Below are 72,089 nucleotides of genomic sequence, written 5' to 3'. Positions count from 1 at the left end.
CAATATCAAAGATTGTGGCAAAGCCCATGAGTTCAAGTTGACGAAAGGAAAGTAAATTGTATGCAAGGGACTCAACAAACATGACTTTCTCGATCGTGAGATCATGAGAAATCACAACCTTGCCAAGACCCAATACCTTGGAAGATGAGGCATCACCCCACTCGGCATTGGTGGGCATAGATGGGATCGTGTGCACATCCACCACCAAGTCCTTGCTTCCGGTCATATGATTTGTGGATCCACTATCGAGCAACCATGATCCCCCACCAGAAGCCAACACCTACAAGAGATCAATGCTTGGTTTTAGGTACCCATTGTAATGGGTCCTTTGATGTTAGTAACAAGGGTCTTAGGAACCCAAATAGACCATTCAATGTACTCATAAGAAGAACCAACGAATTTAGCATAAACATGCCCATCACTAGCACGACACAACACATAAGAGGGGTTAAAGTCGCCGGCTTTGTTGGAAGGGGTGGCATTGCCCTTTTTGACATCACCACCCTTCACATTGTTCTTCTTCTCCTTAGAAGTGCTACCTCTTGAGCATGCGTTGGTTTTTCCCTTGAAGAGGAAAGGATGATGCAGCAAAGTAGCGTAAGTATTTCCCTCAGTTTTTGAGAACCAAGGTATCAATCCAGTAGGAGGCTCGTCAAAAGTCCCACGCACCTACACAAACAAACAAGAACCTCGCAACCAACGTGATAAATGGGTTTTCAATCCCTTCACGGTAACTTGCGTAAGTGAGATCTGATAGAGATAATAAGATATGATAAATATTTTTGGTATTTTTATGATATAGATTGGGAAAAAAAGATTGCAAATAAAAGTAGATGGAAAACTTATATGATAAAAGATAGACCCGGGGGCCATAGGTTTCACTAGTGGCTTCTCTCAAGATAGCATAAGTATTACGATGGGTGAACAAATTACTGTCGAGCAATTGATAGAAAAGTGCATAGTTATGAGAATATCTAGGCATGATCATGTATATAGGCATCACATCCGTGACAAATAGATCGAAACGATTATGCATCTACTACTATTACTCCACACATCGACTGACCCCTGCCTGCATCTAGAGTATTAAGTTCATGAAGAACAGAGTAACGCATTAAGAAAGATGACATGATGTAGAGGGATAAACTCATGCAATATGATATAAACCCCATCTTTTTATCCTTGATGGCAACAATACAATACCTGCCTTGTTGCCCCTGCTGTCACTGGGAAAGGACACCGCAAGATTGAACCCAAAGCTAAGCACTTCTCCCATTGCAAGAAAGATCAATCTAGTAGGCCAAACCAAACTGATAATTCAAAGAGACTTGCAAAGATAACCAATCATACATAAAAGAATTCAGAGGAGATTCAAATACTTCTCATAGATAAACTTGATCATAAACCCACAATTCATCGGATCTCGACAAACACATCGCAAAAAGAGTTAAATCGAATAGATCTCCAAGAAGATCGAGGAGAACTTTGTATTGAGATTCAAAGAGAGAGAAGAAGCCATCTAGCTAATAACTATGGACCCAAAGGTCTGTGGTAAACTACTCACAACTTATAGGCCTTGGAGATGATGTAGAGGCCCTCCATGGTTGATTCCCCCTCCGGTGGAGCGCCGGCGAAGGCTTCAAGATGGGATCTCGCGGATACAGAAGGTTGCGGCGGTGGAATTAGGTTTTCGTGGTGCTCCTGGATGTTTTCTGGGTACGGGACTATATATAGGCGAAGGAAGTACGTCGGTGGAGCAATGAGGGGCTCACAAGGGTGGGGGCGCGCCGGGCACCCTCGTGGTCGCCTCGTCTACAGCTTGACGTCCAGTCCAAGTCTCCTGGATTGCGTTTGTTCTGAAAAGATCACTCCCGAAGGTTTCATTCCGTTTGGACTCCCTTTGATATTCCTTTTCTTCGAAACACTGAAATAGGCAAAAAATCAGCAATTCGGGTTGGGCCTCCGGTTAGTAGGTTAGTCCCAAAAATGATATAAAAGTGTAAAGTAAAGCCCATAAACATCCAAAACGGGTAATATAATAGCATGGAACAATCAAAAATTATAGATACGTTGGAGACGTATCAAGCATCCCCAAGGTTAATTCCTGCTCGTCCTCGAGTAGGTAAATGATAAAAACAGAATTTTTAATGTGGAATGCTACCTAGCATAATCCTTAATGTAATTTTCTTTATTGCGGCATGAATGTTCAGATCCAAATGATTCAAAATAAAAGTTCATATTGACATAAGAAATAGTATTACTTCAAGCATACTAACAAAGCAATCATGTCTTCTCAAAATAACATGGCATTAGAAGGTTCATCCCTACAAAATCATATAGTTTGGTCATGTTCCATTTTTGTCACACAAGAATGCTCTCATCTTGCACACCCCCGATGACAAGCCAAGCAATTGCTTCATACTTAAGTAATCTCAAACTTTTTTCAACTTTCACGCAATACATGAGCGTGAGCCATGGATATAGCACTATGGGTGGAATAGAATATGATGATGGAGGTTTTTTTGACCTGATGATGGAGGTTGTGTGGAGAAGACAAAAAAAGAAGAAAGTCTCATGTTAACGAGGCTAATCAACGGGCTATGGAGATGCCCATCAATTGATGTCAACATGAGGAGTAGGGATTGCCATGCAACAGATGCACTAGAGCTATAAATGTATGAAAGCTCAACAAAAGAAACTAAGTGGGTGTGCATCCAACTTGCTTGCTCATGAAGACCTAGGGCATTTTGAGGAAGCCCATCGTTGGAATATACAAGCCAAGTTCGATAATGAAAAATTCCCACTAGTATATGAAAGTGACAACAAATGAGACTCTCTATATGAAGAACATGGTGCTACTTTGAACCGCAAGTGTGGAAAAAGATAGTAACATTGTCCCCCTTTTTATTTTTTTTATTTTTTTATTTTGTTTGGCCTTTCTTTTTTTTGGCCTTTCGTTTTGTTATAAGGGACAATGCTCTAATAATGATGATCATCACACTTCTATTTATTTACAACTCATGAATTATAACTCAAAACTAGAACAAGATATGACTCTATATGAATGCCTTCGGCGGTGTACCGGGATGGGCAATGAATCAAGAGTGACATGTATGAAAAATTATAAAGGTGGATTTGCCACAAATACGATGTCAACTATATGATCATGCAAGGCAATATGACAATGATGATGCGTGTCATGATAAACGGAACAGTGGAAAGTTGCATGGCAATATATCTCGGAATGGCTATGGAAATGCCATAATAGGTAGGTATGGTGGCTGTTTTGAGGAAGATATATATATAAGGAGGTTTATGTGTGATAGAGCATATCGTATCACGGGGTTTGGATGCACCAGCAAAGTTTGCACCAACTCTCAAGGTGAGAAAGAGCAATGCACGGTACCAAAGAGGCTAGCAATGATGGAAAGGTAAAAGTACGTATAATCCTTGGACTCGCATTAGTCATAAAGAACTCATATACTTATTGAAAAAATCTACAAGTCATCAAAAACCAAGCACTACGCGCATGCTCCTAGGGGGATAGATTTGTAGGAAAAGACCATCGCTCGTCCCGAACCTCCACTCATAAGGATGACAATCTAAGAACACCCCATGTTTCAAATTTGTTACACAAGGTTACCATATGTGCATGCTACGGGACTTGCCAACTTCAACACAAGTATTATTCAAATTCACAATTACCCAACTAGCATGACTCTAATATCACCACCTCCATATCTCAAAACAATTATCAAGTATCAAATTGATCATAGCATCCAATTCACTTCCTATGATAGTTTTTATTATACCCAGCTTGGGTGCCCATCATTCTAGGACCAATTTTATAACCAAAGCAAATACCATGCTTTTCTAAAAGAATCTCAATAATATAAGTGAAGCATGAGAGATCAAAAATTTCTACAAAATTAAACCACCGTCGTGCTCTAAAAGATATAAGTGAAGTACTAGAGCAAAACTATCTAGCTCAAAAGATATAAGTGAAGCACATAGAGTATTGTAATAAATTCCAAATCATGTGGGTTTCTCCCAAAAGGTGTGTACAGCAAGGATGATTGTGGTATACTAAAAGGCAAATACTAATACCATACAAGACGCTCCAAGCAAAACACATATCATGTGGCGAATAAAAATATAGCTCCAAGTAAAGTTACCGATAGACGAAGACAAAAGAGGGGATGCCTTCCGGGGCATCCCCAAGCTTAGGATTTTGGTTATCCTTGAATATCTTGGGGTGCCATGGGCATCCCCAAGCTTAGGCTCTTGCCACTCCTTATTCCATAGTCCATAAAATCTTTACCCAAAACTTGAAAACTTCACAACACAAAACTCAACAGGAAATCTCATAAACTCCGTTAGTGCAAGAAAGAAAAACCACCACATAAGGTACTGTAATGAACTCATTCTTTATTTATATTGGTATTAAACCTACTGTATTCCAACTTCTCTATGGTTCATACCCCCCGATACTAGTCATAGATGCATCAAAATAAGCAAACAACACACGAAAAACAGAATCTATCAAAAACAGAACAGTCTGAAGCAATTTGTAACCTTCGAATACTTATGGAACTCTAAAAATCCTACCAAAATAGGAAGTCCTGGGAAATTTTTCTATTGATCTACATAAAAAATAATCAACACAAAAGCATGTTTCCGTGATTTACTAAACTTATTTTCGTGCGCGCAAAAGTTTCTGTATTTCAGCAGAATCAAATTAACTATCACCGTAGGTTATCCTATAGGTTCTACTTGGCACAAACACTAATTAAAACATTAAAACACATCTAAACAGAAGCTATATGAAATATTTATTATTAAACATAAGCAAAAAGCATGGAACAAAAATAAAATTGGGTTGCCTCCCAACAAGCGCTTTTCTTTAAAGCCTTTTTAGCTAGGCATTGAGATTTCGATGATGCTCACATGAAAGGCAAGAATTGAAGCACAAAGAGAGAATCATAAAACATGTGAAAAAAACACTTAAGTCTAACATACATCCTATGCATAGGCATTTTATAAGCAAATAAATTATCAAGACAAGCAAAAACTAGCATATGCAAGGAAGAAGAAAGAGACGATAGCGATCTCAACATGAAAAGAGGTGATTTAGTAACATGAAAATTTCTACGACCATATTTTCCTATCTCATAATAATTACATGTAGGATCATAAGAAAATTCAACAATATAGCTATCACATAACATATTCTCAACACGATCCACATGCATGCGAAGTTGACACTCTTCCAAAATAGTGGGATTATCATTAACTAAAGTCATGACCTCTCCAAACCCACTTTTACCAAAAATACCATAAGATTGAACATTTTCCAAATATGTGGGATCTAAAGTTGACACTCTTCCGAACCCACTTTCGATAGTATTTCAAACACTATTATCAGTTTCATATTCATCATGGGGCTTAAATAAATTTTCAAGATCATAAGAAGAATCACCCCAATCATGATCATTGCAACAAGTAGTAGACATCGCAAAACTAGCATCCCCAAGCTTAGGGTTTTGCATATTATTAGCACAGTTGTCATTAAGAGAATTTATAATAACATCATTGCAATCATGCTTTTCATCTAAGTAACTATCAAGTATGGGTGCAATAGCGATGATCTCATGTTTAACATAAGGAACTATAGCAAATTCATCTTCATAAATATTGGCATCATGGCCAAAAGAATAGCAAGCATCATGTTCATCAAGGGATATTTCAATCAAATCATCAGAATCATCATTATCTATAGATTCATGCATATCATTATTTTCTCCCAAAGCAACGGCCATTCTCTCAATAAATTCTTTGACATAGACATCATGAGCATAGTTTTCATAGCAATATTCAAGTATGTCAAAATTTTCAGATTCGTAGAGAGTAATATCATACTTTTCAATCAAGAAGCAACTTCATAAGCACCCTTAAAAGCAACAAATTCTTCAATTTGTTCAATATCATAGTAACTATAAACACCTTAGCATAAGAAGATAAGATTTCATTTTCATTAAACTCACATAGGTAGGGAAGGTGTTTTTTAGGGTTCTTAGAGCAACAAGTAAAATCATAAATTTCACAAAGATTCCAAGTGTAACACATCAACCTGTTTATTTGATCCCATAAGAGTCTCCCCTTTTCAGACAAACGATGACGCACAAAATGAGCATGCTCATCTAAAGATTTCCCATCAACTAGGCTAGTTGGGGTTTCAGCAAGAGCGCATAAGGATCGAAGATGATCCAAGTAGAACACTTTAAGTTGATCCATTACAATATATTTTTAGCAAGCAAAGATGCAAGCACATGGAAGGCACATGGAGACACAACCAAACATAATGTCGAGCAAAAGAAGGGTGAATAAAATGGCAAGGGTGAAGTGGGGTGTAGGATCGAAAGTATGTCTAGAGGGGAGGTGATTAGACAACTTGACCAAATAAAAGCTTATCATTTTCCAAATTTTAGTCTTTGGCAGATTTTAGCTAACTTAGCACAAGTCAAGTAATCTTAACATAATTCAAGCAAGCATGCAAAGAGTATATGAGGAGCGGAAAGTAAAGCATGCAACTTGCAAGAATGTAAAGGGTAGGGGTTTGGAGAATTCAAACGCAATTGGAGACACGGATGTTTTTGTCGTGGTTCCGATAGGTGGTGCTATCGTACATCCATGTTGATGGAGACTTCAACCCACGAAGGGTAACGGTTGCGCGAGTCCACGGAGGGCTCCACCCACGAAGGGTCCACGAAGAAGCAACCTTGTCTATCCCACCATGGCCGTCGCCCACGAAGGACTTGCCTCACTAGCGGTAGATCTTCACGAAGTAGGCGATCTCCTTGCCCTTACAAACTCCTTGGTTCAACTCCACAATCTTGTCGGAGGCTCCCAAGTGACACCTAGCCAATCTAGGAGACACCACTCTCCAAGAAGTAACAAATGGTGTGTTGATGATGAACTCCTTGCTCTTGTGCTTCAAATGATAGTCTCCCCAACACTCAACTCTCTCTCACAGGATTTGGATTTGGTGGAAAGAAGATTTGAGTGGAAAGCAACTTGGGGAAGGCTAGAGATCAAGATTCATATGGTAGGAATGGAATATCTTGGCCTCAACACATGAGTAGGTGGTTCTCTCTCAGAAAATGCAAGTTGGAAGTGTAGGTTCGTTCTGATGGCTCTCTCCACGAATGAAGAGGAGGTGGAGGGGTATATATAGCCTCCACACAAAATCTAACCGTTACACACAACTTGCCAAACTCGGTGGGACCGAATTGAGAAACTCGGTCGGACCGATTCAGCAAATCTAGTGACCGTTAGGATTTTCGATGGGACCGACATGCAACTCGGTAGGACCGATATGGTTAGGGTTAGGGCATAACATAATCTCGGTGAGACCGATTACACAAACTCGGTGGGACCGATTTTGGTAATAAGCTAACCAGAGAGTTGGTCAGGTAAACTCGGTGGGACCGGTTCGCTCATTTCGGTGGGACCGAAATGTTACGAAAAGGAAACAGGGAGTTTACATTGCAATCTCGGTGGGACCGATCGCTCATCTCGGTGGTACCGAAACATTACGAAGGGAAACAGAGAGATTACAATCCCATCTCGGTGAGACCGAGATCCCTATCGGTGAGACCGATTTGCCTAGGGTTTGTGGCAGTGGCTATGACATCTGAACTCGGTGGCGCCGGATAGAAAGAATCGGTGGGGCCGAGTTTGACTTTTGGTTTAGGTCATATGTGGATGTGGGAAAGTAGTTGAGGGTTTTGGAGCATATCACTAAGCACTATGAAGCAAGAACCTCATTAAGCAACACCTCATCCCTCCTTGATAGTATTGGCTTTTCCTATAGACTCAATGTGATCTTGGATCACTAAAATATAAAATGTAGAGTCTTGAGCTTTGAGCTTGAGCCAATCCTTTTATCCTTAGTATTTTGAGGGGTCCACTTTTCTCATCCATGCCATGCCATTCATTGAGCTTTTCCTGAGATATTTATCTTGGAATAATGTTAGCTCAATGAGCTATATGTTGTTAGGAATTACCAAAACCACCTAGGGATAGTTGCACTTTCAATCTCCCCCTTTTTGGTAATTGATGACAACATATAGATCAAAGCTTCGACAAATGATAATAAGAGTGAAAAACATTGTCGCTTTGAGAAGTATGTGATAAGCAAGAGCTCCCCCTAAATTTGTGCATAGTTTAAGATTTGCTTTGGACTGCAAATGCACAAAGAGTTAGGCTCATGGGTTACTCTTCCATGTCACATACATCTTGGTGGAGCGCTCAAAATGATAATAATTGAATACATGCACTCATCACCAAGCAAAGTGAATGATCATATAGAGATAAAAGGATAATGTCATCCAACAAGCATTAATGTAGCATATGATCAAACACATGATCATCCAAGTATCACACAGACATAAGTATCTCAAACAAGCAAATAAAGTTCAACCACCAAAGCAAGAGAGAATAAAAAGCAACGCTCTCTCTCGAAGCCTATGATCTATACATTTTTCTCCCCCTTTGGCAACAAGTTACCAAAAAGTTCATAGAAAATGCATAGCACTAAATCGTCTCTCAGGCTTGATCTTCAGGTGGTGGTGTAGAGATGGCTCCTTGGACGAAGACTTCAGTAGATGTGGATGGAGCTGGTGGAGTAGGTGCTGGAGCTGGTTGCACTGGGGCTGTAGCTGGTGCAGATGAAGTGGCTCTGGTGTCTGTCACTGGCACTGCAGCTGACTTCTGAGCTCTAGGCACTTTGGAAAATGCCTCAGTGGTTGTCTTGCCCTTCCTCTCCTGCATATCATCCTGGAGTTGCTCAACAACAGACTGGATCTCAGTTACCTTCACATCCAAGTCATAGAACTTCTGCTCCATGATCCTCTCCAGGCTCTCCTGGTTTTGAGTCAAGGTGGCCAGCCCCTTCTCAATCCTCAGAGTGGATGCAATCAAGTAGCCAAGCTGATCCTGTTTGCTCTTCAAAAAGTACTGAGATGCCTCTTCCATTGTTGGCATCTTGGTAGCCTTCTCAGTCCTTGCCTTCTCCTTCTTTGCTTATGCTTGCACAGAAGATGGTTCATCTTCATCCATAACCACTTGGTTGTCCTCAAAGTATGGATAGATAGGCATGTGATCCTTGTCCAACAAGTATGTGCCAGTGCCCATCTTGGAGTTAATCAGCTCCTGGATCTGTGGGGCATACCCACAACTTCTCTTTTGGTCAGCAGCTGTCTTCTTGATAGTTTCAACTATAAGGCTCATGACCTTGAACTTTTGTGGCACATCAAATAAGTGTAGCAGATTTATTGCATGGCCTCTGATCATGTTGTGATCACCTGACTTGGGCAAGAGAGTGTGCCTGAGGATCCAGTTGATGGTTGGCAGTCCTGACAGAAGGTAATGTACTGATCCAAACTTGTGTGTTTCAACAGCAGCATCTGGGATCTCCCTGTACATATGTGCCATAGTGTTGTGATCCATCTTCTTCTTGGCATAGACATCCAAGTCATTCTCTTTCTCCTTAGGTGCATTGATCAGATTTGCCCATTCTTCAATTGATGATTGGTACCTAGTACCTTCAGACATCCATACTATCCTGACATCTGGATAGAAGTGTGCTGTGGAGTAGAATTGCATTATTAGCTCATCATTCCACTTTGTGAGCTTCTGCCCAACAAAGTCTGCCACTCCACAAGCACTGAAACTGTCATACACACCAGGATAGTGTTCTTCATTTGCCTTCATGTACTTCCAGTCGACCCATCTCATGTCACACACTATTGGCTTCTTGTCCAGCAGCACTGTCTCATAGAAATCATGTTGTTCCTTTGTATGGAACCTGTAGTCTACAGCAGTTCTCCTCCTGACTGCATAAGGATCAGTCAACCTCCACTATCTGAGTCCTGCATCCTTTCTCAGCTTCATGTTCTCAGCTACAGGATGAGCATCATTATGATCTGGAATTTTTGGCTTCAATTTTCTCAAGACATGCTCTTCATCATCTTCCTCTTCAGCAACAGTTTCAGGCACTGGGGCCTTGTTCTTCTCGGCAACTGATATGTTCCTGGTATTCCTCTTAGGTTCAGTCTTGGGCTTGGAGGCAGCCTCGAGTGCTTCTTTGGGCTTTGATGAAGCAGCCCCTGACCTGATGGCATCACCCATAAGCTTCTGAGCTTTGGGTGCTGGTGCAGCAACCTCTTCTTCTTCTTCCTCTTCAGAATCTCTCCTCATAGAGGGATTGCCAAGAACCTTGGCAATAGTGGTTCTGACTCTCTTTTTCTTCTTGTCTTGGCCAACAGCTTCATCTTCTGACTCAATGGTAAACTTCATGGTTTCCCCAGTGGCAACCTTCCTAGGTTTGGAAGTGGGAATCCTTCTTGCAGGTGCCTTCTTCTGCATTCCTGGCTTAGTAGCTGCAGCTGAGCCATATTCTTTCTTGAGCACCTTCTTCTTGGAGGTGGCCTCATCCTCAATAGCCACATAGTCTTCATCCTCAGAGTCTGAGGTTTTCTTCTTTCTGGCCCTGGTGGCAGCTTTGGGTAAGTTGCTTGGGGTGCTCCTGCTGCCATCATCATAGCTGCTAGAGGGACTAGTGCCCTCACTCACTTGAACCTGCTCCTCTGACTTGTTCTGACTGTCACTCTGATCAGACATATTGCAAACACTGACAGCAGACCCTGTGAATAGATATAGATGAGATAGAGTGGATGAGCATCACAAAATACAGAGGTTTTTGCAAAAGAATGAGTCAAAAACTTAGTTTTAGTTTTCCACAGAAAGAATTTCGGATCTACCGATTTGGAAACTCGGTGATACCGAAGCAGCTTTTGGAACCTAAACTAGTGAACTCGGTCAGACCGAGTCACAGTTCGGTGGCACCGAGACTGCTAGGGTTTCACAAAGTCCTGAACTCGGTCACACCGATTTGCAATTCTCGGTCAGACCGAGAATCACATGTGCAATGGCCTTAGCCGACTCGGTGGAACCGAGCTATACAACTCGGTGGGTCCGAGATGGTTTCGGTGGAAACCTAACCCTAAATTTTCAATTCATCTCTAATCTACGGAGTTTTTTGACTAGATAAGATAGTTTCAATCGTGGCAAGATTCATGGCGAACACAATGTGCTAGGAATCAGATAGGCATAGCACAGTGATAGAGTCCATACCCTAGTTCAGCGATGAACTCGCTACGGCGGCAACAACGGGGATGATTCCCATTGACGGCGGCGGAGACCAGCGGCAGGAGGCAGCTGGCGACGAGGAGGACGATCCGGAGACCCTGGAGGTAGAGCGGGCTGAGCACGGGCGAAAGAGTTTGGAGAAAATTTCCAAAGTTTTACCCGTGGGTATATATAGCCCGACCCTATTGGTGTAACCGAGTGGAACAACTCGATGGCACCGAGATGCATAACTACTAGCAGTTACAGCAACTCGGTGTGACCAAAAAGTTCAAATCGGTTGCACCAAGATTGAAAACCTAGATCGACTTAGTGATCTCGGTATGACCAAAATGGAAGAATCGGTCAGACCGAAACGCACAAAGAAGTTTTGGAAGTTTAAGTCTATGAGGAATCGGGGACTCCGAGTGCTCCTCACACAGAGTGGTTCGAATCTGACTTGATCAAATTTTGTGATGTAGCATGAATAGAGTTTGAGACAAGAAAAGCATAGATAGCTAGAGAAGGTTCTTAGGCATTCTTGTCCATCCACTTGGCAAAAGAAAAAGAAACCAATCAACCAAAACAACAAGTGGATGTCCTCGAATGAGTAAAATATGCAACCAACATGCTCACACAATAAAATGGCAAATGAAATATGTGGCAAAGCATGCACAACCAATTCTAGCATCTATCAAGCAATTGGCGATGACTAGGTCATCTATATATGAGTATATTGACTTAGGAGTCAAATGAGAACATTTGATCATAGGTCATACTCATCGTTTAAGCTCAAGTGGGGTTACCACTTTTACATAATGCATTGATGTGTTCACACCATTAGAGTTGCTTTGACTCAATTCTTAGAGTAAAGCTCCCCCTAGATGTGAGATCCCCCCTTAGAGGGATGAACTAACCTTGGGTTTTGTCGATGATGACTTCATGTAGGTGTTGAAGATGTGGATGCTCAATGTTGATGTAGATCATTTGGAGCAATCCTTTGGAGTGAGTTGCACTTTCAATACCTACACGGGTTAGTCCCACAAGGAACAAACAAGGATATCCATAGACATAGAGTGATGCACACACAAGATGATGTCTATGAAAGCATTAGGTTACCTTGTCCCTTGTCTTACCAACAAGAGGGTTTGCGACTCCTTGAACTAGTGCAAGATGTGCAAGTTGATTGCACTTGTGGTTGCCAAAATGATATGAGTGAAATATGTTGGCGGAGTCACCCTCAAGAACTCTCTAGTTCTTCTTCTTCGGGATCCACATCATCTTGATGGGAATCCTTGGAGTTGTAGTCGTACTTGATGAAGTAGAGCTTGATGTAGTCTTGGGAACCCACTTGACCAAGGCCTTAGGAGCTTCTTCAAATGCATCAATCTCCTCTTGAAGCTTGTCCTTGCCTTTTTGCTTGTGGTCTTGTGGTGGAAGATCATCTTGAGCTTGTGTCCCTTTGAAGGAAGTAGGATCATACTTATCTTGTTGAGGAACAAACTTCGTCTTGGGGTATTGATCTTCTTCCCACTCAACTCCATTGGCATTGAACTTTCGTTCAAAACCAACACCTTGGTTCTTCCGGTGCCTTCCTTGCTTGCGTACAATTTCCTCAAATTGCTTACTCCCGGCAAGGCTCTTGTAAACACCTTTCTCTATAATTCCCTTCAATAAGCTATTTTCTTGCTCAAGTGTAACTTGGCTAAGAGAATCATTAGTGGAATCAAGAGAACTACTAGAAGCAACAACATTGGATTTAGCATGATTATTGTTACTACTAGAGGAAGAATCCTTCTTGTTCTTGTTACTAGACTTGACTTGAGGCATGTAAGTAGATAAGAGTAAACGCTTGGCAATGTAAGAAGAACTTTTCTTACGAAGATCATCATTGATTGCCTTTAAGAACTCATGCTCTTGCTCAAGGTTGAGCTTTTCAAAGCGTAACTTCTCATGAGTCCTTAAAAGTTCTCGATGATCTTCTAAGATAGTTTCATGAGCTAACTTAAGAGTGTTTAGTTCTTTAGTTAGAAGCTCAATCTTCTCCTTATCATTGTCATTCGTTTTATCTTGATTAGCATGATTAATTGACGTTTCATCATAGTATTCATCACTAGAGTTGTCAACAAGTAAATCATCATCACCTAACAAGTCATCTTCATCACTATTGAAATCAACATACTCGGGGTGTGTTACCTTTGGGCCTTTAGCCATGAAGCATCTTCCAAGTCCTTCATTTGGTGAATCAAATATGTCGTAGGAGTTGGTTGACACAAGTGCTAGACCGGCAACACCTTCATCTTGAGTATATTCGGAGTCGGAGTGATAGCTTCTCTCGGAGTGATTGTCGGAGTCGGAGCCGGATACCCATTCACCAACATGAGCTTGATGTCTTCGTTTTGTGTAGCTCCTTGATGACTTGTCCTTCCTTTCCGAATCCTTGCTTCTCCGGGATGTTCTTCGTTCATAACGATCATCTCTACTCCTCCTCTCTCTTGGTGGTGATTCTTCTCTTCTACTTCTCCTCTTAGGTGATTCTTCTCTTCTTTTGTAGGGTGTCGTACACTCATTGGAATAGTGTCCGGGTCTTCCACAATTGTAGCAATTACGCTCTCGACTAGAAGATCTTTTGTCATTGTAGGACCTTGACTTGGAGCTTTCTCTTTGCTTCTACTCTTGTAGAACTTGTTGAAGTTCTTCACCATTAAGCTCAATTCTTCATTGAAGGTTTGTTTCTCACTTGATGATGTGGGGGCTTCACATGAGGCTTTGTAAGCACCACTTGACTTGTTGTGAAGTTCCTCCTTATCCTTGAGTGACATCTCATGAGCAACAATTCTTCCAATGACTTCCGTTGGCTTGAGATCTTTGTAATTGGGCATCATTTGGATCAATGTGCACACGGTATCATATTTTCCGTCCAAAGCTCTTAGGATCTTCTTGATGATGAATTTGTCGGTCATCTCTTCACTTCCTAAGCCGGCAATCTCATTTGTGATAAGAGCAATCCTAGAGTACATTTCAGCGACACCTTCACCATCCTTCATTTTGAACTTGTCAAGTTGACTTTGAAGCACATCCAACTTGGATTCCTTGACGGAGTCGGTACCTTCATGCATATCAATCAAAGTATCCCAAATTTCCTTTGCATTCTCAAGACGGCTGATTTTGTTGAATTCTTCGGGGCACAATTCGTTGAAGAGGATATCACAAGCTTGAGTGTTGTATTGCAGCATATTCAACTCTTCCGTTCTAGCTTCACGGTTCGGTTCTCTCCCATCAAATAATTCACCTCGCAAGCCAAGACACACAATAGCCCAAACGGCGGGGTTATGTCCAAGAATATGCATTATCATCTTATGCTTCCAACTAGCAAAATTAGTACCATCAAAGTAAGGACCTCTACGGTGATAATTTCCCTCGCTAGACGCCATACTCTCCTAGGTTGTGAAACCAAGGCTATGACCACCAAAAGGTATGGAAATCAAAGCAAATGGAGACCAAAGCTCTGATACCACTTGTAGGATCGAAAGTATGTCTAGAGGGGGGTGATTAGACTACTTGACCAAATAAAAACTTATCCTTTTCCCAATTTTAGTCTTTGGCAGATTTTAGCTATCTTAGCACAAGTCAAGCAATCTTAACACAATTCAAGCAAGCATGCAAAGAGTATATGAGCAGCGGAAAGTAAAGCATGCAACTTGCAAGAATGTAAAGGGAAGGGTTTGGAGAATTCAAACGCAATTGGAGACACGGATGTTTTTGTCGTGGTTCCGATAGGTGGTGCTATCGTACATCCACGTTGATGGAGACTTCAACCCACGAAGGGTAACGGTTGCGCGAGTCCACGGAGGGCTCCACCCACGAAGGGTCCACGAAGAAGCAACCTTGTCTATCCCACCATGGCCGTCGCCCACGAAGGACTTGCCTCACTAGCGGTAGATCTTCACGAAGTAGGCGATCTCCTTGCCCTTACAAACTCCTTGGTTCAACTCCACAATCTTGTCGGAGGCTCCCAAGTGACACCTAGCCAATCTAGGAGACACCACTCTCCAAGAAGTAACAAATGGTGTGTTGATGATGAACTCCTTGCTCTTGTGCTTCAAATGATAGTCTCCCCAACACTCAACTCTCTCTCACAGGATTTGGATTTGGTGGAAAGAAGATTTGAGTGGAAAGCAACTTGGGGAAGGCTAGAGATCAAGATTCATATGGTAGGAATGGAATATCTTGGCCTCAACACATGAGTAGGTGGTTCTCTCTCAGAAAATGCAAGTTGGAAGTGTAGGTTCGTTCTGATGGCTCTCTCCACGAATGAAGAGGAGGTGGAGGGGTATATATAGCCTCCACACAAAATCTAACCGTTACACACAACTTGCCAAACTCGGTGGGACCGAATTGGAAACTCGGTCAGACCGATTCAGCAAATCTAGTGACCGTTAGGATTTTCGGTGGGACCGACATGCAACTCGGTAGGACCGATATGGTTAGGGTTAGGGCATAACGTAATCTCGGTGAGACCGATTACACAAACTCGGTGGGACCGATTTTGGTAATAAGCTAACCAGAGAGTTGGTCAGGTAAACTCGGTGGGACCGGTTCGCTCATTTCGGTGGGACCGAAATGTTACGAAAAGGAAACAGGAGTTTACATTGCAATCTCGTGGACCGATCGCTCATCTCGGTGGTACCGAAACGTTACGAAGGGAAACAGAGAGATTACAATCCCATCTCGGTGAGACGAGATCCCTATCGGTGAGACCGATTTGCCTAGGGTTTGTGGCAGTGGCTATGACATCTGAACTCGGTGGCGCCGGATAGAAAGAATCGGTGGGCCGAGTTTGACTTTTGGTTTAGGTCATATGTGGATGTGGGAAAGTAGTTGAGGGTTTTGGAGCATATCACTAAGCACTATGAAGCAAGAACCTCATTAAGCAACACCTCATCCCTCCTTGATAGTATTGGCTTTTCCTATAGACTCAATGTGATCTTGGATCACTAAAATATAAAATGTAGAGTCTTGAGCTTTGAGCTTGAGCCAATCCTTTTATCCTTAGCATTTTGAGGGGTCTACTTTTCTCATCCATGCCATGCCATTCATTGAGCTTTTCCTGAAATATTTATCTTGGAATAATGTTAGCTCAATGAGCTATATGTTGTTAGGAATTACCAAAACCACCTAGGGATAGTTGCACTTTCAGGGGGAGAGGAAAATGAGAGGTAAATGGCAAATAATATAATGCGAGGGAGATGAGTTTGTGATGGGTACTTGGTATGTCTTGACTTGAGCGAAGACCTCCCCGGCAACGGCGCCAGAAATTCTTCTTGCTACCTCTTGTGCATGCGTTGGTTTTTCCCTTGAAGAGGAAAGGGTGATCCAGCAAAGTAGCGTAAGTATTTCCCTCAGTTTTTGAGAACCAAGGTATCAATCCAGTAGGAGGCTCCTCAAATGTCCCACGCACCTACACAAACAAACAAGAACCTCACAACCAACGCGATAAAGGGGTTTTCAATCCCTTCACGCTAACTTGCGAAAGTGAGATCCGATAGAAGATAAGATAAATATTTTTGTATTTTTATGATGTAGATTGGAAAATAAAAGATTGCAAATAAAAGTAGATGGAAAACTTATATGATAAAAGATAGACCCGGGGGCCATAGATTTCAATAGTGGCTTCTCTCAAGATAGCATAAGTATTACGGTGGGTGAACAAATTACTGTCGAGCAATTGATAGAAAAGTGCATGGTTATGAGAATATCTAGGCATGATCATGTATATAGGCATCACGTCCGTGACAAGTAGATGATTCTGCATCTACTACTATTACTCCACACATCAACCGACTCCTGCCTGCATCTAGAGTATTAAGTTCATGAAGAACGGAGTAACGCATTAAGAAAGATGACATGATGTAGAGGGATAAACTCATGCAATATGATATAAACCCCATCTTTTTATCCTCGATGGCAACAATACAATACGTGCCTTGCTGCCCCTGCTGTCACTGGGAAAGGACACCGCAAGATTAAACCCAAAGCTGAGCACTTCTCCCATTGCAAGAAAGATCAATCTAGTAGGCCAAACCAAACTGATAATTCAAAGAGACTTGCAAAGATAACCAATCATACATAAAAGAATTCAGAGGAGATTCAAATACTTCTCATAGATAAACTTGATCATAAACCCACAATTCATCGGATCTTGACAAACACACCGCAAAAAGAGTTACATCGAATAGATCTCCAAGAAGATCGAGGAGAACTTTGTATTGAGATTCAAAGGGAGAGAAGAAGCCATCTAGCTAATAACTATGGACCTGAAGGTCTATGGTAAACTACTCACAACTCATCGGAGAGGCCTTGAAGATGATGTAGAGGCCCTCTGTGGTCGATTCCCCCTCCGGCGGAGCGCCGGCGAAGGCTCCAAGATGGGATCTCATGGATACAGAAGGTTGTGGTGGTGGAATTAGGTTTTCGTGGTGCTCCTGGATGTTTTCAGGGTACGGGAGTATATATAGGCGAAGGAAGTACGTCGGTGGAGCAACGAGGGGCCCACGAGGGTGGGGTGCGCCCACCCCCAGGGGGCGCGTCGGACACCCTCGTGGCCGCCTCGTCTGCAGCTTGACGTCCACTCCAAGTCTCCTGGATTGCGTTTGTTCCGAAAAAATCGCTCCCGAAGGTTTCATTCCATTTAGACTCCGTTTGATATTCCTTTTCTTCGAAACACTGAAATAGGAAAAAAAACAGCAATTCGGGCTGGGCCTCCGGTTAGTAGGTTAGTCCCAAAAATGATATAAAAGTGTAAAGTAAAGCCCATAAACATCCAAAATGGGTAATATAATACTCCCTCCGTTCCTAAATATAGGGTGTATAGTTTTTGGCACGGAAATTAAAGAATGCATGTGAAGGGAAAATTTCACAAGTTTTGGGAGAGATTACACCTAACTAATTGACATGAGAAAATAGAGGAGCTTGCCCTATATAAGGAAATGTAATCAAATTTCTTAAAAGAATATCCAAACGAGTGGTGCAACGTAATACAACTTATATTTCGAACTTTTTCTCAAAAATCTATACACCTTATATCAAGGAACGGAGGGAGTAGCATGGAACAATCAAAAATTATAGATACGTTGGAGACGTATCAAGAAGCACCCTCTCCCTCCTTCACAAAAGTTTGCTTGAGAGGAGGAGATCGTTTGGCCTTGTCATTCTTCTTGTTGTTCTTGGACTTGGGTGCGAACCCAACTCCCTCCTTGGACACAACTTCCTTTTGATTGCTCAAAAGGTCATTGAGATTCCTCTCACCTTGTATGCAAGACACAAGGCCTTTCTCAAGTTGCTCCTTCAACTTGGCATTCTCCTCCACAAGATGCACATGCTCACAACACGAGTTAGTAGCATTTGCATTATCAATCAAGACCATATGGAGAAGTGGCTTTATCCTTGGTTAGCTTCACTTGGAGTTAATCATGAGACTCCTTGAGGCTAGCATGAGCACCCTTCAAGGCCTTGTGAGCCTTGTCAAGTATATCAAACTCCTCCTTGAGTCTAGCATGGTCAACCCCAAGTTTACCCTTCTCGGAATCGAGCACAAGAGATACAACAAGAGCATGATCAAGATCTTTCTTTAATTCAGCATGGTCATCGTTGTGTGACTCCTCAAGATCCAAACGATGAACATGCTCTTCCTCAAGCGCATTAGAGAGATCCGATATCTCATTGGCGTAGTCACGAATATGACCTTCCATCTTAGAGATGGTTTCTTCATGAACCTCTATCATGTCATTGGCTTCACCAAGTTGTTCCAAGAGAGAAACAAAGTGCTTTTTGGATTTGCCCTTGAGCTTACTCATAAAAGACTCAAATTCATTCACTTCCTCATTAGACCCCTCACTTTCATCAATGCAATCTGTCAAGGAAGGATTAGTAGTGATGGTGGTTTCGATGTTGGGGGTTACCTTGTTGGTGGCTTTGGCCATGAGGCACTTGGCGGTGATGTTCTCGTTGGGTGAATCGAAGAGAGACACCCGTGGGGTTGTGGCAATGGCAACGGAGGCCATGGCCATGGCTTCACCATCTTCATCATCAACATCATCCTCATTGTGCTCTTCTTGTGCCACCAACCCTTTGGTCGGAGTCTTCTTGGTGAAGTTGTTCTTTTTAGGGAAGAACTTGGCTTTGTCTTTTCGGATGAGCTTGCCACCATTGTCTTCCCGCTTCTCGTAAGGGCACTCTGCAACAAAGTGGCTCACATTGCCACAATTGTAACATGTTCTCACACGTTGCTTGCCCTTGAATCCACTTGAGTTGTTCTTCTTGAAATTGGGCCTTGAGTTCTTCTTGCTCCAAAATTGCCTTGAAGCAAGAGCCATGTGCTCATGGTAATCATATTTCGTATCTTCGGGGTTGCTCTCCTCATCTTCCTCTACATCCTCTTCTTCCACACTAGCCTTGGCCTTCGAGGCAAGGTTGGGCTTCTTTGCTCTTTGAGAACGCAACACCGCATTTTCGGCGGTCTTGTCCAAGATCCTCATCGCCACAAACTCATCCAACACTTCACTTGAGGACAAGGTGTGGAAGTCCGGCCTTTGACGGATACGGAGGACATGGCCTTGTGGTAAGGCATCATGGCCTTGAGGAATTTGTACTTTATCCAATTATCATCCGTATCCTGGCTCCCATGATCTTGGAGAGAGACCGTGAGAGTGGTTAATCTCCGGTAAAGCTCACGAGGTTCTTCATCTTCATTCATTGCAAACTCATCGGCTTCATCTTGCACAACTTCATAGTTGGAGCGTTGAATGCTTGCGCTTCCCTTGTAAATGGAAACAACATGGTGCCATGCTTCCTTGGCCACGGAGAAGGGTCGGAGATGTGCAATATCTTCGGATGGAATTGCATCTTGGATGATGAAGAGAGAATTCTCATTGAATTGATGGTCCGCGGCTTCTCTCAGGGTGAAGTTGCTTGGGTCATGCGGATAGAAACCTTGCTCAATAATTCTCCAAAGATTAGTATTAACATGGTTTAAATGACGTTTAAAGCGATAGACCCAAGAGTCAAAATCCTCATTTTTCACAATCTTAGGAGGAGGACCAACATGATTCAAATGAGTGGAGGGAACCGGTCCTCCATAAGTAAGTGGAGGTTCAACTTGGGTAAAGATGCTCCTACCATTTCTACCACTAGATAAAGGAACTTTATCACAAGAAGCTTCCCCCTTATCGGAGTTAGCATCTGCCACCTTGTTAGTGGGAGCGGCCACTTCCAAAGGTGCGGTGGATAATTTAAGGCCATCAAGAAACTCTTTGAACATGCCTTTGACCTCGGTCGTCATGGAGGTTTTCAATGTGTCCAAAGCTACATTGAATTCCTCATGTGAGACCGGGATCCCCCATCGGCCATAGACGAAGACGGATTCACACCAGGGTGCTCCTCCTCACTGTCTATGGTGTCAACCATACTCTTTGGACGACAAAGTCCTTAATAAAGAGACGAGGCTCTGATACCAATTGAAAGGATCAATATAGTTGACTAGAGGGGGGTGAATAGGCAACTAACAATTTTTAGCTTTTCTTTGCCAAATTAAACTTTGCAACAAAGTAGGTTGTCTATATATGCAACTGTTGGAAATATGCCCTAGATGCAATAATAAAAGTATTATTATATTTCCTTGTTCATGATAATTGTCTTTTATTCATGCTATAATTGTATTATCCGGAAATCATAATACATGTGTGAATACATAGACCACAATACGTCCCTAGTAAGCCTCTAGTTGACTAGCTCGTTGGTCAACAGATAGTCATGGTTTCCTGACTATGGACATTAGATGTCGTTGACAACGGGATCACATCATTAGGAGAATGATGTGATGGACAAGACCCATTTCTAAGCATAGCACAAGATCGTGTAGTTCGTTTTGCTAGAGCTTTTCCAATGTCAAGTATCTCTTCCTTAGACCATGAGATCGTGTAACTCCCGGATACCATAGGAGTGCTTTGGGTGTACCAAACGTCACAACGTAACTGGGTGACTATAAAGGTGCACTACAGGTATCTCCGAAAGTGTCTGTTGGGTTGACACGGATCGAGACTGGGATTTGTCACTCCGGATAACGGAGAGGTATCACTGGGCCCACTCAGTAGTGCATCATAATAATGAGCTCAAAGTGACCAAGTGTCTAGTCAGGGGATCATGCATTACGGTACGAGTAAAGTGACTTGCCGGTAACGAGACTGAACGAGGTATTGGGATACCGACGATCGAGTCTCGGGCAAGTAACATATCGTCTGACAAAGGGAATAGTATACGGGGTTGCTTGAACCCTCGACATCGTGGTTCATCCGATGAGATCATCGAGGAGTATGTGGGAGCCAACATGGGTATCCAGATCCCGCTATTGGTTATTGACCGGAGAGCCGTCTCGGTCATGTCTACATGTCTCCCGAACCCGTAGGGTCTACACACTTAAGGTTCGGTGACGCTAGGGGTTGTATGAATATGAGTATGCAGCAAACTGAATGTTGTTCGGAGTCCCAAATGAGATCCCGGACATCACGAGGAGTTCCGGAATGGTCCGGAGGTAAAGAAAACTATATAGGAAGTGTTGTTTCGGCCATCGGGAAAGTTTTGGGGTCACCCAGTATTGTACCGGGACCATCGGAAGGGTCCCGGGGGTCCACCGGGTGGGGCCACCTATCCCGGAGGGCCCCGTGGGCTGAAGTGGGAGGGGAACCAGCCCCTAGTGGGCTGGTGTGCCCCCCTTGGGCCCCCCTGCGCCTAGGGTTGGAAACCCTAGGTGGGGGGCACCACTTGCCTTGGGGGCACTCCACCCCCCCTTGGCCGCCGCCCCCTTGGGAGATTGAATCTCCCAGGGCCGGCGCCCCCCTGGGGGCCTATATAAAAGAGGGAAAGGGGGAGGGCAGCCGCACCCTTGTGTCTTGGCGCCTTCCCCCCCCCCCCTGCTACACCTCGTCCTTCTCCCGCAGCAGCTTGGTGAAGCCCTGCCGGAGTTCTGCTGCATCCACCACCACGCTGTCGTGCTGCTGGATCGTCATCAACCTCTCCTTTCCCCATGCTGGATCAAGACAGAGGAGACGTCACGCTGACCGAACGTGTGTTGAACGCGGAGGTGCCGTCCGTTCGGCGCTAGGATCTCCGGTGATAGGATCATGACGAGAACGACTACCTCAACCCCGTTCTTTTGAACGCTTCCGCTCGCGATCTACAAAGTGGTATGTAGATGCATCTCCCCTTTCACTCGTTGCTTAGATGAACTCATAGATGGATCTTGGTGAAACCATAGGAAAATTTTTATTTTTTGCAACGTTCCCCAACAGCAACTAGGTGAGCAACCTATATGATGCAACAACAATAAGCACACAAGCAAGCAAAGGATATAACACAATATAGCTTGCACAAGTATAGGTGAGAGATAACCAAAAGTGGAACCGATGGAGACGAGTATGTGTTACCGAAGTTCCTTCCCTTTGAGGGGAAGTACGTCTCCGTTGGAGCGGTGTGGAGGCACAATGCTCCCCAAGTAGCCACTAGGGCCACTGTATTCTCCTCGCGCCCTCACACAATGCGAGATGCCGTGATTCCACTATTGGTGCCCTTTAAGGCGGCAACCGGACCTTTACAAACAAGGTTGGGGCTCTCTCCACAACTTAATTGGAGGCTCCCAACGAAACCCCGGAGCTTCACCACAATGGAATGTGGCTCCAAAGTGACCTCTTCTGACTAGGGCGCCCAAGCACCCAAGAGTAACAAAATCCACACAAGAAAGTATGGGGGAATCAAGTTTCCTTTGGTGAGAGTGTAGATCTAGGTCTCCTCCTTCAATTCATAGCAAATCAACAAGTTTGAGTGGCTAGAGAGAGAGATCGGGCAAGAAAGCTTCAAGGGCATTAATGGAGGAGAGAGAGAGAGGCAAGAGATAGTGGGAGGTGGGAGAAGCACCTCCTTAAATAGGGTCCCCTCAAATCCAACCGTTATGCACAGAAACACATAGGAGCGGCACTTCCGCAAGGATCACCGGCACAACCGGTGAATGCGGGAAACCCTTGCTAGGGCACCAGGGCGGTACTTCTAGTGGGGCAACCGGTAGTACCGGTATATCGGAATAAACTGGAACTAACATTCCATCACCGCTCAACTACCGCTACACAATGAGAAGGTATTCACCCTAGACCGGTAGTTAGAGCGGTGGTAGGGCCGGAGCTACCGTTGGACCAGCAATTCTGGGCGGTGGAGTTTCAGGCGGTACTACCACCCTGAACACCGGTAGTACCAGTTTGTCAAGACAAACCGGAACTTCCGCTCCATCACCAGTCTACCACCGTACCCGGTACAGAAGGGTGTCACCCCTGAGCGGTACTTGGAGCGGTGGTTTGACCGGAACTGCATGCCAGCGGTACAACCGTTCAAGAGAGCGGTACTACCGCCATGAGAAAAACTGCATAGTCACAGAGGACTTTGGGAACCTCTCTCTCCTCGAACGGAGGTTATATGGTGGGTGCAAAGAATGTGTACGTGTAGAGATTCACCCACCCAATACCTTCCGACGTGGATTCCCTCTTAAAAATACGGATATCCTATGACCAAAGAAATAAAAACGTCGGAAACTCCGTCTTCGATCTTTTCCTCATAGAGGGAAGGCCTAACCATCTTGCGCCGCACAATATGTACCTAAGAGAACTAGGACGCACGATTAGTCCACACGAGTATTGTCATCATCACCAAAACCCTAAGGTAGAAGATGCCCTTACACCCATGAAGGCCCAATAGGCCCCTGGGGGGTTCCGGTAACCTCTCGGTACTCCGAAACTTATCTGATACTTCCCGAAACCATTCCGGTGTCTGAATGTAACCTTCCAATATATCAATCTTTACCTCTCGACCATTTCGAGACTCCTCGTCATGTCCGTGATCTCATCCAGGACTCCGAACAAACTTCAGTCACCAAAATACATAACTCATAATACAAATCATCATCGAACGTTAAGCGTGCGGACCCTACGGGTTCGAGAACTATGTAGACATGATCGAGACACATCTCCGATCAATAACCAATAGTGGAACTTGGATGCTCATATTGGCTCCTACATATTCTACTAAGATCTTTATCGGTCAAACCGCACAACAACATACGTTGTTCCCTTTGTCATCCGTATGTTACTTGCCCGAGATTCGATCGTCGGTATCTTCATACCTAATTCATTCTTGTTACCGGCAAGTCTCTTCACTCGTTGCATAATGCTTCATCCCACAACTAACTCATTAGTCACATTGCTTGCAAGGCTTATAGTGACGAGCATTATCGAGAGGGCCCAGAGATACCTCTCTGATACACAGAGTGAAAAATCCTAATCTCGATCTTTGCCAACCCAATAAACACCTTCTGGGACACCTGTAGAGCATCTTTATAATCACCCAGTTATGTTGCGACGTTTGATAGCACACAAGGTGTTCCTCCGGTATTCCGGAGTTGCATAATCTCATAGTCAGAGGAACATGTATAAGTCATGAAGAAAGCAATAGCAATATAGCGTAACGATCATTGTGCTAAGTTAACGGATGGGTCTTGTCCATCACATCATTCTCTAATGATGTGATCTTGTTCATCAAATGACAACACATGTCTATGGTTAGGAAACATAAGCATCTTTGATTAACGAGCTAGTCAAATAGAGGTATACTAGGGACACTTTGTTTTGTCTATGTATTCACACATGTACTAAGTTTCCGATTAATACAATTCTAGCATGAATAATAAACATTTATCATGATATAAGGAGATATAAATAACAACTTTATTATTGCCTCTTGGGCATATTTCCTTCACCACGTGCACGACATGGTGAAGGGCTGAAGGCAGTGATCGAGGGTGAGACATGGATGCTAGTGGCGCAGCTGACCATGGAAGATATCTCCACCGGCACCAAAAAGTTCAAGTAGGAGGTGTTCAACAGCATGCAGAAGGAGATGGACCAATTCGGCCTCTTCATCTACAATACCACCGTGAAGCAGCTGGTGGACGTGCCAGGGCACGAGTACTTCTTCTACCTCGGCCAAAAGACACGACAAGAGGCAGCGGGTAGGGCCAAGGTGGATGTGGTGGAGGCGAGGATGAAGGGTGAGGTGGGCACCAAGGAGCGGGATGGCCTCACGTGCCAGCATGCCGCCAAAGTGGACACCGAGAACAAGGTGCTCTCTGTGCGGCAGTAGGGCGAGGCGCTCAAGGAGGAGGCCAAGCTCAAGGCCGATCAGCTCGGCAAGGCCACCGTACACTGCGACACACAGGTTGGTTATGAAATAAACATGCTTAAAAATATAGTACCGAGGACAAGATAAATTCATAATTATATATATATATATATATATATATATGGTGGGTCTATTATGATAACACCCCTTAAGACCTTATTCTGCACACCAAAACACCTTATTCTGCTAACACCACCGAGCGATAGCTACAATCCAGCAAAAGAGCCCACCTTATCTTCTCCTCACCCACCCAGATCCTCTCTCTCCTCCCCTCCTGGCCCTGCGCCGCCGCACCACCACCTCTCCTGCTTCGCCCGCGCCGCCGCCGCACCACCACCTCCCCTGCTCCCCCCGGGCCGTGGCTTCCACACCACCACCTTCCCCGCTTTCCCCGCGCCACCTCCCCACCCCACCTTCTGTTGGTCACCTCCCTACCCTCGATCCACTTATTCCCCCCACCGGTGCCGCACGTCTCTCCCCCGACCCACCGTCTGCTGGGCGCCGTCCTACTCCCAGCCGGTTATCTACCCACCCATCGGCGGCCTGGGCTGGCGCTGCCCCTGCCCTGCATCACCGGTGGCCTGGGCTCGCACAGCCCATGCCTTGCATCGCCGGCGGCCTGGGCTCGCGCGGCCCCGCGCTGCATCGACACCGCCGGCTTGGATGCCGCCCCAGCCCGCGGGATGATTCCATCCCCGATGCCTGGATTCGCCTCCCCGGTGACCGTTGACCTCTTTCCCCCTCCTCCTCCAGTGCCTCCCCCAAACGACCAACCCAGCGCCCACGCCGACACTCGGATCCGCATCCACAGACACCAGATAAGGCAGGGGCTCACCGTCGACCACATCTCCCCTCGAGTGTCACGGCTGGGGATTTTGGCGGTGGTCGGTGCACAAGCGGCGCCTTCTGGTGGTGATTGCAGTACTTGGGCGTGCCAGCGGCCCCATCGATAGCAGCAGCACAGCAGCACACGTCGACGCCCCCAGGTGCTCACCATTCTCTCCCTTGCAGTCCACTCCGAAGACTCGAGGAGAGCATTTATTGACACCGTGCAGTTCGCTCAGTCCACACATCATGGACGAGCGCCGTCGTGCATTTCTTCGTCGCTGGTGCCGTGACTCCTAGCAGATTGCAAACCCCCGCCCTCTTCCTCTCCTAGCTACTAACTGCTCCCCTTGCCGCAGCTCACATCTCCAGCGAGGTAGCTCGGATTCCACCGGTGTGCAGTTTCTTTTGTTTGTGGGATGACTAAAAAAATGTGTCGGCGGCCCGATCAACGACCAGCTCGTCCAATTTCTCGTTGTTGTTATCCACTGACGGCGAGCAGTGTAGCTTGCATCGTTGCAGGTCAGTTGGGGCGTCGGTGCAGTGTGAAGCACTTGAGGACGATTGTCACACACTTCGGTTTTGGTCGCGCGAAGCTGCTATATGGATGCGCGCGGCAGGAGGTTCTTCAGTTGAATTGTTGCTGCAGTTTACTTGGTGTGGACAGGAGGTTCTCCAGCTGGCCCATGCAGCGAGCAGTGCAGGTTGCTCTTCGTTGCAGGTCGGTTGGACCGTTGGTGCAGTACCCAACTCGCTACTGTTTTCGCTGTTGCTCGCGCACATCACCGATGGTTCACCGGAGCACTCACTCGCAGCTCTCTCCTTCCCCAACATGGAGTTCACCGGCGACGGCCTTCAGTTCATTTTGGTTGCTTCATTTTGGTTGCTATCGATGCCATCCCAATGCAGTACAGTGTGCCTCATGATGGTTTTGTGTGTATGTGTGTGTTTTGCATGGTAGCCGGCTGGGGGCCTATGTTCTAGTACAATGTAAAAATAGCATAAAAATGAATTGCACTTTTGTTGTATCCAAGTTTCAATTCCTCCTCAATATACATTGGACATGCAAAAAACTGTGTCCAGAGGTTCAAGTTTTGTCGACAAAGAGGTTCAGTTTTATTGTGTGGAGAGGTTCACTCCACTATACTAAGCACTTTTTCTATTTTTTTAGAGGTTCGCTCCACTGTACTATGCATTTCTTTTTGTTTTAAACAATAACAAGAAGAATCACGTGCAATCCTTTGTAATGACATTGCAGTGCGCTTTCCCGTTTGATGCAGCACATTAACATTGACAAATATGGTCCACTTAACCTGATGAAAACAAGCAAGAAAAAGACAAATAAAAATCATACGGTACACTTAGCCTTGTGTCTCGGTTCATTTTTCGCTTGATGTGGTTCACTTACACCCGATATGAAGTGCACTCCACTTCCTCGTCTAAGAAAAAAATTACGTTTCAATAAAAGAAACCATGCAGTTCTCTTACCCGTTCGATGCAGTGCGGTCTTTCCTTCGATGCAGTGCGGTTTTCAGTTGGATGAAGTACCCACGTCGATTTGGGTGTCGCGAAAAACAGAGTGTCCGCATTTCGGTAAATTTAAAACTGCTCTTAAACCGTAATGAATTAGAGAGAGTGTTCTACATGAAAGAGTTGCGTATCGTTGATATCTTTCCAACGGCGTATCGTTTGAATCATTCCGACTAGCGGTTTGCAAAAATTTCGCCAAAAACGGCCGCTGCCACTCGTCGTCCGCCGCACGGTTTACAAAATTAACTTAAAACCGTAAGGAATTTCAAAAATATTTCAACATATGAAAGTTGCGCCTCGTTCGTAGCTTCCAACAGCGTATCACACGCCTCGCTCCGACAAACGGTTAGAAAACTGGAGCAAAAACAGTACCGAAAATTTCAAAAAATTTAAAAAACAGAGTTCCGTGATTTAGTAAATTTGAAACTGCTCTTAAACCGTAATGAATTAGAGAAAGATTTATATATGAAAAAGATGCGCCTCGACGATATCTATCCAACGGCGTATCATTTGCTTCGTTCCGACAAGCGGTTTAGAAAAAAACGCGAACAAACGCTCGCTGCCACTCGTCATCCGCCGCACTATTTTCAAAACTGCTCTTAAACCGTGTGGAATCTCGAAAAGTGTTCAACATGTCGAAGTTGCGCTTAATCCATAGCTTTTCAATGGTATATTACACGCCTCATTCCGATAAATGGTTAAAAAATCAGAGCGAAAACAGTACCGAAAAAATAACGCGTGCAGTTTTTTCCGACGAGAAGTTCACTAGTCTCTATTGCAGTGCTCGTCGTCAAAATGATGCAGTGCGCTTCTGTTGAGCGTGCAGTGCCGAAGTGGTGTGCAGAATAGTTATTCTGCTAATATTAGCAGAATAGACCGTATATTAGCGAATATAAAATAACCACTCTCTTGACATCTACATTTTATATTTTTTAGGTTCAAAAACCGAAAACGCTCTTCTACAGCCGGCAGAAGGCGACGGATACGGCATTGTATAAGGAGACGAAGGCGGTGGTGAGGTGACGCGGCAGAGTAGAAACACATGCATGTCTCGATATGGGAGGAAAGGGATGGAGATAAGGTGAGGGTTTGCATTGCAGCAAGCCAAACGTGAAGAGGGGTGAAGAGATGACCTTGAGGAGGGGAGTGAGCTCGGTCCATGGCATCCGTGGGAGAAGAGGAAGGTCGATCCATGGCGTGGCGAAAGTGGCGATGAGTGAGGAAGAAGTAAAAGGCCCCTCTCATATCTCGACACGCGAGCAAGTCCGTCGAGGTAGAAGAATCCCGCCATTTGATGACGGTGTTGGCGACCTTGGCATGATGTTGTTAGCCGGTTGTGGGCAGATCTGGCTACCACCTGGTCTCTCGATCTCCCCCTTCACTTTTTTTGATGAGAAGAGGGGAGGGGGTGAGAGGGGGAGGGGCGGTGGGAGACGAGGTCACCAGTTCTGCTGGCTGTGAGGGCGAGGGCGGTGAGAGGGGAGTGGGTTGCGCCGGTGAAGTCTATGGATCTGGAGAGGGAGGGGAGAGACTGAGGGGAATGAGAGAGTGAGTGGTGATGAGAGGAAGTGGTTAGAGTGCGGTCATGCGGGAGAGGACAGTAAGTCATATAGGAGGGGTATAATGGGAATATCATAAAAATAGAGCACTATTTATACCTATTCACTATATATTCAGAATATCATACAAATATTTCCTGAAAAAATAAAATAACAATAAAAGGAATATCCTACAAATTAAAACAATTTTGATAGAAGATCCAAAATATACTTGATTTATGGTGGACTTCTCGCATGTGCTTATCTTGTGTCTTAATATTTCTCTATGTTTATCTAAACAAATAAATTAAAAGGATCCAAGAAATTACAAATGACCAACTATCATTATATAAAGGGAAAATCCATTGTTTGCTCGTGGAAAATGTAACATATCTCGTATGGGCAATATAATAGATACCCATAAATAGTAGATATTCACGAGAATAACCATCAAAAAGTGATTTAGAGGTGAGCCTACAATTTAGTAAAATTGGGATGCCACTCAATCTACTACAAACTGCTCATTTCTAGCATATGTCCAATGAATATATAGTTTACGTAGCATGATCTTAAAAACATTATTCTAATCTTTGTTTATATTAAAATACCTTTGTAGGTCATAAAAACTGATAGATTTTGTTGTTGCTTCAGAAATGCCGACTAGCAAACACCCTGATGTAGCGATGATGGATGGGGCTGAGAATTCAACGAGTATTATACAGCCAGAAGAGGTGCATGCAACTAATTGTTCTTCTTTGTATATTTGTTCCACAGGACATAATGCTGAAAGGTATATTTCTATATATGTTTAATTTTGCATAATATGAGAGAGATGGAGATGGACTCTATTGGCATTCAAAAAGAATCCATTCACAGGGTTCCCGGGGCGACGTCATTGGAAGGGGACAAAAATTCACCAAGTTTTATACAACAAAAAGATGTGCAAGTGATGATATCCCACGATGCACTTGAAATAAAGCAACCCGACTGAGCTTATGTCAATGTTTATTTTTGACAGGTATTCTAATAATCATGTTCAATGATGTTCACATAATAAAATATTTCAAAAGCCCGTGACAACGCACGGGCATTCTACTAGCTACAAAGATACTACTTGAAATCTGTCCCAACTTGACGTGGATATTTCATTGAAAATAGTTGAATTTCTGTTGCACCAATAGATAAACTTTCTTTCTTTTTGGAGGGAATAGATAAACTTTCTCCAATTCACAAAAGAAAAAAGAGATAAACTTTCTTACGTGGTTGAGATTGTCCAAGATACGCATGACATTTGAAGCATGGCAATCGTAGAGTGGAGCGAATAATTACCTTCTAGTGGGTGACAATAATACCTTCACTTGTGTAACATAGAAGGTGAGAGGTGACGCACTTTCTCAATCTGGCGCTCTCACACTCTTTCACATACGCACTATGATCACCTTTTGATTACTAATAGTTGAACCTTAACCTATTTCTGGTTTGATACCTGACTCACTCCAAAAGCACTAGCAATCACTTTTGCAAATCTATTCTCCTACTCCCATGTGCCTATGATCAGAATGGGTGGCAAATATCTTGCGGTTCGGTTTAGAATTTAACATGCGAAATCTTTTAACCTTTACCGCCACGTAAGAATTGGTTTCACTTTTGTCTATGTTGCAGGACTTCATGTTGTCGCAAGATCACGATCAACGCTTCCTAATTGGGGGCAAGGACTTCTCTATCCGGGATGCCTATGATGTCCTTCTACAAGAAGCTGACACTGACAACAATGCACACCGGATCTGGAGCTCACACGTCCTCACGTCTGGATACTCTTCTGAGACAGGCTCAACACAAGCGTCAACCTCATCAACAAGCACATCATCACTGACTCACACTGCCCACGCCGCCAGTCGCCCCACCATACGCCAACCGCATCTAGCAGCGACTAGGCATCACGCCTATCTCTGCCTCCATCAACAACCTCTCTGGGACGCTTCGCTTCCTCAAAGTGCACCCCACGCGGATGGTTGTTTGTGCTACTCACTATCCTTTGGAAGATCTGGGAAGCAAGGAACGACAAGGCCTTCAGAGCATTGGACAGGCGCTCAACTACCTCCGCTAGACTAATCACAGGAGACTTAAGACATTTGGTCTCACTGGCTCTCTGTGTCCGATGACAAGGATGACATCTCCTCATGAGGGTCTTTCCTCTCTGCACGTTGTAATGTGTCCTCGTAATTCCGCTACAAAGCTTGTTGTGAATCCTTTGAGTAATATATTCAGATGGGGGAACTCTCTCTCCCCCCTCGATTCTAAAAAAAGGCTCTCCGAAGCACAAGACTAGGGTATCCACAGTAAGAGGCCCGGACTAGTAAAAAATATGTGTCACCCATTTGTGCCTCCATAGATCAGCCTCCTTTCTGCCCCTCTCACTATCGGAATCATCCCCACGACAGTAGGCTTTGCTGCCAGGCTGAGGGGGAAGTGTGCAATGGAGCAAGGATCAGAGGACCGTCTTTTTCTCTCCAATGAAACTGGTCGCGGAAGGATGACGCCCGGATCGGTTAGGCCAACTCCAGCGTGCGATCCCATCCTGTCCGGCCCCGTCCGTTCGGGGTAAAATGATCAAACCAGACGGCCCAGCGCGCGACGGCCTGGACCCATCTCGTCTGTTTTGTGTCCGAGCTGACCCATTTCGAGCGCAAACATGCGCGCGGTTTGAGTCGCGGCGGACAGCAAACGGACGCCTTGCTCGTCCGCGTCGGGGCCGCGTGGCAGGCGGCCACCTACCTCCCATCACCCGACATAAATGCGCACGCGTGGTCGGCCCCACCTATCATCCGTCCAATGAAGCCATGGACCGGCAGTCGTCCACTCTCCCCACTCGAGGCCTTCCTGCCTCCTCGAAACCAACACCCCAAACCCTAGCCTCTTCCCGTCCCCGATCTCGCCGGCCGGCCACCTCGCAGCCATGGGCTTCTGGAACCGCGGCCGCAAGGGAAAGCACGACCGCGAGGCTAGCTCGTCGGCGGGCCGCTGCCGTGGCTCCGTGAAGGAGTCCGCATCACCACCACCGCGTTGGGCCGCGCCTGCCCCATTCACCATCGGCCCTACGGCCGGCGGCGAGCGCAGTTATTGGCAGACGAGGACGCCGCTCCCCTAGAGCGACGTGCACCTGCCCAATAACTAGCACTTGTTCGCGGATTGGGTGCCGATTCCACCGGTGCCTGTGAGCGGTCGTGCGCTCCGCGAGGAGATCGAGCGCCGCCGCCTCCTCCTCCCCAACGACCTGTACTACGACGCCAGGTATGCCCCAGACTCCACCCTCTGGGACACTTGGTTCCAGGACGAGCATGACATGAGGCGCACCTCGTTCTTCGCCGGCACCTCGTCGGGGCCGCGGCGGCCACGTGAGCGCCGTGCAGCGCGTGCTCCCCAGGTGCGCGGGGGTACACGGGTGCGCGGCCTCACGCCCATGTCATCGTCGTCACCTTCACTGTCTCCGTAACCACCACCACCTCGCATGACTGCGGAGGAGGCCCGACTCATGCAGCGTGTCATGAAGGACTCCATGCGCACGCACGATGAGCACCAATGGGAGGGCCTTGAGGAGATGATGGCCCTCTCTGCGGCCGGTGACGTCACCATCCCCGAGCTGGAGATGGTGAAGGTGGAGGACGTGATGGAGGAGGAGCCGGTGGCCGCGTTCCACCCGGCCCTCGTGGGCCAGCAATGGAGTTGGTCGTGCACAACTCCAAAGATGGCCAACGCCGTGGGAGGCGTGAACTGGTGCCCCACACCGCCACGGTCACCGGAGCGGGAGACCTCGCCACGGGAGGAGGTGGTGCAAGCACCTCCGGCCTTCCAGCACCCCCCCCCCTCCCGTCTACCACGCACCGCCGTCCCACCTCTGGACACTGCCGGGCTACGGCAACCTCGTCAACGACGACGATGACAACGGCGACCACTGAAGACGGCGACGGCATCGACGGGCATGACAGGAGCGCACGGACAGCGTTTTTTTAGTTTTTTATGTTAATTATGGCAATGTAAACCGTGAAACTAAGCCATTCTGTGGCCGTAAACCCCCTAATTATGTTTATGTTTTTATGTTTGCATTTGTTTTATATTTTTTCCGCATTTTATTTTAGGTTTTTGCAAAAAAAAAAAAAAATCACGTCCGTCCCGGACATGATTTGGTGTGCGGCCGCACCGACAACCCAAACGACCCAACCGGACATGGGCTGCCCCATTGCCGCCCCAAATGGACGAAAACAGTCCAAAACAGACGTCCGTTTACGATGGAGTTGGCCTTAGGAGCGTCCAGATCGGACGGCTCGCTCGCATCATCCTATTAAATATGACAGTTCCAGACGTCAAAAAGCAAAAATGACAGCTTATATTCAGCACTCCCAAATAAAAACCAGCCGAACAAAATGTATTTGCTGTCACATCACACTCTCTTATACATGGCCTTGGAAAGAGTGGACTTTCAATGATTCAAGCAATTGTACATATGAAGGGAAAACATATTAGCACCCAGGTAGTAACATTTGACATAGAAAATGAAGCAAGGGCCAATTTCAAGTAGGCTTTCGATGCTAGGTCAACCAAAGATTGGTCTGGGATGAACCATCGGAGAAACTCATATTTTGTATGGCTGAGATCCTTGAATAACAAACTTAGGAGCAGTTTAAGTTGGGATCAACTCTACAGCTACCGCAATAGGACAGCAGTTTATACTACACTGTTGAGTAGCACTAATGCATCTTGTAATAATGGGATTGCACTAAATTGTGTTGCAGGGTTCGCTGAAGTTCCAGCTAGGCATTCCCTGTCTTTATTACTCCCTATGGAATTTTTTATAAGACGTTTTCAGAGTGTCAAAAAAATTCTTATATGAAGTTACAGAGGCAGTACTACAGAAAAAGGGTTGATGCTAATTGGACTTTCCAGTGCAATACCACTGCTGATCAAATATATCTACTTCCTCCATTCCATAATTTGAACTAAAACCATGACAGGAATTATGAAACAGGGGGGTACTAATTAAAATCCCTTAAATTGCAAACTAATACCACTACCACAAGTGCTTTGCGTACAATAAAAGCCTCATACGATCTTATGCCAGCTGTGCAGAAAATAGAAAAGCCTCATACGATCTTATCCCAGCTGTACAGAAAATAAAATGGACGGCTGCTATCGAGTGTCTAAAAAGTACAAAGATCGTACAGAAATCATCATACGTGTGGCGGAACTCATATACAACTACTGATCAAACAGATTTGCGAATTAAGTACCCGTAGTTAGACCAATGTTTCACCAAAATTGCAAACTAATACCACTATACTTATCAAAGAGATTCACGAATTAAGTATCCCTAGTAGATCAATATTTCAACAAAATTGCAAACAAATACCACTACTTATCAACAAGACCATCTATGAATGATCAACAACACAGAACATCAAGAATTGAAGCTAATTGATTAGCTTAGCATCTGCTAATGCCCAACACAGCCACGAGCAGAAATAACACAACAACAAGCATATCCATAATCACTCGAACTATTACAAGGAAGAGAACAAAAGGAACTCACAGAGATGATACTAATCAAAACAATTTGCAATCATAAAATATTTCATAAAGTTATAGAGATGATTCAAAGAAGAGGGGTTCAATTTTCCATGCTAATAGAATGTGCCCTGCAATTGCAAGGTCAATCAAAAGTACATGGCTATCCTAGTGCATCAACTCCTTGAGGAAATTAAGGGCATATTGCTTAGGAAATTTCAATGCACTTGCAGCATTGATAAAGTGAAAGTTGTAGCTACCCGGGTTGATCAAACTCCTAACAAATCACTAAATTGTGTTGCAAAGAAACACAATAAGAGTTCATTGAAGTTCCAGCTAGGCATTCCCTGTGTTTATTTGTGATGATAACTGGATTTTCCAGTGCAACACCACTGCTGATCAAAGAGATCTGCTAATTAAGTATCCCTGCTAGACTAACGTCTTCAATAAAATGGCTAAAATTGCATACCAATACCACTATGATACAAGAGACTTGGGAATTAAGTATCCCTAGTAGACTAATGTTTTCAACAATAAAATCAAACACCATCTATGCAAGATAAACAGCACACAACAGCAAGAATTGAAGCGAATTTATTAGCTTAGCATCAGCTCGTTCCCAAGACAGCCACAATTGAGCAGAAATAACATAGCAACAATCCATAACCAATCATACTATTAAAGAGAAACTCGCAGAGATGATAATAATCAAGGAACGTTAAGGCACTTGCGTATTAACCAAACAACACGAGATCCAAGGGCAACGCAGCAGCACGATACTTAGATTGATCACCGAAAGGTCTCCAGATGCCTCGAAATAGTTTCACTTCACCGATAATAACCTAACTAGATAGACCACCAGTACCATATCGACAGAACGACTCCCAGCCTCATTACTAGTACCGTAAGACGCCTCGATCAGGCCAGATCGGAGTCGTCGAAGTCGGCGCCGTCGAAGGTGTTGAAGAAGCCGGCGAAGGGGAGGGGGCCCCGGGCCTCGTTCCCGCGGCCGCCCATGCGGTGGGAGTGGAGGAGGTCCCCCTCGTCGTCGTCGTCGAGGAAGCCTGCGCCGGCGGCGCTGCGGGGGGAGTCGTCGATGTCCATGAGCGTGGTGATGGCGTCGTCCTCCATGGCGGCGACGGCGGCGGCAGCGGAGCGCGGGGAGATCGGGGCGGCGGCAGGGACGTAGCGGATAGGGTTTTGGCCGGGCGTGCCGGGGTGGTGGCGGGGGTGATGGGGCGTCGGTGGGCCGCGCGGGGTGCGGAGCAGCCTTTGGTGGCGGGGCGTCCTGGCGTCCATCTTGTGGGTTGCGGCGGCTATTAACCTGGCGTGGCTGGCGTGCGAGGGTTTGGAGATCTGTGCGTGCCTTGCTGGCCCACGGCTTATTTTTATATGGACGGACGGAGACGCTGCGTTTTCCTTTCGTTTTCCTTTCGTTTTCCGTTTCCTCGGAAGGGACGATGGTGTTCTTTCAGGACGTCACCTTTTTTTTTTATAATCAGACGCTTATATATACGCACCTACACTCATTGCTATAAATATACGTGTATATCCTATTTTATGAGTACCTCCTACGACGTTGCCTCTTACCTTGTTTCTTTGGCTTTGCTGAGATCTCAGATTAGAATCCGCAACTACTATATTGGATGTCTGTCTCCCGAATCTCAATCAGAAAATGTAAAACAACATACAACAAACAATTACCTAAACAAATCATTTGGCACCTAAACAAAAAATAAGTGGACAGCCGATGATACTATTTACCTTTCTTTATCATTTTTGCAAAATGTCATAATTATCATAGTTTCTAAGAAACTACTACTACTACATAGGTGCACAAGATATGACGTCAGTTATTTTATGGGATGGTGATTTGAACAAATTGCAGAAAAATCACATTAGAGACCTCCGGTCTATTTTTATCGATTCCGCTTCAATTGCTTATTTCCACTGAGAGATACCAAGAAAACAGCTCCAAGAGAAGGACATGAATCTACAACGGCACAAAACACCACCAAAGGTTAAACCGCAAAGAAAACCCAACAGAAAGGAGCATTGGACAATTTTTCATACAAAAAAGGTTGTATTCGACAGAAACACTCCATGGAGAGTTTACTGCAGACCTTTTATTTGTTTATCTCAATTTCGTGCAGCGGCAACAATGGTGAACGGATGGGATTAAGCACTAGAGGCCTTATAGAATGCTGGAGAATGGAGAATGCTACTGTGCTAGTGGTCTTTTGAGTTGGAGCTGACATGTACATACAGCTGTTCTGATAGAACTGCAGTTGAGGTAGCTAGCGAGAGGGTAGCTTGACAACATTACAGCGGACTTGGTAGTACATGGGGCGGTCGACATCCTCATACTGCGAGCACCCACAACACAAGTTACTCCTCCCGCGAGCCATTCACAGCCGCGTTCACCTCTTGAATGTCCTCGGTGCTAGGAGCGGAACCTGTGAGACAGGGTGGTGAGATTAAAGTTTGTGCCATAGATACACACGAGAACTACGAAGATATCAAGAGGAAAATGACGGTGGAACCCTTACCTGGTGCTAAACGCTTCTGGTCTCTAAGACAATTGACGTTCCAAACATTTTGGCCCACCATGGCCTCAAGCTCAACCTTTTTCCTTTTCATAACCTTCATTTTCTGGTGCAATTTTGGTATTGTGTTCGCAATAGCTGCAGGTTCATCACAGTTGAGTAGGCATACATTCTGAACCAGAGATAATTGAGCAGAAGCAGTGCTTCTCAAATAGTAGCTAGCAGCACTATCTAGACCAAATTTTGATGTAGGGATATGATCTTTGTGATTTCTGCCAAGCATACTGTTAACCATGTTCAGCTGTATTTATGCTAGATACAAAAAGGATAGAACATTGCCAGACAAAAACTGAGAAGTCATAATTAAGTGTGAGAACCATCTGGTTGCTAAAGCTAACACGTCAGAGCAAAAAGTTCAACAGACGACCAAAGGTTGATGGTGTACTGAATTGTTGCTCATAAATAAATAACAAATGGATAACACTGATAGGTGCAGCACTTGCTACCAAATTACTAGTTAGTATCTCGATGGTCCAACAAGGAGATAGGGAAAGAACATTGACTTCAGGGCTTAAGGTGATAAGACTATGATAACAAATACTCCCTCCGTTCCTAAATATTTGTTTTTCTAGAGATTTCAAATGGACTACCACATACGGATGTATATAGACATATTTTGAAGTGTAGATTCACTCATTTTACTTCGTATGTAGTCACTTGTTGAAATCTCTAGAAAGATAAATATTTAGGAACGGAGGGAGTAATATCTGGTGTGGTTTCACACAATAGCCCTTCACTAATCATCTGAAGTGGTGAGTGTCCAAATAAATACAACAACAACAACAAAGCCTTTAGTCCCAAACAAGTTGGGGTAGGCTAGAGGTGAAACCCATCCAAATAAATAATTCAATAAATTTAAAGTTCTGATTATTTTGAGAATTAAATATTTAATGCACACCTTGTATATTCTCTTGAACAGATTTGTCTTCAAACAACTTCAGTACTTCAGCGATAGAGGAATTAAGGTTACTCTTGTATGTAGTTTGCCTTTCCAAGGAAGAAATTTCTCTTTGAAGTTCTTCAGATTCCTTGTTAGCCTAATTAAACAACACCAGAGTTTGTTAGATTAAGTGTAGATAATATTAACAAGCAAATTCTTTACGAGTAAAGTACTTACATCTGCCAGTTTTTTTCTCAAAGAATTAAGTTCTGCATCCAGTTCCAAATCAGAATTCCCTTCTTTATGCAACACCATTGCAGAAGAATTATCCTGATGAAGAAAATATATTATAATTATACTCATTTACATGCCTCTTGCTTTTTGAAATGCAGGTTGTAAAGTAAATATAAAATAATGCATGGCTTCAGTGAAACAAAATGTGCGCAAACATGTAATTTATTGAGTACCGTATTGCAAGCAAACTTTGACCTTAAGCTTAACTATATGTTTCACGCTGATTCCGTTTAGTAGATATAAGAACTGAACTGCGGATGACACTTACCAGAAACTTTGTTCTGTACCATAATATCAAACTGGAAAGTTGATGGTTATGAATTAATCACTTAGTCGTATTAAACTTCTATTTCCCTACAAACAGTTTAGTAAAATGGTGTAATTGATACTGAATAAATCTATATTTGCCTGTAGGGCATCTAGAATCGAAATCTAAGTGCAATAATTTCGACAAAGATGGGTAGAAAACAGATTTGCACTAATATATGCTAAGAATATAAAAGAAAAAGGTAGCATCCTATTTCAATACAACGGCCAACGAATTAATGATGTGCATTAGTCGGGCAATTCAAAATAAGACATCAATAAGAAATGTCCAGATATATTTTGCCCTGAGATTCAGAAGGTCTTGCTGATATTACTATTTATCATATTACTTCCTAGTTGAACATAATGTACACCACGAGCACTTAGAAAAACTGCACTTCAATAATATCATGAGCTACAACATAGGTAAAGAAAAGCTCAAGCTTTCATAGCCAAAACAAAGCCTAAAAGTCAGAAATGATGGAATGTTAATCACTGTAGAGTAGAGAGCAGAACTCAAATTCTCTAATTGGCTTACAAAATAGTTCAAGCCCGACTGGTATCAACTGTGCACAACTTTTATCTTGAAAGGTTTCCTTGTCAATTGCTGAGTCAACTGAATGAAATGTTTTTTTTTTCACAAACGGGTGAATCAATATAAGATGAGGCATAAGTTTCCACATTATGAACCCCCAAGACAAAAAGTATCTTTAAAATAATCTATAGTAAGTCATGTGAAACAGGGGTGAGAATTGAGTGGATCAATTCATCTAGAGTGTTGGATCAAATTGAAAATTCTGGCTTGCCAAATTACTTTGAGATAAGAGACATACATCTTCAGGTGGCACAAATCCTTCAGGTACAGTTAAACACTTCCGAAGGCAATACATCTCCCAATTGTTCATTCTCTTGTCCAATACATGCTTTACCAAGTGGTGAATTTCATTTACTCCCTAAGACAAAAATCATCACAAAGTCCATAATTTCAGATGTTTCCAGCAGACGTTTTGACAAAACAATATACAGAGCATTTAATCATATGAAAGAATGTAACATAGGCAAAATAAACCAGTTTTTATAACTATCCTAAAGGATGCTATAGGTAAAACCAGATGATTTATAGGTCGAACCTAAAGTTAATATGAGGATTGTTCTAGCTGTTTCAAACTTCCAGTCAGTAATCATTTTACTTTCAGAAATTGCGAATAGTGTCTGGTATCAAATGTGTGACAAAGAAGACCTCATTCCTGGCACAATAAAGTGCCAAGACACTGTTTGCAGAACAAAGTAATATCCAGTTTGCTACAGAAAGGGATCACCAAGCATGTAAATATAAGTTATATATCCTCTACACCTGAAAGACGCATCTACTTAGGCAGTTAAGGCGACATTGCTACATAATTTCCTTTGGAATGGGTATACTCGAACATAATAAACCTATCTATACATGACAGATACAGTTCAGTTATCCCCACTGTGGGATTACAAGCAAAACAGAGCCATCTTCACATGTGCAAGCCACTGAGGGCGTTTAGTCCAGATTCAAACCTAACAGTTTCCCCTGTGCAATCACTGAATTAGATGAAGTAGCATTATTAGCATGTAAAATGCAAAAACTCTTGTCAAGACACCATTCTGGATCTGGTAGTGCCCTGACTCCCCCAAAATTCTGAAGGAGGGTTCGATTCTATTGGATCCGGAGGTCGGAACAAACCTACCCGTTTCAGCTCCTCGGCCTTATTGGTCGCCGTGGCGGCGCCGACCGCCGTGGGGGCGCCTTCCCTGTAGAATGACAGCGAAAGGGCAAAGTTAACAAAACCGGTAGGCGGCAAAGGGGGGCGAAGCGAGCTGGTGTTACGGAGAGGGGTCCGAGGCGTAACTGGAGGCAGTACTCGAAGGCCTGGAAGCAGATGTCGTCGACGAAGTTGAGGACCTCGTTGATGAAGGTCTGAGGGTTCAGTCCGAGCGCCGCCTCCGCCGCCGAGGTCTCGCCGTCCCCTTCCATGCCTCCCGTTGCGGCCCCTCTAGACTAGCGGGCGGCGGCCTTGAATCGTGGCGGCGTGTGTGCAGCTGTGAGTGGAGAGGCGGCTGATTGGACTGGACACGGGAGTATCGAGTAGCTCGGGCTCCGGCGGCCGGCGCGGCGGTTTCGTTCAAATTTTGCGCTGGCCGCTGCCGCTTTTGGGCGAAAACTTAGGCATCCATCAAAAAAACTTGGGCGAAAACTTTTTTTAAGGTAAACTAGAGAGTTCACGACATTCGGAATACAAGCAATCTTCGGCAGAACCCCTAGCCACACATGGCGGCCCACTGCGAGAAACGCAGCTCCCTTAACTAGCAAGTGGGCCTTAAAATTATTGTCTCTACCCTCGAAACGGAAATCAACAGAAGAAAAATTATTGCTACTAGTTTGAATCTCTCGAAGAATAGGAGCATAAGATGGAACACCTGCAGATTTGATGTTAGAAATCACTTCTGCACAATCTGAGGCAATGGTGAGATCATGTAGATTCAAATCCCGGGCTAGAGCTAGTGCTTCGCTGCATGCATGTGCCTCCAGACTCGGGTCGGTGAGGCCATAAAAAACCATCGCAGAAGCACCTAAAAACTTGCCAAATTTGTCACGGCATACAACTCCCACTGCTCCTTTGTCTCCTAAAGTTGACAGGCCCCGTCACAGTTTAACTTTGCAGCCTCGCCAGGGGGCGGTAGCCACACTTTTGCTCTCGGCCATTCACTCGTACTTCATTTGCCCTGGGTCTGTGCAAGTAAGCTATGTCTAGCTCCTCCAAAAATCTCTTAATGAAATTCATAGTGGAAAGCGGGCTCTAAGTTTATTCTCATGGATGGCCTTTCTCCTGTCCCACCAAATTGCCCACATGGTCACCAAAATCCGAGCTAGGTCATGTTGATTTGTCGTCTCAAACAGCCAAAACAGCCAAAGCCTCGCATCTTCGGTTTGGTTTGATATCACATGCTCGACCAGTTCATCATCCTCCAAAGCCCAAACACATCTTGCCATGCGGCAGATTAGTAGCGAGTGGCGCCAAGTGTCCTCCTCCGCTCCACATATAGAACAAGATGGAGAATCTGACATATGCCTTTCATGTCTAACCAGGCCGGTTGGGATTGAAGTATGCGCCAAACGCCACACGAAAACTCAGTTTTTTGAAGGAACCTTCACCTTCCATAGCCGGGTCCATGAGTTTTTGTCTGGAGCAATATTAGAATGGCCTGGCCGGTGCTCTAGCCAATCCTCTCTTTGTGTTTTGATAGCACAAATCATCCTGTAAGCTGACCTGACCGAAAAGATACCTCGCTTATCATAATGCCAAGCCCAGAAGTCCTCTTGTTGCCTTGTACTAAGTGGTATGTTGAGAATAACCTCGACATCAGCAGGTATGAAGTTCTCAGTTAGGGCTTGCTTGTTCCATGATCGGGTGACAGGATTGATTAGGTCCGAAACCACCATCGGCGGTTTCGTTGATCGGGTGCAGATGGCCCTCAACTTATAGTCTCTCGGCAGCCAGTTGTCCCGCCAAACGTTTCTGCCTGCTCCGGTGTCGATTCTCTTAATAAGCCCCAAGGACAGAATGTCGCGGCCCTCCAAAAGAGACTGCCAGACTTAGGAAGGGGCGCTTCCTAGCGTGGCGTTCAACAAATCAGTGTTTTGGAAGTAACGGGCTTTCAGAACCCGAGCGTTGAGGGATTCCGGCTGCTGCATCAACCTCCATGCTTACCGGGCAAGAAGAGCCAGGTTGAACAACTCGATATCTCGAAAACCCAGGCCGCCCATAAATTTAGGTTTTGACATCGTTTTTCACGACACCCATGTTGTTCTCCTCTCGCCATTTTTACTACCCCACCAAAATTTACGGATCAAACTGTTGATGTGCTCGCATAAACCTCGAGGTAGCTTGAAACATGCCATCGAATATGTTGGGATGGCCTGGGCTACAGACTTGATGAGGACCTCTTTCCCTCCCGCTGACAGACACTTCTCCATCCAACCTTGAACACGTTTCCAGATTCTGTCTTTCAAATATTTAAAAGAACCTTCCTTTGCTCTGCCCACATCTGATGGCAAACCCAAATACTTTTCAGTTAACGAGTCATTGTGTACATCAAGGGTATTCTTGATTGCTTCCTTTGCCGAGTCCGCTACCCCCTTGCTGAAAAAATTCGATGATTTGTCCACATTTATTCTCTGACCCGAAGCATCACAATAAACTCTCAGCAACCCGTTAACGCGTGTAGCAGACGCCTCATTTGCCTAAAAAAAGAGTAGGCTGTCATCGGCAAAAAGGAGATGATTAACCAAAGGGGCTTCCGGCGCCACTACAATTCCCTGAACCCCAATTTGGGACTTCAACAGGCAAGATAGTCCCTCCGCAGCAAGCATGAATAGATATGGCGAGATCGGGTCTCCCTGCCGCAGTCCACGTGAAGGCCTGAAACCATCCAAACTACCACCATTAAACAAAACGAAGAAAGAAACCGAAGTAACACACCTCATAATAGTCTCTGTAAATCTGGGACTGGAGCCCAACTTAATCATGACCGCTTTCAGATACGGCCACTCTAGCGATGGTATGCCTTCATCATATCAAGCTTAAGCGCACAAAACCTGTGACACACCGCGCACTCACTCGCGTGGGCCGGCCCATATCCTAGTCCTAAGACGTTTTCTTTCATTGATTTGGTCGGTTATAGAGCAAAACCAGGAGCTCCTATTTGCCGCATCCTGCGGCAAATAGTTGGAGCGACGCACACAGTGCCTCCACTGGGCCGGCCCATTAGAAAACCACGTGCGCCTCACTAAAAAGAGATGTAAAAGTAAAGAGGTCGCGAGGATTCAAGGGGAGTGCAACACACCACTAGACCAAACGGGTGTAACTGATGGTAGGTAGCGCAAATATTATAAGAGCTCAAAGCCACGTTCGCATATGAAAACATTATTCGGAAAAAAATCATAACATTTCCTGAAAGAATGTGGTTTTGTTTTCGAAATTATGAATAATTTTTCAAACAGGTTCTTTTTTGAAAATGAGGAACATTTGTTTTGAAATGGAACATTTTTTTTAAATGGCAACACTTTATGAAGTTCGAAAGCAAAGTTGGAAACGTGAACAAATTTTGAAACTCCCGAACAAAATTCGAAAACACAAACATTTTTTGAAATTTGTGAACAGTTTTTGAAACTCGAACATATTTTGGAAATCCTAAACAAATGAAAACGTGAACCTTTTTTCTAAATGACAGCATTTTTAGAAAAGTTGAGAAAACATTGAACAAAAACACTGTAAACAACTTTTAAAAACAAGAACATTACTTGAAATTTCCCAATTTATTTTGAAAACAATTTTTTAGTTTATGAATTATTTTTTGAAACCATGAACATTTTTTCAAAAGCACGAACATTTTTAAAATCTAAGAACAATTGTTGAAACGTGAACTTTAAAAAAATAAAAATGAAGTTGAAAATAAATACACGTGAAAATAAGCGAAAACAGAAACTAAAAAGGAAGATAAAAGAAAAAAAAGAAGCATAAAAATGAAATAAAAAATGAAAAATTAAAGAAAACTGTGAAGACCATTAAAGTAACCGGAAAACTAGTTCAGAACCGAAAAAAACGGCTGGGAAACTCTAGAAGGTTTCTAAAACCGAAAACGCTGAAACAGGTTAATAGGCCGGCCCAGGTCAGCGCTTGATCACAAGCTCTCTGTGCGAAAGATTGACAGTTGGACGAAGAATGCGTCAAATAGGGTATTACGCAAAACCAGCCCATGACTCGGTTTTGAGCGGGAACTTTTTAGGGAAAAGAATATAAGGCAGGTGGAGATTTTTTATAAAACAAATATAAATCCAGATGGTCATGCGCCAGACGGAGTTTCCACTTTTTATGTGAATTATTTCCAAAAAATATGATATGGAAAAAATATGAAATTTTAGAAACAGGATTCCCAAATAGGTACGTGAATTTTATTTTATTGTTAAAATTAAAAATGTTCACATATCTTAGAAAAATGTTCACAAATTATGAAAAATATACGTGGGTTCTAAAAAAAATCATCGATTTAAAATGTTTGCTAACTAAAAATGATTGTGAATTCTAGAAATTATTGAAGAATTCAATTTTTCTCGTGAATTTTAAAAATGTTGTTGAATTTGGAAAAGGTATTGACCAATTTGGAAATAAAATATGAATTAAAAAGAATTTTAATTAGTAAAAAATAGATAAAGAGTAAAAAATGGAAATAATGAAACTAACAAAAGGTAAAAGCAAAAAGAAAAAAAGAGAAAAATGGCATGTCGTGTAGTGGGCATGTCCAGTAGCGCGTAGGTGTGTGTTTAGCTTTTTGTTGTTGTAAATAAGCGGCTCAAAACTGGGCCTAAGGCCATTTTTGCTATATAACCGATCTAATCAACGTCGGGCCGAGGACCCCCGTGATGATTTATTGGTGGGTCGTATTCATCGAAGCCCACAATGTCAAGATGGGATGTTTCAAAAAACTTGGCGCTGTTGGAAATATGCCGTAGAGCTATAGGCAATAATAAAATGGTTATTATCGTATTTCCCGTTCATGGTAAATGTTTATTATTAATGCTAAAAATGTATTGACTGGAATCTTAAATACATGTGTGGATACATAAACAACGCCGTGTTCATAGTGAGCCCCTACTAGACTAACTCGTTGATCAAGAGATTTCCTAACCATAGACATGAGTTGTCATTTGATAACATGATCACATCATTAGGAGAATGATGTGATGGACATACCCAACCGTAAGTGTAGCATCAGATCGTTTAGTTATTTGATATAGCTTTCTTCATGTCAAGTATCAGTTCCTTAGACCATGAGATCATGTCACTCCCGGATATCGGAGGAATACTTTGTGTGCTATCAAATGTCACTTCATAACTGGGTGATCATAAAGGTGCCCTACAGGTATTTCCGAAGGTGTTTGTTGGGTTGCATGGATCAAGACCGAGATTTATCGCTCCGTGCGATGGAGAGATATCTCTGGGACCTCTTAGTAATACAACATCACAAGAAGCTTGCAAGCATGTCACTAATGAGTTTAGTCACGAGATCTTGTATTATGGAACAAGTAAATAGACTTGCTGGTAACGAGATTGAACTAGGTATGGAGATACCGATGATCGAATCTCGGGCAAGTAACATATCGCCGGACAGAGGGAATTGTATATGGGATTAACTGAATCCTTGACATCACGTTCAACCCATAATGATGTTCATGGAATATGTAGTAACCAATATGGGCAGCCAGGTCTCGCTATTGGTTATTGACTGGAGAGGAGTCTCGGTCATGTCTACATGATTCTCGAATCCGTAGGGTCGCACGCTTAATGTACGATAGCGCTAGGGTAGTATTGAGATATTAATATGGTGAATCCGAAGGTTGTTCCGAGTCCCAGATGGGATCCGGGACATCACGAGGACCTCCGGAATGGTCCAGAGGTAAATATTTATATATGGGAAGTCATATTTAGGGTTTTGAAAAATGTACGGATTTTTTTGGTATTGTACCGGGAAGGTTCTATAAGGTTCCGGAGTGGGGCCCATTTGCATGGGGGACCCACAAGAATGTGGGTAGTGGGAAAAGAACCCACACCCCTGGTCTAGGCGCACCAAGATCCTCCCTTAAAAGGAATAGTATCATATCCCGAAGGGATAAGATCAGGATCCCAAAAAAGAGAACATCAATCAGTAGGGAAGGAAAGGAGGGATTTCCTTCCTTCTCTCTTGGACAACGACCCTAGGGGATTGGAGGGCAAGCCACCAGCCCCCTCCATGCCTATATAAAGGAGGTGAGGTGTTGGGGGCAGCCACCCTTCGGCCCTTGCCCGTCTCCCCCCCCGTTACACCTCCTCCACCTCGTGCACATGCTTGACGAAGCCCTGCTGCAGTTCCGTTGCTGCCACCACCACCACCACACCGTCGTGTTGGTTCCGATCTCATCTGCCTCCTTTCCCTCGCTTGCTGGATCAAGAAGGAAAGGACGCTGCCGAGCTATACGTGTGCTAAACTCGAAGGTGATGTCCATTCGGCACTAGATTGGATCATGAAGAGTACGACTACATCAACCGCGTTATGACGCTAACACTTTCGGTCTACAAGGGCATGTAGAATCACTCCTCTCTCATAGCCATGCATCTCCATAGATAGATCTTGGGTGTTTCGTAGGAATTTTTTGATTTCATGAAACTTTCCCCAACAATGGCATCATGAGCTAGGTCTATGCATAGATGTATATGCACGAGTAAAACACAAAGAAGTTGTGGGCGTTGATGTTCAAATTGCTTTCTTCCTTTGTCTTATTTGGATTCACCGGTATTGTGGGATGAAGCGGCTCGGACCAACCTTACTTGTCCACACACGAGACCAGTTCCACTGAGTAACATGCAATTTGTATTGCATAAAAGTGGCTTTGCAGGTGTGTGTCTCTCCCACCTTAGTTGAATCTGATTTGACAGCGGTGGTCCTTGAAGAAGGTTAAAAGGCAACATGTATATCACCATTGTGGTTTGCGTAGATAAGAACGGTTCTTATAGTTTGCCCTAGCAGCCATGTAAAAATTGCAATAACAAAGTAGAGGACGTCTAACTTGTTTTTGCAGGGCATGTTGTGATGTGCTATGGCCAAAACGTGATGTGATACATGTTGATGTATGAGATGATCATGTTTTGTAATAAGTTCACGACTTGCATGTCAATGAGTACGACAACCGGCAGGAGCCATAGGGTTGTCTTTAATTTATTGTATGACCTACGTGCCAACGATTTAACACCATGTAATTGATTTGCTTTATCACTATGCGTTAGTAATAGTTGTAGAAGCAATAGTTGGCGAAGACAACAACGTGACGACACGATGATGGAGATCATGGTGTCATGCCGGTGACGATGGAGATCATGCCAGTGCTTTGGAGATGGAGATCAAAAGCACAAGATGATAATGGCCATATCATGTCACATATATTGATTGCATGTGATGTTTATCCTTTTTATGCATCTTATTTTGCTTAGGACAATAGTAGCATCATAATATGATCCCTTCTCTTAATTTGAAGGTAAAAGTGTTCTTCCTAAGTATGCACCATTGTGAAAGTTCATTATTTCGAAGCACCTTGTGATGATCGGGTGTGATAGACTATATGTTCGCATACAACGGGTGTAAGACGGTTTTACACATGTAGAATACTTGGGTTAAACTTGATGAGCCTAGCATGTACAGACATGGCCTCGGAACACGGAGGACCGAAAGGTCGAACATGAGTCATATAGTAGATATGATCTACATGGAGATGTTCACCGTTGATGATGACCTCATCTCACGTGACAATCGGACATGGGTAGCTGATTTGGATCATGTAACACTTAGACAACTTGAGGGATGTTGATTCAAGTGGGAGTTCACTAGTAATTTGATTAACTGGACCAACTATCATGGACGTAGTCTAAATTTCTTCGCAAATTATGTTGTAGATCAATGGCTCGTGCTATAGCACCCCTGATTTTTAATGCGTTCCAATGGCTCGCGCTATAGCTCCCCTGATTTTTAGTGCCTTCCTAGAAAAAGAAAAGTTGAAATATGATGGAATCAACTATCCGGACTGGGTCCGTAATTTGAGGATTATCCTCACTGCTGCACAGAAGGCTTGTGCCCTTGATGCACCGCCAGGTGAACCACCCGCTCCCAAAAACCTGGGCGCTATGAACGTCTGGCAAACTAGAAGTAATGACTACATGATAGTTCAGTGCGCCATTCTTTACGACTTAGAACCAGGCTCCAAAGACGTTTTGAGCACCACGGAGCAGATGAGATGTTCCAAGAGCTAAAATTAGTATTTCAGGCTCACGCCCGGGTTGAGAGGCATGACACCTCCGACAAGTTCTTTAGCTGCAAGCTGGAGGAGAACAACTCCGTTAGCAAGATGTCTGGGTACTCCAACCGCTTGAATCAATTGGGAGTTAATCTTTCGAATGAAGTAGCGATTAATAGAGTTCTCCAATCACTACCATCAAGCTACAAGGGCTTCGTGATGAACTATAATATGCAAGGGATGGAGAAGACGATCCCTGAGCTTTTCGCAATGCTTAAGGCTGCAGAGGTAGAAATCAAGAAAGAGCATCAAGTGCCGATGGTTAATAAGGCCACTAGTTTCAAGAAAGGGCAAGGGAAAGAAAGGGAACTTCAAGAAGAATGGTGAGGCAGTTGCCGCTCCTGTTAAGAAACCCAAGGCTAGTCCCAAACCTGAGACTGAGTGCTTCTATTGTAAGGGGAATGGTCACTGGAAGCAGAACTGCCCTAAGTACTTGGTAGATAAGAAGGCTATCAACGTCAACAAAGGTATATTTGATATACATGTTATTTGTACCTTACTAGTGCTCATAGTAGCGCTTAGGTATTTGATATTGGTTCGGTTGCTCCTATTTGTAACTTGAAACAAAAGCTACAGAGTAAATGGAGACTAGCTAAGGATGAGGTGTCGATGCGCATCGGAAATGGATCGCAGGTTGATGTGAGCACCGTCGGCACACTCTCTCTACTTCTACGATCGATATTAGTTTTAAACCTAAATAATTGCTATTTTGTGCCTGCATTATTCATGAACATTATGTCTGGATCTTGTTTATTGCGAGACGGTTATTCATTTAAGGCAAAGAATAATGATTGTCCTATTTATATGAATAATATCTTTTATGGTCATGCACCCTTGTGAATGGTAATTCTTATTGAATCTTGATTGTAGTGATACACATGTTCATAATATTGATGCCAAAAGATGCAAGGTTAATGATGATAGTACCACATACTTGTGGCACTGCCGCTTAGGTCATATTGGTGTGAAGCGCATGAATAAACTCCATGCTGATGGACTTTTGGAATCACTTGATTATGAATCATTTGAAACATGTGAACCATGCCTTATGGAACATGACTAAAACCCTGTTTTCCAGTACAATGGAGCGGACAAGTGAATTATTCGAAATAATACATACCAATGTATGTGGTCCGATGAGTGTCAAAGCATGCGGTGGATATCATTATTTCCTTACCTTCACAAATGATTTGAGTAGATACGGGTATATTTACTTAACGAAACACAAGTCTGAAACATTTGAAAAGTTCAAGGAATTTCAGAATGAAGTGGAGAATCATCGTAACAAGAAAATAAATTTCTACGATCTGATCGTGGAGATGAATATTTGAGTTACGAGTTTCACACACATTTAAGACAATTTGGAATTGTATCACAACTTGCGCCACCTGGAACACCACAACGTAATGGTGTGTCCGAACATTGTAATCATAATTTATTGGATATGATGCGTTCTATGATGTCTCTCACCGACTTTCCACTATCATTTTGGGGTTATGCATTAGAGACTGCCCCATTCACTTTAAATAGGACACCATCTAAATCCGTTGAGACTACATCGTATGAATTATGGTTTGGCAAGAAACCTAAGCTGTTGTTTCTTAAGGTTGGGGGAAGCGACGCTTATGTCAAGAGGCTTCAGCCTGATAAGCTCGAACCCAAAACGAAGAAGTGTGTCTTCATAGGATACCCTAAAGAGACCATTGGGTATACCTGATGACCCACAAGTCACTACAAAAAAATACACTTTCGTGATGATACGTGTTTGTCACAGTAGGTCACGTTTTTTGTCATGCATGTACATCCATGATGATTCTATGATAGAATCAAGATAGTCATACCTATGCTGTCATAGAAGTGTTCCATTACATTACCAACATTATCATCACGGAAGTGTCCACTTCCATGACGATAAATCGCGCGTCATAGAAGTGCTTTCGTCAAGGGTGACCAACACGTGGCATCCACCATAACGACTCGCCGTTAAGCTATCGGCTCCGGTTTTGGATCCGATAACCCGTTAACAGCCCTGACCAATGGGGATTTTCCATGTGTAAAATCATCATTGGCTGGAGGAAACACGTGTCGGCTCACCGTTGGGACAGATGTCATCCACTCATTGGACCGAAGGCGCCTATGATACGTCGACACATGGCACGGCCCAACAAAGGCCCATTCCTGTGAAAAGGCCAGCCCGTTTGACTTGGTCAAAAGGTGGCAGGCCAGCCCACGGAAAGCATGTTAACGGCATGTTTGCATATAGCCCATTTACAGCCCGCTAACCCAGGGCCCATCATGACCTATCCGAATTAGGCCCAGTAGCATCATCTGGGTCGTCCAATATGATTCCAGCCCGTTTTAACTTTCGGCCCTTGTATGTCCCATGACGTCTTTCGGCCCATATGAGGCCCTTTGTAACTCTTGGCCCATAAACGACCCATGGTGAAACTGGCCCGTAATGAACAGTGTATCACTTTATACCCATTAACGACCCATTATTCCATTGGGCCATTTCCAGCCCATCTTATCTTTTGGCCTTCTCAGGGCCCATTTATTCTTGGGCTCATTTCCAGCATTCGGTTACTTACGTCCCGTTACTGTAATTTTCTGATTGTGGGCCAAATTCAGCCCGTGGTTACAGTCGGCCCGTTTGTGGCCTGTTAATACGTTGGGCCATTTTCATAGCGTCATCAAATACGGCCAATTAACGACGGCCCGTTATGGTCGGCTCATGAACCGACGATTCCAACTCTAGCCCATTTACGACCATAATGTGGTCTATTATTGGCCCATGTTTGGCCAATCGATCATACGACCCGTAGAAGGCACATTGATGATACGGCCCATAGAAGGCCCATTGTGTCTACGACCCGTAGAAGGCCCATTGTTTCTACGCCCCGTAGAAGGCCCATTGTTTCTACGACCCGTAGGAGGCCTAGTGTCACTACAGTAAATATGTAGCCCATAGTTATTGTGACCTAGTTTTAAAAAATAGGTTATTGCGGCCACTAGCAAACCGCGGAAAAAGAACTGCACTGACTACAAGCAAACAAATAAACAAGACAACAAGGAAATAAATAAGCAAGCAACTTACACTAGGCTATCACGGCTATTACACATATTACATCCACTTCGCCACCAGTGCAAATATAGGGAACAAAGCAACATATCATATACACTAGTTTAAAGTTGGCGACCAATGCAAATAAACGCCGCAGCAAAACAAGTCCAGAACTGAAACCACTTCAGAAGATCTCAAGAAACAATATCCTGGGTACCCATAATGCTGGCAAGATGATTAGCAAGCTTATTAACTTTCTCTTGTTTGACGCTTAAATCCTCCAGCGCTTGTTGTTGCACCAAAAAGTATGGATCTGAATTCTGCAGGGACTTCCTCAGTCCTTCAGCTTCCTGTTGCCGCACATCTGATCGATGTCTTTCAATTTGAAGTTGAGACTCAAGAAGACGAACTGATTCAGGTAGCGAGTTTGAAGAACTTGTGCCAACAGTAGTGGCCAGTAAATCGAACACTACATCAAGACAGGACTTTTGGGTTCTCTCGATGTCGCCAAGATAGTTTTTATCAGCTTTCTTGGAGACCAACAAGGATGTCTCACTATCTTGAACCTTATCTGCATTACTTCCTTTACCATTGCATAATGGGGTATTGTCTCCAATATTTTGTCCGCATTCTAAAAGAGAAACAAGCAGACACATCACAGGTTTACCATGTTGTATATGAAACTCATTTTGGTAAATCAGTTCAGTAGTAAAGTGGACAGGATAACAACATGAAACAAACATATATCTATGTACCATGGTCACTTTATGGTCTATATCATTCTAGTTTTGTTGCCAAATCAAGATAGAGACACAGTTCAAATAATGTTTGTTCAATACAAAGCAGAATAGATAGAATATAAGTGTGAGAAACTATAGAGCAATAACAACACTTGTAATGTGCAGGACCTAAGAACATAATTGTTTATTCAATTGAAACTGAAATCAACATAGAGCAAATTACAATAGCAAACCAGTTAAAGAAACAGGTTGAAAACATACCTGTTGCGCCATTGGAGTTTAAATTCCATCCTTGAAATTTGAAAGTAGTTGGTATGAGTAAATACAGTGATGCAAGAGCAAAGGAGTATGAACCATAGCTACAGAACCTGACCTGAGAACAAATCTTCTTCTCCTTTAAGCGTTGAGTTGGGATTTGGAGTGGTGGTCCTCATGCTTTGGGTAATGTAGTTCCCTTACTAACTGCTCGTGTTTGGGTGCTCTATGGTGGAGACGGTGTTGTGTAAACTGGAACTGGGTTACTATCTGCTGGGGTTGGGGTTAGAAGGGGTGTAGCTGGTTCTCCGTCCAACTGGGTAGGGGTACAATCTGCGAGAGTCTGGGTTATGTGTGGTGGGGCTGGTTCTTGGGCAAGTACAACCATGGTTCTATTTGCACCAACTAGTAGCACTATCTTTTCTGAAGACCATGTTGTTACTCCCTTAGATACTGCCATCACCCTCTCCAATTCAAATGGCTGATAAACAAGAAAAGTAATTGAATGTACAAGCATTGTATGATAGACATGTGCAATGGATAGTGTGGAATAAAAGAGGGCATGAAATAATTCACATTTATGTTGTCTAACCAAACAGGATAGCATGACACAATTTCACATATATGATGGCTAACTAAACATGATAACATGACACAATTTCACATTATGATGGCTAACTAAAAAAGATGGAAAGACATAGTTCAAAATATGATGACTATGTAAACATGATGACATGATATAACTATATAATGTGTTTATTAAATAGGTTGGCATGCCATAATTCACATACATGCCGCCTATGGAAACATGATAACATGATATAATTCACGGATAGAATGACATAATTCAAAATATGATGACTGTAAACACTAAACAGGATGAGATAATATAACTATATGATGTCTTTATTAAATGGGTTGCCATGCCATAATTCAGATATATGTTGTGTATGTAAACATGATGTCATGATATAATTCAAATATATGATTTATATAGTAAGCAAGTAAGCAGATGGCAATCCATATATGATGTAAAAACTAAGCAATGCAAGACAACATGCATGACATGGGTAATATAACCCTGCCAAGTTTGAGCATAGACCTCAGGGGGAAAATAGGACTGGTCATCAGTCTCTGAATCCTCCTCTGAGGAGCTCTCTGTAACCAGCAAGATGTCTGCTTCAGCATGTAGCATTGTCTGCTCTGAATACCTTGTTTTCACTCCAGATACTTCCATCACCGCTTCAAATGGCTGATGCACATGAAGAGTAGTTTAATATACAAACGTTGTCAACAAATGGAACACGTAATGCAAAAAAATGATAGCATGGTATAATTCACATACATGATGATTGGCTAAACAACATGGCATTGCACGATTCACATATATAATGCCTTTGCAACAAGATAGCATTGCATAATTCACATATATAATGTCTTGCAACAAGATGGCAATGCATAATTCACATATATGGTAATTAGACACTAAACAGGTGGCATTCACACAAAGCATGTCTAAACTAATCAAATGACATAGCAATGCAAGACACCATACGCACGATATGAGCAACATAACCTTGCCAAGTTAGAGCATACACCTCGGGGGGGGGGGGGAATAGGACTGGTCATCTGTCTCTGAATCCTCCCCTGAGGAGCTATCCGTAACCAGCGAGATATGTGCTTCGTCAGATAGCATAGTCTGCTCTGAAGACCTTGTTTTCACTCCAGAATTTTCCATCACCGTGTCAAATGGCTGATGCACACGAAAAGTAGTTGAATGTACTAACATTGTTGACAAATGTAATACGTAACGGAAAAAAGGATGGCCTGATATAATTCACATATAAGATGACTGGCTAAGCAGGATGTCATTGCAAAATCCACATATATGATGCCTGGCTAAACAAGATGGCGTTGCATAATTCACATAAATGATGAATAAACTAAACAGATGGCATTCACACAAAGCATGTCTAAACTAAGCAGATGACATGTTTGATGTATAAAGTAAGCAATGCAAGGCACCATATGTATGATATAACCAACATCAGCATGCCAAGTTAGAGCGAAAACCTCAGGGGGTAAATAGGAGTGGTCTTCTCCTTCTGAATCCCCCTCAGAACAGATACCTTCCTCTCAATTAAAATCCGAAATGGGTGGAGGGGGATGCCTTTGCGCCTACCATGGAGCGACGTTTGCATGAAATTTTATTGCCACGCAAGGCTCGTATCTTTTGCTCTACATGTTTAGTTCCATTGTGTACAATAACTGACATGCATAGGAATAAAACATAGTGAGATTATGTAAGGAGTGCATGCAGAAATCTAGAGTGATGGTAGCAACTTGTGGATAGACCCAAAACCAATGATAGCCGACAGATAATGGCGTGAGTTAAAAAGTACAGATAATGGCTTCTTTACTGTTTGTTTCCCACACAACATGAAACTCATAGTAGACACCAGAGATAAACCAGATAGTAGATAGATACTATTGATTGCGGCCCCGATATGTACACCACAACCATTTAAAAACTCAAGTTTGACCATTAGTTTGGAGCTGACTTAGAGTCTAATCGGTGAATAGGACGATAAAGTAGCATGTAATATTAAGTGATGCATAACGTAAGCAGACATGAAAGAGTGTGACCTCTCTTGCAGACCCGTGTAGTCCTCGAGGTCATCTGCTTGGTTGATGATGGTAATGCAGTTTTCATGGCTGCCGGCGGCAGGGAAGAAGATCTGAGGCGGCGAAAGACAGTCTGGAGGCCGGATCCCTGCTGTGCTGGACCCTTCTGTCGTTGGAGCAGCTGAGCTGGGGTGGACGACGGTGCAGCAGGAGTGGGACAAACCACGCAAGGTTTTCTTTGACAACTATCTGTAAGAGAAGTAATTCTGTAAGGGCTCGTTTGAATTGGAGGATTCTAACAACACATGGATAGGAAATACACAGTAATAGGATAGGAATGCACGTGCAAAACAGAGAATTTAAAAACACAGGATTTCTGCCAATCTGGGTGTCTGGTTCACAAGAATTGGAAGATCACAGGATGCAAAGAAGCATGGTGAGATTAAGTCAAACCACAAGAAAATGTACGGTTATAATGCTATTATGCTACTATCTCTTAGTCTTGTGCTTCATGAATAGGAATTTGAAAAGGAGGACAAGTGGATATTAAAATTCCTACGATTTTTCTTTCAAGGAGACACTAAAGGAACAAATCCTACAGTTTTCCTTTGCTCCATTCCTTTGAACCAAATGCATGAATAGTAGTACCATAGGAAACTTCCCAATTCCTATGTTTTTCCTTCACTTTTCCTTTCAAGCACTGGCGATTCTAGTAGGCAGGCTTGAACAAGGAAAAGCCTACACTCAAAAAATGTTTTTGTGCTACTTCTACTACTTTGGACCCAGGCCACTGCCCTACTAGCTCAACTGCCAGGACCATTGACAAATGCACAGCTCAAATGCGCAGAGATAAATAATGATAGCATTCAAGAAAGTCCATCACGGATAGCTAAGTTACCTGGTACCTCACTGCTTGTCATATAATAGGAGAAACTAATCGTATTTCATGATACTACATGTGCTTAGTGGACAATATATATAACATGTAGAGTAAAAAAGAGATGCAATAAGTGTACAACCTCTTTGGCGAACCATGTCGATCTCAGCGTGATTGGGTTGGTCGGTGAGGATGATCCGGCTGACTTGGCTGTCAGAGGAGGGGAAGAAGATCTTAGCCATCTTGAGATGGAGCCCGGGGTACTGCTCTGCTGTGATTGAGGGTTTCATCGTTGGAGCAGCTCTCGTGAGTTGTACGACGCCGAGGCTGAAGTAGGACAGGAGAGACAATGTTAACCTAAGTGGAATTCTAATAGTATCTGCAATAGATGACATAAAATACATAACCACAAAGTGCTAGATGTAAAATACATTAACCGCTCATCTATGAACTTAACTGTCGAAACTGAATTTAACTATCGAAACTGAACTTAACTGTCGAAACTGAATTTTGCTGTCGAAACTGAATTTTACTCTCAAAACTGAACGCACTAGAGGTGAGGCTACACATCAGTCGACTGACATTTTCACCTCTGGTCAGTCGATTTTCCAGCCGTTGGATATGAAATCAAGGGCCTACAGTTCATCTTCAACCTCCACCCCCCTGAGCCGCCAGCCACCATCGGCCAAATAGCCGCCCCTCGCCACCCGCGGCCAGCGATGCGCCGCCTCGCCCGTCCCAAAACCACTCTCCACCGCCGGTCTGCCGCCGCCTCGACCATCCCTCTATCCCCCCGACCCGTGCCGAGATTTTTCTCTGGCGATCCCCACGCCACCACCCCACCTCCGCCGGCGACCACCGCCCCCACCCTGAACCCTAAGATAGATAGTGGGGTACCTCTCCGGCGAGCCCCCCTTCCCACTGCAGCTGGTTCTTCCTTAAATATTGGCGAGCCCCTCCTCCTGAAAATCGACTGACCCAAAAGTCGATTCAGACGACTAAAGTGTAGCTAAATCGGAGCAGCATTGCAAGCAAGAGCAAGAGCAAGAGCAGCAGCGCGAGCAAGAGCAAGAGCAATAGCAAGAGCAGACCAGGCAGGGGGCCGAGAGCAAGAGCAGAGCAGCAGCGAGAGCTAAAGCAGCAGCTGCTCCTACTAATGTGGACGTCGCGGCCGAGCACTACAAAAAAAAGACACATCCGTGACATTTTGTGTCGAACAATTTTTTTTTCTGTCATACTTATGACACTTCTTTGATGATAATTGTGACAAAACCCGGTATCATCATAGATGTGGTGGGCTCCTACTTCTATGACAAAAAATCATGACAGAAAATGGGATTTTCGTCCTGGGCGGGTCGGAGACGCAGTTGCATGACATTATTTGGGCCGTCCATGACGGAAAAAACCGTGGTAGAAGCGAGGGCGAGGAAAATTTCGGCGAGTTCCCGGTTACGGTGGGTGGTCGGGGGCCGAGCGATGCGCGTTTCTCTCATACACGTATGCACGTGTGTGCGGGGCGTTGGCTCTAACTGAACCCGAGCGAGGCATTGGGCTCTAACTGAACCCAAGCGATTGCACTACAGGCTACGTGTTACTAAACCCGAGCGACCGATCGATGGCTGTTAACTGAACCCGATCGAGCGATTCCTTCGCTACTACTGCTAAGTGAAGCCGATTGATGTTGCCTCTGGATGAACAATGAGCGTTGTGGGGAGGGGGGGTGGATGAACAGTGAGCGGTGGGGGTGGATGAACAGGACCCCATGGTGTTGCCTCTTGATGAACAGGACCCTGATCAATCGAGCCGGTTGGGGCTGGATGAACAGGACCCCGTGGAGGGCTGGATGAACAAGACGACCCCGTGGAGGGCTGGATGAACAGTAGAAGGTGGAGAGGTGGATGAACAGTAGCCCGTGGAGGGGTGGTTGAACAGGAGCCCGTGGAGAGGGGTGGTTGAACAATAGCCAGTGGAGTAGCGCGCAGTGGAGGCTGGATGAACAGGAGCCCGTGGATGAACAGTCGCAGGTGGAGGCTGGAGGAGGTCGACGGTGGATGAATAATAGCTTGTGGAGGCTGGAGGAAGTCGACGGTGGAGATGAACAGTATCTCGTGGAGTCCCGTTTTGCGGTACGCCACACCCCTCCCGATGAACAGGACCCCCATTTTGACCGTAGCGCTCCAACACAAGTCCGTTTCCTCTGTTTTGCGGTACGCCACACCCCTCCTGATCAATAGGACCCCATTTCAACCGTAGGAGGTCCAACACAAGTCCGTTTCCTCTGTTTTGCGTTATGCCAGACCTCTCCCGATGAACAGGATCCTGTTTCGAACGTGGCCGGTCGAACACAAGGCCGTTTCCTCTGTTCTACGGTATGCCAGGCCTCGTTTCCATCACCTGTTCCGTCCAAGCTGGTTGGCTCCCACGTGTTCCATTGCCTCCCAATGAACACGAAGCATTCCGTTGCCTCCCGATGAACACGACGCATTCTGTTGCCTCCCCATGAACACGACAATGATGGAGTTTGTTTGTTCCGACCCAGCCATGTACACGAGCCCTGGCCGTATGTATGCATGAGTAGGCGTTCGAGACCCCACCCGTATGTACGTATGTGGCCATATTTTCTTTCTTGCACACTGGTCGCTGTACGTACGTGTATGCTATGTGCGCGCCTCTACTACGACACGTGCACACCTCTACATCGACCAGTATGCACGTACACGTTCACGGCCAGAATGACAATGCTACGTACGCTTCGACTAGGTGGGTCCCGACTGTCAGACACTTCCTTGCGTGCGAAGATGTAGCTGGTGGGTCCCAGCAGTCAGGGGGGCGAATCGTTTTTTTTGCCTGGACGCACTTCCTTGCGTGTGAAGATGTAGCTGGTGGGTGCCAGTAGTCAGGGGGCGAATCATATTTTTTGCCCGTAATATGGACGCACTTTCTTGCGTGCGAAGATGTAGCTGGTAGGTCCCAGCAGTCAGGGGGGAAACATTTTTTTCGCGAAATACGGTGGCCCATATGGTGGGCCCTTGCTGTCAGGTGGAGGAATCATTATTTTCCGCGTAATAAGGAGGCACTTCCTTAGTGCAGCGGTGGACCCAGCTGTCAGACTCTCCATGTACAGTCCACGTCCGATGGAAGTCATTCCTTGACCACGTTGACCATGCCGCGCTGAGAGCACCAGGGCAGTGGACGACGGCGAGGCCTAGGAAGGGGATGACGTGGAGCCGGGAAAGACGCGGCAGTGGATGCCCCCGTGGAGAGGAGTACAAGGGTTCACTGGTTCGACTGCGGTGTGAGGCTGCCGTTGCCGCAGAATAACAGGGGGTTTGGGTGAGTAGAGGGATGGCTTGGCCAGCGGTGGGAGTAGTAGGGTGCAGTGAGGCCTCTGTGGCATCACAGTCGGCCATGGGAGGCAGGAGTACGCGGCACGACCGATGCTGGTTTGGGCGGCTGGAGCAAGAAGACCAGAGGTTGAAGAAGCATTACGGTCGTTGGATGACATCGTATGGTAACAGGAGCTAGAATCGTTCATATTGACTAAGTTGACAAAGCCCTCGTCCCCGTCAACTTGGTAGGCCCACAAGTCAGCCTCCCACTATGCTGGGTTCCAGCTGGCAGGGGGAGTATTCATTTTTTTGTGCGTAATAAGGAGGCACTTCCTTGCGTGTGAAGATAGCTGGTGGGTCCGACCTGTCAGCGGGGGCATGTTTTTTCGCGAAATACAGAGGCCCTTCCGGTGGGTTCCAAATGTTAGGTGGAGGAATCATTATTTTGCGCGTAATAAGGAGGCATTTCCTTGTGTGCGGCCGTGGACCCAGCTGTCAGCCTCTCCATGCACAGTCTACTTTTGATGGTGTCGTTCATTGACCATGTTGACCACGCCGTGCCGAGCGCATCCAAGGTGGTGGATGACGGCGAGGCCCCGGACAACAATGAGCCGGAGATGGGAAGACGCGGGAGTAGAGTCGCAAACAAAGAGGTGTACGAGGGTTAACTGGTTCTAGTGCGGTGTGGTTCGGTAGTCGGTGGAGAAGAACAGGAGGTGTGGAGGGGTGGAGGGATGGCCTGGCCAACAGTGGACTAGCGCTTCACAGCGAAGCGTGCTAAGCAGAGCTGCTAGCAGCAGGAGGCGGGAGGTGGTCCCGGCGGCGCTGGAGGAAGAAGACGAGAGATTGAAGATGGATGCCGGTCGTTGGATGTAAATCCAACGACTAACATGTCAGAATCATTTGTTGACTAAATTGACAACGACTTGCGTTGGCTTCGACCTATTGGCCCACATTTCAGCCTCCAAAAATGTGGCACGTATTCAACCCATTTTTTCAGAATTTACAGTCTTTTTTTTGCGCGGTAGAATTTACAGTCAATTTGATCTTTCTTTTGAATTACAGTCCATTAGCTGGGCCGGGTGAACAAATAATATAGCATCCATGCGGCCCATTTATATTTTTCCTAAAAAATTACAGGCCATTTACACTTTCTCGAAATACATGATTTTGGTGGGCTGATTCTAATTATAATGTTGGGTTGGGCCAGCAATGTTATCAAAAAATAAAAAGGGGCTGAGCATTTTGTTATAAATATATTTAAATAATAAGTGATATTATTACATTCGTCCTTAAATCTTACCAAACTTTTGTACACAATCACTAGGATTTTCGTGGCAAAACAATCCAGGATTTTATTGTTAAGAAATTATTTTTATAAGTTAATAAGATGTGGGATATTGTTTTCTTACATATGTAAGTATCTGTTAAATATATGATGACAATAAAAATAATATATAATAACATATAAAATAATTTAAATATATATAATATAGTTAGAAGGGAAACATAAGTTGGACCTGGCGTTCCTATTCTTATATACAAAAATAGAACAGACTCTGCGTTTTCTTCAAAAAAATACATAAATTGGGCTGCCGATGTTTCAGGAAAAATAAAACCTCGGATGGGAGGTCCATAGGCCGGTCGATACATGACGGCCCTCAAGAAAATACAAACAGGCCTATGGACCTCCCATCCGAGGTCGTGGGCTGCGCATGTTAAAAAAGAAAGCCTAGACGGGGCAGCCCAAAACCCAGCTGATACTTGCTGCCCAGTGATAATAAATGATACCTGCCAGCTCCCCGGCTTCGTTGTGAATTTATCTCCTATAGTAACTACGTTGAAGCACCTAAAAAATGTAACTATGTTGACAAACCCGTGGGCCCCAACATCAGTATAGCATTAGGAGGAAGTATTTTTTCGATGAGGCACTTGCTTGCGTACGACCATAGACCTGGTGGGTCCCGACTGTCTGCCTCTCCACATACAGTCCTCTCCAGATTCCTCTCGTTTGTTCAGCATGTTTACAACGGCAGACAGCGGCGTCACGACGAGCGCACATCCGACCACCTGAGGAAGTGCCTTATTATTAACGAAACTACTGAACTAGCCTAGTGGCCAAGTGACACTACCCGACAGCTGTTCCGCCCGGGTTCGATTCCACCTGTGCAGGGAAAATATCTCCAAATTTTTTGCCTCTGTCTTTATTGACATGTGGGTCCCCATTGTCATCTATGCACACCACGTCCAACACTTGCCAGAACTTCGTCCCTCGTTTTCTCTGTGTTTCGCACACTCGACATTGTGTGGGCATTTTCAAAATAGCATATCTTTTTGACTGTGCATCATATGAAGATGTGTTATGCATGAATGTTGATTAGCATGATGTTCACTGGCTGGTAGTTCCATTTTCGACCATGAATAAAACTTCCAACATGATGTTAACCCTGTTTGAAAAGGCCGTGTTAATATAAATGCTCTGCCTCTGAAAGTTGCAGTTTCTTATCTGAAACTGAACTTGCAGTTTCTTATCTGAAACTGAAACTTGCAGTTTCTTTTCTGAGAATCACATTGTCTGCACTTTTATACTCCTATGAAACTACATTTTTCAAGTGCTAAAAATAGATCTCTAGAATTCATAAAATACTTCATATGCTCAATACTGCAAATCTGAAATTCAAAAGACATTCATATCTGAAAGTACTCTCAAAATACACAACACAAAACACAATTCACAACCTGCAAATACTGACAACCCTAAGCTCCTCCTGACAATTCACAACCTGCCCAACTATTGGGATGGGGGGGGCAGTCCCCTCCTATTCCTCGGCGGCAGACAGCCGCCCCGTGAGTCTATGTGAACGGCGAGGGAGAGGATGGCGAGGAAGCATCGTCGGGCCAACTGCTTTTCTCCTCTTGCAGTTGGGTTTGGTCGATGAAGACTCCACCGGCTCGCTCTGGCAGGACACCCTCACAAACGGCACCCTGTAGATGCTCGATCCTTCAATCTCTGGTGGATGCTCCATCTGGGATCGATACTCCCACCACCGCTCCCTCACGATCGGATTCGGTGAATCTGTTTGCTCCATGGCCCAGAGGAGCAGCTCTATGTACTCCCACACGACTCCCTCCGGGAGTATCGCCGCCTTTTCGCTCTGTTGCAGATATTTGGCCATGGATGTCGCCATCGCTGCTAGTTGGTCCTTGTTGTCAAACCAAGACTGTATCTCCAACATCCTAGCTAGCTTCACAGGGTCGCCGTCTGTGATCCTCACGTATCGCTTGTACTCCTCCATCGATCTACTTTTCCACAACACCTTCACTCGCCAGCGGTGGTTTTTGAATGGAAGAGAAGAGGAGCAGCGCTGGTTTTCGATTAGAACGGGAGAGGAGCGACACTGGTTTTGGACTAGAACAGGAGAGGAGGGGCGGTGGTTTTGAAATGGAAGAGGAGAGGAGCGGCCCTAGATTTAGATTGGAACAGAAGAGGAGCGGTGGTGGTTTAAGAGGATAAAAGCGGAAGAGCGGCACTGGTCTTGGAAGTATTTTTTTGTTTTGCGTATTTTGGGTCAAAGTTTGACCATGTACTATATTTGACAAGCAAAATGTGAATGCATGTCACCAAAAAATGTATCGTTTGGTTCGTATCTGAATGTACTTTCAAATTATATTATTTTTGCAACGTATAACATATATTTTATGTGCAAAAATCATGGTCAATTATGGCCCAGAATAAAAGGGAGACTAGTTAATGTGGGGTCGCTTTCTTAATTGAAGGGTAAATTGATTTTGATTTTGATCCAGTCACAGCGCGCCGGCCCTCTCGTCCAATCCTAAATCGCTGCCGCACGCTCCTCTCCCTCTTCTCCATTGCAAAACCACCTCCTCTCCTCTCCATCATCTCCATTCCAAAACCACCATCTCGCCTCTTCCTCTTCTGATCTTCTCCATTGCAAAACCACCTCCTCTCCTCTCCATCATCTCCATTCCAAAACCACCATCTCGCCTTTCCCTCTTCTCTATTGCAAGAACACCATCTCTCCTCCCATCTTCCAAAGCTAGCACCAGACCACTCAGAAGGACATCTATGGAGAGGATGCAACAACGAATCAGGCAGATCGCCGGTGGCGACCAGGCAAAGTTAGCTAGGTTGAAGGAGATCCTTACTTGGTTTGACAATGAGTGGGAGATTTTGAGGACGGTGAGGGCCCTGTGGCAATTTTTGCGAAAGAGCGAGACAGCGGCGATGAGGGCGGCGATGTACATGTACTCCTCGATGGCAGTCACGCCGCAATCCTCCGAGTTCATCGAGTATCTCCTCTAGGCGATGGAGCAGACAGATTCGCCCGAGGCAACAGTCAGGCGGAGGTGGTGGGCGTATAGGTCGAAGGTCGAGCACCCATAGGATAACAAACCGATCGAGTATGGTGTGCCGTTTGTGAGGGTGCAGAGCCAGCCGGAGCCACAGGAGTATTCGTTCTCCCACCGCAAGAGGAGGCCGGATGGCGCAACGTTGCTTCCCCGCCGTTCTCCACGGTTCCCTCGACGCTTGCCTTGTTTCAACGGCAGCGGTAGGGTTTAAGGTAAGCTTCGTACTAACCTAATCTTCCACCTGCTCATGCTTACAATTAGTGTGACAGCTAATGAAAATCATGCTTACAATCAGTCTCCGAGTACTACGCCAATCACCCTAAAATAGCTCTGGACCTTTGGGTCAAAGTTGTGACACAATGTACAAATAAAGAAAAATAGATTGGTGCTTATTTCAGAAAAGAATACTCCCTACAAAACTGCCAATGTAAGCTACTAGTATTTGGTTAGAGGATTTGCTGCCGAGAAAGATCCGTCCATAGAGAGCGCCACACATCCCACTGGTGGTGGTGGATGCCAGTGCATGCATGGAGCATGGTTGGTGTCGGTAATTTTTACTTGGCACACCTAGCACTATGCATATATGCCGGTTCCATACGTACGTTTGTGCAGTTCCACCAAAGTGCAGCTGAATAACCCTGTTTGCACAGATAATGAAAAGCATGATTACATTATAGTGGCACTAGTTGATGAAACACACAAAATAAATAGAAGAAAATATTGCAATAGTATCATAGTATGCCATGCTGCGAGGGCGAGATGGGCCCTGCGACGCCTCATATGGTACACCTCATACTGGAAATCATCCTAAGTCTCCCAAATACACCTTCTGTCAGTGATGGACATCAATGTACAGCGGTAGTACAAGGATGCGCCTTGAGACATTCAAATCTCTATTTTTGTACAGATCAACTAATATTAAGCACCCCAGTTTGCAGAAATGCTTAAACATTGACAATGGGACAAGTTGATGAAACATACATTAACAAACAGAAGCACTTTCTTTATCTACATTAGAAATGAAATGATAGAGAGGACACTCGCTCTATTTTAACTGTATTATTACTTCATTTTATCAGTAACACTAGGGTCGAGCAGGTGGCAAACGAGGTGTACCATGCGTCGCAAGGATGAAGGCCGGGGGTGCTTAGACTGGGATGATGAAGCTAGCTCTTTCAGTCACCAACATGGATGACTCAATTCATGGGACCTTTTGGTGCAGTTCACCTAAAATGAAGCAATGTCCCGTGAGCTAGCAACTTCTTCTTCATATTTTTTAAGAAAAGGGCTCCAGCCCCGGTTCCATTTCCATCAGAAAATGAAACCCACAGAGCTTCTTCTTCATTAGTTGCAATAAAATTGAGCAACATCAAGGTTGGTTGTGAAGCTCCTGGAATGTTCAACTATAATTTGGATATCATTTGTGCAGTTCAACTAAGATCGAGCGTGAAATGTATATCTCTATTTGCACAAAAAAGGTGGAAAGGAGGGTGACTAACAAGTAATGAAACATGCATCAAATGAAAAGAAGCATGTTCCTTATCTGAATGGCAATCCTACAAGGATAGTAGCAATTTCTGAAGCAGTGGCATTGCTAGATATTAGTGTGGGCATTAGGATTAACTATGACAACTGTTAAATACGACATTACTTTGGGTACGGGAGAGTAGGCGGACCAGGACAGTTGCATTTCTAACGAAAAGAACCAACTTATCTTAATGGGAAATTTAGCAGGACATGTAAAAAAGTGCCATTGATTCATATTACTGAAGGCATTACTTTTAACAGTGCGACTGCTACATTTTACCAGTGGCATTACATAAGAGTGGCTCGGGGTAACAAACATCAGAATAGGATATCTAGGTTGGTCCCATTTTTGTTCGGTATAGCCACCTTATACTGTGTGAGGCTAGCAAATCTAGTGTTGGACTTACTCTATTGACTTGTCCCCCAGTCCCCACTTTCTTTCCTTTTTCAACAAATAGATCGGGTTTATATTGAGTTTGTACTACGTTTCCCTTTATTTCCCTATTAGACCTAGAGACCAGTTGGATAGCCAGTCTCTGCTACTTTTCGCCCCCATTGTCAGGTAACAAATCTCCCCCCACCCCCACCACTTTTCTTCCTTGTTTGAACCAAGTACTACTAGATTCGAGTGCATGAACTAGTTTTACCTCTTAACCGTAAAAAAATAGGTGGTTTTCGAATAGCCGATCGATCCTATCTACGAGGGGGCCTGAGAAATAGTAAAAGATACAAATGCATCGACATCAGGAGCTCGGGAAGTAGAGCAAGGCCGGTTTTGAAGGAAGTTATACTTGATGGTCGCCGGGATGTCGCTAGGTGGGCGGTGGGAGGCTGGATCTGCCCACACTACGGCAGCAAGGAAGAAGGGGTCGGAGGACCTCCATCGTCAGCGGTGCTTGGGAGAGAACGGCAAGGCAGGCTGATCGGGACGCGCCAGTAGTGGGTAAGAGCCGTCGGCAAGGACGACCGCGTGAATGTTGCACCTTCTCACCTTCTTCGGCAGAGAGGATCCGGCTGGGTCTATGACCAGCGGTGAGCAGAGAGAGAGAGAGAGTGTGGCCACCGCTGTCGTGTTTAGATCTGGAGAGGACGAGACACTGTGAAGAGAGCAACACTAGCAAGCAAGCGCGGAGGCTCCTGCCTATATAGTGGAGTACTAGTTTTCTTTTGTCTACCGGAGCCGGCTTGACCTCGTCAATGACTGTCGAGAAGTCTTCATGCACGTGGCCCGGAGGCGCAGTTGTCGTCATTTTGATCTGAAGCACCAGATTATAACATATAACACGAAAAAATGCCACATGACAAGAAATCATAACCTCACTGCCCAAAGGAGACAACATGAATCCCGATGGACAAACTAGACGAGAAACAAAGCTGAAATTAAAGATAAACTCGTAGAAAAGGGGTTTGTCTATAGATGTCCTAATTAACATAGCCGACTTGACCTAGATGGTAGCCGAGTAGTCTTCGTGCATGTGCCCCCAATGACTAGCCCAACTTAGTTGTCGCTGTTTAACCCTCACAGTGATCCGAAGCACATGACACCTAATTTTGCGAGATGACAAGAAAACTTTTTTTAGATTTCTCACCAGAACTACAACCCTGTACAACACAGCCTACACGATATGTAGACGATAGCCAATCCAGGCGTGTCTGCTGGAGTCTGGTCACATGCATGGATGAACTGATCTTCCGTGTCTTGCAGGGATCGTCCAAGCACCAACGTAGTACAACACTTCTCTAGTACTATCGCTCGTCTCCCTCTTCTATTAAGTCACCCGACTTGCGGGGCTAGGGAGTGTGCCTATGGTCGGTTATCAATTGCGGTCCCACATGTGTGTGCAAACGCGAGATGACGCGCGTTCCATTCGAAGAGCAGCGTGCCAGACCGATCGACCGTCTAGGGTGCGACGCGAACGCGACGGGCGTGCTGTATACTCCGTACATGTGTACCGCCGTTTTCTAGAGGCTTTGCTCCATGGCGCAATCCATGGATACAAAATTAGTATATTGTACTATTTAAAAGTCGAGGGCGGGGCTTTTCCTGTGCGGTAGGCGGGGCAGTTTCGCCTAGTCGGTTCGACAGAGAAGCGAGAAGATGAGGAGTAGGCTGCTGCAAACGTAGGGCTGTGTGATTTGACAACGAGTTACTGATGGATAGGTGGGGCCCTGTGATTTGACTTGCCATTATCAATTTAACTGCGGCGCTATGATCGGCGTGAGTCTCCCGATTCCTGACCACCTCCACACAGGTGCCTCTCCCAATGCTCCACCATGTAGTAGAGCCTGGCTCTTGCATGAGAGCCCACTTCTTCACTTTTTCCTTGCCTCTCTTTCCTCCACATATGCAAAAATGCCATGTAAAGCGCACTATTGTACTTACTTGCACTAGTAGAAAAACACCTAATAGTCCCGGTTCGTAAGGGCCTTTAGTCCCGGTTCAAGAACCGGGACTAATGGGTCGTTACTAATACCTCCACCCATTAGTCCCGGTTCAAACACGAACCGGGACCAATGTGCCTCCACGTGGCCCTGTGCACCGAGCCCAGTCAGGGGGCCTTTGGTCCCCGTTGGTGGCACCAACCGGGACCAAAAGTCCATGTTTTTTTAGAAAAGTGGTTGCTTTAGAGGTTTTGGGGTTATTTTTAGGTTGTTATTAGCTAGCTAATAGAGAGAAGTGTCCTCTCTTATATCTTCGTCCTTGGTTTACCAACACTGCTGCTATATATGTTCATTTCACCCGCTGATATAATAACTCATGCATGCTCGCATCATACATCATCATATATTATAACAAGTCCTACTAATCATGCATCATCATACAACTTCTACTCATTATTAATAATAAGTCATACGATCATCATCCTCATAGTCATCGAACCCAACCCTACATAATTGTTCTTAGCACATGATCATCAGTATCAGGTAGGACATGACCTAAACACCCTTAAGGTAAAATAGCATAAAACAATATAGACCCCGACTCTCCATTATGAAGAATGGTGATCATCCTGTCTCCAATTCTTGCCCTTCGCTGATTTTTGCTTCCAAGAAGCTCCTTACGACTGTCCATACATTTTTTCCATTCTTTGATTGTCATGTCTCCACTTCTTTTAGAAACCCGGCATGGACAGTTCAGATTCGTAGGAAGACCTGGTTGTATGTTCAAAACATGAAGGCTACCGTGCGTATACATCAGATGAGGCACACAATCATTCGGGATTATCTGTTGAAAAACATAGTAATAATTTCGTAGTTAGCAATGATGTACTAGTTTTAGAAGTGTGCAAAAAGATGCACGGATGTCGTAATAGTAAAAAATCTTACCAGGGTATCTCCATGGTAGTTACCGTAGTTCAACACATGCACTAGTGGCACGTATTGACCATAATGTTGAGGAGTTTGATTGTAGATATTTTAATTCTCAAGATCAGTACAAAATGCGACCAGATGATTTTTCTCCTGATAAGTTAATTCGGAGCCTTCGGTGTAGTAGGTTCTGTCTACCATCTTCCGCACATTCTTTGAAGAATGAAAATAAGCTGTCAATGGAAGTAAGTTGTCAACTATTTTGAAATAAACAATATAAATTACTTAATAACTATGTTAAGCTCACATGGGGGAAGAATTGGAGGTGTATCCACAAGGACGAAAATCGAAGGTCTCTCTTGCGCGATTGTAGGATCACCAAGATCCATGGTGACAAGCATACCCTCATCAAAACCATACATCTTGCAAAGTGCTTCCTAGCTTTTGCAACCAAAATGGGTTACACTCTGAGCATTGTACAACTTTACTTGAAAATCCACACCATGATGGGTACTTAGGATAATTTTTTTGGTTTCCATACTTTCATGGTCTTCAAAACCCATCCTCTCCAAGACATAGTGTCTTGCAAAGCATGGGATAAGCTAGTCGAATTGGAAAAGATGAAAAATACACGTTAAAATAGTTGAAGTCGTGCTTAATTACGAAAAAAACTTTTGTTGTCGTTGCGTACCGTATGAACATCGAAGGTCTCCTCGAGCTTAATGTTGAAGCGTCGATCTTCGTCCAGCTCAATGAACCTGTCACACATACCTCGGTCGTCATGGCACCAGTCGCACTCCCCCGGGCGGTTTTCATCGTCCGAGTATGACATTTCCGGCCTAAGTTCATAATTCAAATATTAAATATATGTACTAAAAACCTAAATTATATCATTATTATTAATCACGGGTTGACTATCGGTGATGGTACGTAGCTCCTCCTTTCATTCCCGAGTGCATTATTACAACAAATTGTCTAGCACACGGGAATGAAGGAGAAGCTACCCCCACGACGGCGTGGATAATGGAGGGGGCTCCTAGATTTCTGCATAGAGTGCTCTTCAATTTTAGCATTCAAAGTAGGAGTACTTTTCCAATATGAGCATTCAATAAGCACAACCAAATCGTAAAATAAAGTAGTATTCAAATTAGCATGCATTCAATTATAACCAAAAGTACATCATCTCTTGTGTCCGTACATTGTCGAATACTCCTCGAATACTATCATACATATAGCATTGCTAATTAATACAACTAGAACCGTAGCGCCCGGCGGGTATCGTCGCAGGCGCTGGACACCCAAAGATAAGGAACGATCATAGGATCATAGCTCCAGTGAGATCCCTGAAGAACCTGCCAGGTATCGTCGAACCTACCCTCCAACGCAACCATGTAGCGACGGACGTGCTCGTCCTCCTCGCTGACACGGTGACGTACCACCTCCGCGGTGTCCGGAAGCCTCGGCACCATCACTGGCCCACGCGACTGCCACCAAACAAGGATCGGGTCAACAACGGGCTGCCTCCTCACCAACCTACGTCCCCCAGAAGGTAGCATCTCCCAATACCAGCCCGGCGGAGCCCAATCCCGAACATGGCCCTGATCAAGCAGGCCTCCACCGCCGAGTCGACGACGACGAGGATGTGGGATAGGCATCGCCGACATCGATGCGGGAACTACGTACTTCTATATATAGTTAAATAAAGTAGTTTTATTAATTAAATCAACTATCTAGTTCAACTACTAAGCACTTACTATAAATAAATAAAGTAGTACTTACTAAAAACAAAGTAGCACTTACTATAAATAAATAAAGTAGCACTTACTATAAAAAATAAAGTAGCACTTACTACAAACTACTTCTATATATAGTTAAATAAAGTAGTTTTATTAATTAAATCAACTATCTAGTTCAACTACTAAGCACTTACTATAAATAAATAAAGTAGTACTTACTAAAAACAAAGTAGCACTTACTATAAATAAATAAAGTAGCACTTACTATAAATAAATAAAGTAGCACTTACTACAAACTACTTCTATATATAGTAAAATAAATTAGTTTATTAAATCAACTAGCTAGTTCAACTATATATGAAGCACTTACTATAAATAAAATAAAATAATACTTACTAAAAATAAACTAGTATTTTTATAACTAACTAGTATTTTTCTAACTAATTATATTACCAAAAAAATAAACTAGTACTTACTAACACAATCTAAATATCACCAAAAAAATCTATTAACAATAATATCACCAAACATGGATATTCAACAATAATATCACCAAAAAAATCTATTAATAGAAAAAATCTAACACAATATGAACAAATTAATCACACAATCTAAATTAACATACTATGAACTACATATCTAAATTACTACACATCTAATCTAACAAAAAAATCTAAAAAAATCTAACAAAAATCATAAAAAGTTGCTCACGGCGAGGTCGATGGAGACGGCGACGGCGAGGTGCGGCACGGGGCGGCGAAGGCGTCGGGGCGGCAACGTCGGGGCGGCAGGGCGGGCGGGGCGGCGACGGCATCGGGACAGGGCGGGGCGGCAACGGCGTCGGGGCGGGGCGGTGACGGTGTCGGGGCGGGGCGGTGACGGCGAGGTGGCGGCAGGCGACGGCACGCGGCGTCGGGAGATTGAGGAGGAGGAGAGATCAAAGTGGGGATGCGGTTCTGAAATTTTCCTTATATAGCAAAGGCTTTGGTCCCGGTTCGTGGCACAAACCGGGACCAATGCCCCCTTTAGTCCCGGTTGGTGGAACCAACCGGGACCAAAGGCCTCTTTTCAGCAGCCCAAAGGGCGGGAAGCAGAGGGCTTTGGTCCCGGTTGGTGCCACCAACCGGGACTAAAGAGCGGCATTGGTCCCGGTTGGAGCCACCAACCGGTACCAATGGACCCGTCTAATTACTTATTTATTTTCTGCAGCTGTTTTTTTAGTCCCACCTCGCCAAGCGAGAGGCACTCACAGCTGTTTATAAGCCCTGAGTGCAGAGAGGATGAAGAAGAGGCTCAATGCTCACCTGCACATTGGTTCGCTTCAAGCCTTGAGGAATAGGGTAGACTGCA

At 44.4% G+C, this 72,089-nt stretch overlaps 2 protein-coding genes across 3 annotated transcripts; both read right to left on the bottom strand.

The window, feature by feature from the left end:
• Nucleotides 1–35,479: 35,479 nt before the first annotated feature.
• On the bottom strand, nt 35,480–36,284 carry LOC123137495 (uncharacterized). Its single transcript, XM_044557279.1, has one exon. The coding sequence runs from the start codon at nt 36,210–36,212 to the stop codon at nt 35,832–35,834; it is 381 nt and encodes a 126-aa protein (XP_044413214.1). The 5' UTR covers nt 36,213–36,284; the 3' UTR covers nt 35,480–35,831.
• A 679-nt stretch (nt 36,285–36,963) lies between these two features.
• Nucleotides 36,964–41,230, bottom strand: LOC123137494 (protein MIS12 homolog). 2 transcript variants are annotated; one of them, XM_044557278.1, is made up of 7 exons: nt 40,892–41,230; nt 40,718–40,781; nt 39,833–39,952; nt 38,637–38,729; nt 38,418–38,556; nt 37,463–37,597; nt 36,964–37,369 (listed from the first exon to the last, which is right to left on the bottom strand). In XM_044557278.1, exons 1-7 carry the CDS (start codon nt 41,002–41,004, stop codon nt 37,302–37,304), a joined length of 732 nt encoding a protein of 243 aa, XP_044413213.1. In that variant the 5' UTR covers nt 41,005–41,230; the 3' UTR covers nt 36,964–37,301. The 2 variants fall into 2 exon arrangements, with proteins under 2 accessions (XP_044413213.1, XP_044413211.1); XM_044557276.1 differs by having other exon boundaries at nt 40,880–41,219.
• Between the last annotated feature and the right edge of the window lie 30,859 nt (nt 41,231–72,089).

Source organism: Triticum aestivum, chromosome 6B, assembly GCF_018294505.1.
Source record: "Triticum aestivum cultivar Chinese Spring chromosome 6B, IWGSC CS RefSeq v2.1, whole genome shotgun sequence".
In the NCBI taxonomy this organism is placed as follows: domain Eukaryota; kingdom Viridiplantae; phylum Streptophyta; class Magnoliopsida; order Poales; family Poaceae; genus Triticum; species Triticum aestivum.
Note: the sequence above shows the minus strand (reverse complement) of the source record. Positions and strands in the feature narration are given on the sequence as shown.

Bases quoted from the DNA above. Each gene is read 5' to 3' on its own strand.
- LOC123137495 (XM_044557279.1), bottom strand. From the start codon at position 36,212: ATGGACGCCAGGACGCCCCGCCACCAAAGGCTGCTCCGCACCCCGCGC.
- LOC123137494 (XM_044557276.1), bottom strand. From the start codon at position 41,004: ATGGAAGGGGACGGCGAGACCTCGGCGGCGGAGGCGGCGCTCGGACTG. The intron at 38,557-38,636 runs GTAAGTACTTTA...TTGTTTAATTAG, and splicing joins TGAGAAAAAAACTGGCAGAT to GCTAACAAGGAATCTGAAGA. The intron at 37,370-37,462 runs GTAAGGGTTCCA...CCTGTCTCACAG, and splicing joins CCAGAAGCGTTTAGCACCAG to GTTCCGCTCCTAGCACCGAG.